The following is a 72,089-nucleotide window of genomic DNA, read 5'->3' as shown; positions in this document are numbered from 1 at the left end:
AACCAACAACACCCCTTTGGCATCCCAAAACACCGTTGCCATCAGTTTTCTGGCAGAAAAATCTTGCGAGGCTTTTCTTGGTTTGGTAGGCGAATTTGAATGTGCCCACATCTTTGATTGTTCTTTTGTCTCAGGGTTCACGTACTTAATCCAGGTTTCATCACCGGTCACGATTCTGTTTAACAATGGTTCTCCTTCGTCCTCATAACGTGACAGAAAGTCTAATGCAGAGGCCATTCTTTGAGTTTTGTGGTGGTCGGTAAGAATTTTGGGCACCCATCGTGCACAGAACTTACGGTAACCCAATCTTGCTGTCACTATCTCGTACAAGAGAGTCTTAGAAATCTGTGGAAAACCAGTAGACATCTCCCGACATTGAGAAACGTCGATTTTCACGAACTTTTGCATCAACTGTCTGAACGAGTTCGTCAGTCACCAATGATGGTCTACCACTCCTCTCTTCATCATGAACGTTTTCTCGTCCCCTTTTAAATAAACGTACCCATTCACGGACAACTCCTTCACTCGTAACTCTCGGTCCGTACACAGCACAAAGCTCACGATGAATAGCTGCTGCAGAATATCCTTTGGCTGTAAAAAACCTTATGACAGCACGCACTTCACATTTGGCGGGGTTTTCTATTGCAGCACACATTTCAAACTGCCACAAAAACTAAACTAGCGCAGGTACGACGTTCACTCGACCACGGCTTGATGCCGACTGACCTGCTGAGTGCGTAAACGCACAGATGGCGTCGCTACTCCCCCCACAACCCGCACTGTGACCGATCGGAGGTTACTTTCTGAACAGCCCTCGTATTTATTTCTTCATTTCATCCTTTAAGTTAACCATGTCAGTTCTAATGCTATCAGTTTTCTTTTCCACCCTGCTAATGTCATTTCTAATACTACTAATGTCTTCTTTCATACCACTAATTTCTTCTTTCATACTCATATTACTCAAACTACAAATAATTTGCCTTAACATCGCTTCCAAATTTCCGTCTGCCATAAACTTTTGCTCTTGCTGACTTTCGCTACTGGGTTCCTTCTCCTCAACCTTAATGATCTCATCCACTTCAGTACTGTGTTTGTCCTTTTCGCTCTTTACAATAGGACTTTTGTCCCCATCTTTCAAAGTTACATTAATGTCTGATTTATAACTACCATCGTCTATAGAACCAGTCACACTTATGTATTGCTGTTCATTGAACAACTTAACCTCTACAGCTTTGTCCTCAGTCACACTGTCTTGTTCGTTAAGGCCACTGGTTATGTATCACTTAATCCAAAACAGCTTTTGCTATGAAATTATCTTGTTTGTTAATCACTCATCTGCTGATTGCTGCTGCAGTTGTCATCTCGATTTGCAGTCTGCTGCGAATTGTAATTCTCTTGGTGAGGTGTCTTGTTTATCTCGATCAGCTGTGTCCACCTGCATGCTGCTTGGCTGCTCCTGTACTCAATTGCTGCTTCCATAGAACCTGCTTGCTGATTGGCTGCTGTCGTGGTTATGAAACTTGGGCTGATTGGCTGTTGCACCACTGCACTGTAAAGGGCTGTTGATTTCACTGTTCAAAGTTAGCGAGTCCTTGTTTATTGTGGCTACTTACAATATTCCTCACCGAGGGCACCAAATGTGACAGTTTGTCTTCTTTATTTCTTTGTTGATTGTCCTCGGTGTCAATGTACTGCATTGCTACATTGACTGAAAAATGATGTTTGTAATTCTGACACTGACTACTGTAAATAATGTAGCCGACAGGTGCACAGTTGTGTTTCACAGTACTTTAATTTCACTGTTACCCCCTCCCCCCCCATAATAACACAGTTACATGGCCAGTGCACTATTGTTTAACTTTCAATAAACCTCATTAATAGTTAGCTGGCAAATCTCCACATACTGCTACAATAGTTTACTATTGAACATCTACGAGCAGTAAGAACCTAACCACAAAGGTCACAGTTCCTGAAGAATAGAAAGATATCTATGGAGTAGATTCTGTCATTGTTTTAACACATGGCCTAATTGTATAACACTTATATCACAGTTAAGTTGAAGCATTGTTGTTGTATCCAACGCAGGTTTCTCATATGAAACTTGGCCGTGGACTGACCGTCTTGAGTCCAAAAATCGGGCCCTTATATATCCTCATAATAAGTGCTGAAACTACACATTGTTTGAAGTTCAGTTTACTGAAATTACAATTAAAACTGAACTCATTAAATTACTTAATACATTGAAAAATTGGTTCTTTTTAACAGTTTCTTCTACTACTAGAATTAAGCCGAATTATTTGTTTAAATCCTGAATTTAACCAATATAAGTACACAAAGAATACTTTGGACAAAACTGTTAATTACTCTGGAATTAATTAAGAGCTGGCTTTGCTAACATGTTTTCGAATAGAGCCAAATAGATCCTTTAAGAATACTATTAGTCATTCCTTCAAATGTTTACAATTAGTACAGAATTTATATTTGCTTATAGGTCAACAATAGAATTTAAGTTCTGTAGCTAAACAAATACCTCAAACAGAATCTGGACAAAACCAAACAGAGACAAATATCTAACTTCATAAGTGAAACATAAGTTTGCAGACTAACATCATATAACACAACTCAATACTAGAAACAATACTATAACTCTACATGTTTATGTATTCATATACGTCATCAAAGGAGCAGAAATTTTAGCGTGATAAATTCGAGAGATTTCAGAACTGAAGTCTCAAAATATCTACAGCCTTTCAGTGTCATCATGTGCAGTTAAAACAACAGGATGGTCATTAATTACCTGTATTTGTCTACCTTTGTATAAAATTTGAATTGATCCCGAGTTGTTTGAAACACACAAGAAAAATGGGGTTTTGTTTGTTAAATTCACAGTAAGTAAGATTTTTTTCAAGCAGTTAAAACTTACCTTAGTTCAAGGTCCAACACACCAATGGACCAAACCTGAATCATCAGTCCACTACCATCTGGAGTTATTTAAGGGTGAATGTTTTTGAGTGTAAAACCCAAACATTGCACATACAAATGATGCTGTTGGCTGAGAATTGATTTCTGCCCAATTAAAATCTTTTGCAATTTGCCTGGGAGACAGCTCTGATTCATTGTTTGAACCTTTCTTAATACACTGTAACACAGCTACTGTAAGACATGTGTTAGGATGAGTGTACATATGGCCCCTGGTATGAGTTAAACCAAAAACTTTTTTACTCAGCTCAAGTACGAACTTCACACCAGGGCCTCCTCAGACCTCAATTCTGGGCACGGCCATTTCCTACACAAATGTTACTGCGCTTCCGCACTTTAACACTACCGGTAATTTGTAAAAGATTGCAATAATATAAGTGTGTTACAATAGTATTCTTAAAGGTTTAATGATGAAACCATCGTAGTATCGATTAGTTGGATATATAGCATGGTATTACAACAAATGATTTCACTGTTTAGAAATATTACTGCATTAACCAAACTAATTCAATTAACAAACTCTTTTATGGAAACCTATATTGTTACTTGATTTTTTAAAAGAAAATAATGATTAATAATAATAAAGAAATGATGATAGAAAAGTAAATGTATATACTTACCTTATGTAACTGAAACTTGTAGCTTTTAGGGTTATACAATTAAAAAGAAAGTTTAAATAAATAGATCATTTAAGGAAATCTGTTTGTGGTACAATTTATGTGCATGTTCAGGTTACAATTGTTATGAAATAGTAACAAGCTTACACATTTATATGAGACAGCTTTATGAGGGTACAGAATTTTCTCTTTTGAATGTCAGAAGTGCGAAGTTTTCTAAACCTGTGTCATCTTATATAAATGAGTAATCAGATGGTCAGTCTGGCAGAAGTGACCAGAGATATGGCCATGCATGCGTGGAGAGTGCCTACTTTGTGTGTGTGTGTGTGTGTGTGTGTGTGTGTGTGTGTGTTTCCTTTCTTTTCTGACGAAGGCTTTGGCTGAAATCTTAGTGTGTAACAATCTTTTTTTTTTTTTTTTGTTGCGCGTTGGAGAGTGCCTACTTTGTGTGTGTGTGTGTGTGTGTGTGTTTCCTTTCTTTTCTGACGAAGGCTTTGGCTGAAATCTTAGTGTGTAACAATCTTTTTTTTTTTTTTTTTGTTGCGCGTTGGAGAGTGCCTACTTTGTGTGTGTGTGTGTGTGTGTGTGTGTGTGTGTGTGTGTGTGTGTGTGTGTGTTTCCTTTCTTTTCTGACGAAGGCTTTGGCTGAAATCTTAGTGTGTAACAATCTTTTTTTTTTTTTTTTTTTTTGTTGCGCGTGTCTGCAACTCAACATGTCATTTTAATGGTGAATAGCAGTCCACCCTTTTTATAATTGTTGGTATTGCAACCTGGACTTCCTGTTATCCACATATGGAGAATGTTCTGCAAGCCCTTGTAATAAATCTACACAATTATTTAATCCTGTGGATAATCATTTCAAGTGTACTGAAAATAATACCAATAATAAGGAACATAGGCAAGATACTACAAGATTTACTATCATTTAAACATCCCCTCATACCATAGCCACTAAGGCAGAAGTCTGTGTCTAGCTATCAACCAGATAACACCTCAATTTCAAAGTCTGCAAGTTGCATTCAATACAATATCATAGCGTACTTTGTGTTTAGTAATATTTTTGTGAGCTTGTTTTGAATCTGCCCTCAGCCATCATTCAGTTCGTACCTCAGTGGTAAAGTTTGCCAGTGTGTCAAGTTCTTAATGTAAAAGGCTGCAGGTAGCATTCAATAACATGAACATGTGTGTATTGCCATCAGTTATTTAAAAATCAATTGTGTCCAGAGACTATTAAATGAAAACCAGTTTTTATATATTCAGAACTCTTTTGTGAAAGTGCACTGAAAAGCAATGTAACAGTTTAGTGATAGTGTTTACCAATGTTAATGTCCTATATGAAATCTTGTACACAAGCTGGTCATTGTACTGTCATGAGTGAGAATAAATGTTAAAACCAATCAAAATAACTAAATGTTGCACCAATTATTTAAATTTTTTATGAAACAATATTAGAATGAGACAATGGATGTTAGACATCTAGCTATCAAGGGCCATCAGTTACTCTCAGGTAAGGGATGCTTCAAATGGTGGCTCAATCTTGCACCTAGCAACTCATTTTGTTATGTATTTTCAGACTTAACTGACCCTACATTTCCCATGTACCTTTTGGAGCCATCATTTTGAATATTTTTCTTGCATAGTGTTTTATCATTTGTAATACACACATTTTTAATCTTGTGTGTATGTTACTCACTGAGCAGCTGTAAGTACCCATTATAAACTTATTTCACACTATCTACTGTCTTTTCATATTCATTGTACATGTTATTCATTATGAAGATGATCTATATAACCATGAGGTAGAACTATTTCTATAAAATTCTGTGTCTGGTTTGTTGGTTCCAAACTTCATTGTTGAGGAATATAGTTGTGCAAAATTTGCAGGTCGCAGTTTATCTTTACCTGGGTGTGTTGCACATGGATCTTTTCATTTCTGATATGTTGTTTTTGTTATTTTTGTGGTCTTCAATCCTGAGACTGGTTTGATGCAGCTCTCCATGCTACTCTATCCTGTGCAAGCTTCTTCAATCCCAGTACCTACTGCAACCTACATCCTTCTGAATCTGCCTAGTGTTTTCATCTCTTGGTCTCCCTCTATGATTTTTACCCTCCCGCTGCCGTCCAATACTAAATTGGTGATCCCTTGACACCTCAGAACATGTCCTACCAACTGATCCCTTCTTCTTGTCAAGTTCTGCCACAAACTCCTCTTCTTCCCGGTCATATTCAATACCTCCCCATTAGGTATGTGATCTACCTATCTAATCTTCAGCATTCTTCTATAGCACCACATTTCAAAAGCTTCTATTCTCTTCTTGTCCAAACTGTTTATAGTCCATGTTTCACTTCCATACATGGCTACACTCCATACAAATACTTTCAGAAATGACTTCCTGATGCTTAAATCTATAATTGATGTTAACAAATTTCTCTTCTTCAGAAACACTTTCCTTGCCATTGCCAGTCTACATTTTATATCCTGTCTACTTCGACTATCATCAGTTATTTTGCTCCCCAAATAGCAAAACTCATTTACTACTTTAAGCTTCTCATTTCCTAATCTACTAATCTAATTCACACAACATCACCTGATTTAATTTGACTACATTCCATTACCCTCATTTTGGTTTTGTTGATGGTCTCTTGACAGAATTACAATGTCATCAGCGAACCTCAAAGTTTTTATTTCTTCTCCGTGGATTTTAATACCTACTCCAAATTTTTCTTTTGTTTCCTTTACTGCTTGCTCAATATACACAATGAATAACATAAAGGAGAGGCTACAACCCTGTCTCACCTCCTTCCCAACCACTGCTTCCCTTACATGCCATCTCGTTTCTGTACAAATTATAAATAGCCTTTCACTCCCTGTATTTTACCCCTCGAACCTTCAGAATTTGAGAGTATTCCAGTCAACTTTGTCAAAAACTTTCTCTAAGTCTACAAAAGCTTGAAACGTAGGTTTGCCTTTCCTTAATCTATTATCTAAGATAAGTTGTAGAGTCAGTATTGCCTCACGTGTTCCAATATTTCTGTGGAATCCAAACTGATCTTCCCCGAGGTCAGCTTCTACCAGTTTTCCCATTCATCTGTAAGGAATTTGCATTAATATTTTGCAGCTGTAACTTATTAACCCTAGGACTCACTCTGCTAAAATTTCCCTAGTACTCCATCTGGGGTCATACATGACCCCAATCAATATATAATTGACTGTGTGTATTAATCATTCAGAGAACCACATACTGTCATTTAATACTGTTTGTTTACATTTTATTTATTATTTAGACACATTTCACAGCTTTTTAACAGGTATGTACATAGTAGAATTAAATTACATATGGCAGAGTAATTACATATCAGAAGTTACAATATTACTCTAAGTCATAATTTGTTTCACTCATAAATGTTTCACAATGGCTTCAAATTTACAGAAAATGTGATGAACAACTCAACAGGAAACATAATTCTAACCGGAATCCGTACCATAGTCATCTGCACATATTTTGCAAGTATTTCAGAATGTTCCTTGCAAACAAATTTGTTACACTTTTTGCATGTTGAACTGTATTTTGTGTCCTTTGATGGGGGGCAAATGGAGGATCTGCCTCGCTTTCTCTTCTGATTGTCGGGTATTACGTCTGGATGTCCATTGTCTAACAGATCATCAAATCCACACTGTTTGATACTGCTAATAATATCCTTGTTCCTTGCTTGTGGTAAACTCAAACGATGTTCCAGTTGGGGCTTTGCCATTTCTTTGGCCAACTTCATTAGAAAAAGACGTCTCTGTTTTTTCAACAGCAACACAGAAGAGTCTGTAGGCATTGAGTGCAGCTAGATCAACAAGATCATAAAATACTGCTAAAGGCCAATGTTTTGTACCCTTTTTCACAGAATAGTTAGAGCTCATTTGATCTAGCGTATCAACACCTGATTTTGTTGAGTTGTAATACAACACTACTTCTGGTTTTCGTTTCAAGTTGTTTTCTTTGGGCACTTCAAATGATTGATGTTGTGTTGACAGGAGTAGCACAGCCTTATTTCTTTTTGGAACATATGAAACTAATAGGGTTTTACCACTGTATGCAAATCTGGTGGTGCATTCTTCCCTAGTTTTCGAAGGCAAAAACTCTTTTGGGACTTCTTTTCTTGTAGAACGTAGAGTACCTACAAGTGTCAACTTCATTTTCAACTATTCTTGGCCAAGGTCATAGCTCGTGAAAAAATTGTCAGTGGTAATATTCCTACCACTGCCAGCCAGATGACACACTAAATCTAAGACCACTCTCTTGCCTTGATTCACTTCTCTCACTCCACCACTCCTTCCAGTGTACATTTGAAGATTTGTCAGATAACCATGTTCACAGTCTACTGCGCACCATATCTTGATGCCATACTTTCCTGGCTTTGAAGAAATGTAGACCTTGAAACTGCACTGACCTCTGTATACGCAAAGATGTTCATCAACAGTAATGTTGCTGGAAGGTATAAATGATGTTTGACATTGCACGGCAAACAAATCAAATATTTCCTGTACTGCCTCAGCCTTATTTCCGGTCCTCTCTTTCCTTTCAAGTCTTGTGATGCGGTTGTCAAAACGAAGTGAACACAGAATGTCCTGATATCGCCTCCTCGACATAGTAGCACGGAATAGAGGAGTGCCATATTCAGAGTCCCAAAATTCGTCAATAGGTTTCCCCCGGCTCTTCTGTACGCCAGACTCAGCAAGCCTAAAAATGAAAGCAGCTCGCATCTGTCTGTATCACGCCAGTCAACTAATTTTCCAGACTCTATCAATTCATTTCCTCGTTGATTTGTGAACTGAACTATTATATCCAGCAATTCATTAGTGATAAACTGCCTGAAACAGTCAACAGCTGAGCCAACACTAACTGTACTAGGAATACCTGCTGAAAATCATTGTATGTTGCGGATTGGAAATCTACGAATTGATGGTTCTTTTGTACTCCATGCAATATCCCGACCCCTGCTTACCAGTACTGCACTTTCATCTTCTCCACTGTCATCATTTTCAGCAAGAATATCATTTTCTTCTAATTCATGTAAACAAATTTCATCACTTTGGTCTACCTGTGTCTCTGTTCCATCATCTTCGGCGTCACTACCTTCTGAATCACTACTGCTACAAAATAAATCTTCCATAGCTTGTTCTACACTATAGCCAGGAGCAAAACGTATTCCATCCATGCTGAAATTACACTGCAACAACAAATGTACAAACAAAATTCCAGTTTGAGGTTAGTTCTGAGTAACACCTGAATTCAGTGTTACCAACTCAAAATACCTAAGAAAGAGATTGATAGTTGATAATCTATACATTCTATGAATGTTACATACACTCCTGGAAATGGAAAAAAGAACACATTGACACCGGTGTGTCAGACCCACCATACTTGCTCCGGACACTGCGAGAGGGCTGTACAAGCAATGATCACACGCACGGCACAGCGGACACACCAGGAACCGCGGTGTTGGCCGTCGAATGGCGCTAGCTGCGCAGCATTTGTGAACCGCCGCCGTCACTGTCAGCCAGTTTGCTGTGGCATACGGAGCTCCATCGCAGTCTTTAACACTGGTAGCATGTCGCGACAGTGTGGACGTGAACCGTATGTGCAGTTGACGGACTTTGAGCGAGGGCGTATAGTGGGCATGCGGGACGCCGGGTGGACGTACCGCCGAATTGCTCAACACGTGGGGCGTGAGGTCTCCACAGTACATCGATGTTGTCGCCACTGGTCGGCGGAAGGTGCACATGCCCGTCGACTTGGGACCGGACCGCAGCGACGCACGGATGCACGCCAAGACCGTAGGATCCTACGCAGAGCCGTAGGGGACCGCACCACCACTTCCCAGCAAATTAGGGACACTGTTGCTCCTGGGGTATCGGCAAGGACCATTCGCAACCGTCTCCATGAAGCTGGGCTACGGTCCCGCACACCGTTAGGCCGTCTTCGCTCACGCCCCTACATCGTGCAGCCCGCCTCCAGTGGTGTTGCGACAGGCGTGAATGGAGGGACGAATGGAGACGTGTCATCTTCAGCGATGAGAGTCGCTTCTGCCTTGGTGCCAATGATCGTCGTATGCGTGTTTGGCGCCGTGCAGGTGAGCGCCACAATCAGGACTGCATACGACCGAGGCACACAGGGCCAACACCCGGCATCATGGTGTGGGGAGCGATCTCCTACACTGGCCGTACACCACTGGTGATCGTCGAGGGGACACTGAATAGTGCACGGTACATCCAAACCGTCATCGAACCCATCGTTCTACCATTCCTAGACCGGCAAGGGAACTTGCTGTTCCAACAGGACAATGCACGTCCGCATGTATCCTGTGCCACCCAACGTGCTCTAGAAGGTGTAAGTCAACTACCCTGGCCAGCAAGATCTCCGGATCTGTCCCCCAATGAGCATGTTTGGGACTGGATGAAGCGTCGTCTCACGCGGTCTGCACGTCCAGCACGAACGCTGGTCCAACTGAGGCGCCAGGTGGAAATGGCATGGCAAGCCGTTCCACAGGACTACATCCAGCATCTCTACGATCGTCTCCATGGGAGAATAGCAGCCTGCGTTGCTGTGAAAGGTGGATATACACTGTACTAGTGCCGACATTGTGCATGCTCTGTTGCCTGTGTCTATGTGCCTGTGGTTCTGTCAGTGTGATCATGTGATGTATCTGACCCCAGGAATGTGTCAATAAAGTTTCCCCTTCCTGGGACAATGAATTCACGGTGTTCTTATTTCAATTTCCAGGAGTGTATAATCTATCTGGGGTCATAATTGACCCCAACAGTAGTTTTTGTTAATTATTGATTTAAATGTTGCGTCAAGTGCTCTAAAAATTTTTGTGAGAGAATTACAATACTGTGTGGTAAAAGTCATAAAATTCTGGATTTTTACAAGAAATAGAAATATTATTTTATTCATAGTAAAGATGATTAAGGTCACCTATGACCCCAGAGTGAGTCCTAGGGTTAAACTGATAGTTCAGTAATTTTCACATCTGTCAACACCTGCTTTCTTTGGGATTGGAATAATTATATTCTTCTTGAAGTCTGCAGATATTTCACCTGTCTTATACATCTTGCTCACCAGATGGTAGAGTTTTGTCAGGACTGGCTCTCCCAACACTATTTCTGATATAACTCACAAAAACCAAGTATGGCTTCTCCATTCAATCAAAATTATTAATTGCTGTTTTCCATCCTTCTAAAGAATTGTTCTTGTAGGCAGTACTGCGATTCTCTGTTCTGAATTATTGCATGCAGAAGGGAAAGAATATACATCATTTCAGATCTTTTTTTCTGTTTTTCAGTTTTCCTTTCTATTTTAAGTTTTCCCAAGGTTTTTTTTTTCATTTGAGCATCATTGGCCCCTTGTTCTCAGTGATTGTAAGGACATTATCCCAGCTGCCTAATGATACTGCTAACTACCACCCTACTCTTCCTGTCCTTTGATGTACTGTGAGCAGCAGTACTAGTGCTGGATGATGGCTTCTGCTGTCTACAGGTGCTCTGTAACTGTCAGCAATCATTACTGAATTGACAACTGTTGGGCAGTATTGTCTACCTAGCTGTGTAAACCAAGGTCATAAGATCTTGTCCTAACTTTCACTGCGTGCACCAGCTACTGACACTCACTACTACATCTGTTGACGTAACTGACAACTACATTTACTAAAGCTGCAGGACCACCACCTTTGCAAGGTTACTGATGGACGTGAATATCTTAATCAGTATGAACACTGCCAATGAAAGGTAAGTATGGGTTCAGGTACCAGGCTGGCACTTTTTTTAACCTATCATGAAGTTTCACTACAGTATCCATGTGGCTGCACACTTAAACACTTACTCTGTAGGTTTTAATTTAAATGAACAACACAGTGATAGTTCAACAGCTTCTGTGATACGAAAGTTGTTTACAAAAGAACATCAAAAGTTTTACTGTAATACTTATTAATTTTCACTAACACTGACGAACGATAGATGAACTGACAAAGCAACTCAAAGCAGTTCGTCCCAAATGTGTGCAATGCGAGCTCTTCCTGTAAGGATGTTTCAAGTAAGTCATGTGACAGCTGAATCAGTTCCCTTTGCAGGAGTTCGGGTGTATTTGCGAGTGGTTGCGGATAAGACCATTGAAGCCTATCAAGCAACTGAAGAAAATTACTTTTGATGTATAAAGTTACCAAAATGTGAAGCAAAATGTCTTACTGCCTAACAGTTCTGATTCATGTTGCAATTCGAGAAAGAGTTGTAGCGTATCAGGATTAAAAATTCCAGTTTGACTTGAATCAGCAGAGAACATGAAATATTACTGTATCTCATTGCTACCTATCAGAACCCCTCGGAGAGCATTAAAGATAAACACCAGTCCTAATTGCCCAATTGTACAGTGACCTGTTTCCAAATTACATACAAAAATAACCACTATTTCAGTATACATATAATTCAAAAATGATGCTTTGCTGATTAACATTGTTCTTATGGGAAAAACACAATATAAATGTGAAATTAATACTGTAACTAATCGAAAGAAATTTAGCACATGGCCAGGATGTACCAGTAAACCTATCATCATAAAATTACTACAGCAAATTAAATAGAACATATAAATAGAGCATGTTAATTGAATCTCCGCTATGTAATTGTTACCTGTAACGTAATTAGTCAGAAAATGTTATATTAGCTCGTAGTTAAGTTGAAAATAGGTTCACCTTGTTGAGAGTCTTCCGCAATCCTTTTCGTAGGCTGCACAGTGACGAGACGAATCCAGGAATTTTACAACACCCCCAAGAACTAAACAACTTTCACTGTTAGTAGAATTGACATGAAAACAACAGCACATCGACTGGGCATTTCACTCAAAAGTCAAAACATTTGCAACGCGGAGGTGGAAAAATATAAACATCTCAAACAATGGCTCACAAACTTTCACTCCGAATATGTCACAAAACATATTCTGTTTTGGAGATGACAAGCTAGTTTAATATGCATCCTTTGCAAACTATAAAGTACACACAGATTTTTGTTGAAGTATCTATGGCTTACAAACATAAATACATTGCAATTAGTACCTTTTTTTAAAAAAAAATTCTAATGCTGCATCATTATTTTACAGCGCATGTAAGAGGATAGTAGACTATTACAATTCTTAACATTCTATTTGAAACAGCTAGCATACTAAGAAGTATCACACTTCTGCATTAAAATGATATCCCAAACAACCCACAACTACTATCATAGTCTCATCAAAGAATTTCACACCCCATGAAAATCGATTCCTACTGCCAAGCCCATCTGATGCAAGAAATACAAACCAGCCTTTCATTTTCAAGTGGCTGTTTATAATGTACACCAGGCTTCTCTACAATACGGTCCATAAAGGAATTTAGTCCACCGTGTGTTTGAGTGAATTTTTTTAAAATAGCGTGTGTATCCCTATTGTTATTTCAAGTTTTATTTATTTTGACTACTTGTGAAATGTCTGTTCAAACAAAAAAAAGAGAAAAGTGGATAGTGAGTCTCGTACTTTCAACACAAGATTGACCATTAAGTACTTTGTGAGAGAGAGACAAGGGACCGATGGCCTTTGTAGTCTGGTCCCTTCAACCCCACACAAATCAACCAACCAGAGAGAAAACAAACCAATATACGATGTGTGATCAAAAAGTAACAGGAAATTTTTAATTTTGTGGCTTTATACATCTATCTTTCGGCTGGTTTGAAAATTCAGTCTATTGTTGACAGTCGAAAAGATTATACCATATGTGTTTTCAAATGCTTGACGAATTTTTATTTATGAAAAAGATGGATCAAAGAATTTGCATTTAAATTTGCTTGAAAAATGGAATAAAGAGCAGCACCGCATTTAAAATGTTGACTGTGGCTTTCAGCGAATCTTCTACGAGTAAGACCACAGTTTGCGAGTGGTGTGAAAGTGTCAAAGTGGCTCGAGATGATGTTGAAGATGATGGCCACTCTGGCCAGCATAGAACATCAATTACCGACTACAACGTGGAGGTAGTACATGAAATGGTTCTGTGAAACCACCGAATCACCATCCGAGAGGTTGCTGATGATGTCGACATACCCTTTGGCTGAAGCCATGCCTTTTTTTCATTATGTATGAAACATGTAGCAGCAAAGTTTGTAGAATGAAGTTTACAATGATTCAGAACTTCTAAAGAAGGTTCTAACAGATGATGAAAAGTGGGTATACGAGTGTGACATCAAAACCCAGACCCAATCATCCCAATGGAAACACCTTTAAGAGCTAAGATCGAAAAAAAAAAAAAAAAAAAAAAAAAAAAAAAAAAAAAAAAAAAAAAAAAAAAAAAAAATTTCGACAAGTTCAAACACATGTTAAGGTTTCTCTCATTGTTTTCTTCATTTACAATGGGACAGTGCATCATTAGTTCCTTCCTTGTGGTCATACAGTCAGTAAGGAATATTACCTGGAAGTTGTGCCATTTGCATTAAGCAATCTGAAGAAAACTACCACAATTGTGGAAAAAGCCACTCGGGGAAATTGCATCATAATAATGCTCCCACTTGCACCTCAAGGCCTATTCATGATTTTTTGGCAAAAAAGAAAACTTATGGTGCCTCGGCCATCATATTTGCTGGACATGGCCTCCTGTGACTTCTTCCTATTCCCAAGGCTCAAGGTAACAATGAAAGGATGTCCTCTTAGTACCATTTATGAGGTAAAAACATAATCGCAGAGGGAGCTAAACACCATAACAAAATTAAGTTCCAAAAGTGCTTCCAAGACTGGAAAAAGCACTGGCACAAGTATAAGATACATGAGGGGGAGATTACTTTGAAGGGGACAAGGTAGTAGTTGAAGAATAAAGATACTTTAATAAAAACAAAAATGCCCATTTCTTTTTTACTACACCTCATATGATATCTGTAATAATGTTATTGCTATTTTTAAGAAGTAAAATACTCGTCACCACTATGAAAAAACACATAGTGGTCAGTTTGATAAAGATGTGCATTTTAATTATACTTTAACTGATTCCTGACAAAACTGAACAATGGAAAGCAGTTACTCTTTTAGAAAACACACAGAGATGCTGAGGTGAAGATATTGTTGGTAATTCATCCAAACTGTTTCAGGGAAAGGCATTTAGGTTTGACTGGTACTCCATAGCTATGGATGAATCTACAGAAATCTCCGATACTGCTCATGTCGCATTGTTTTTTTAGTAGTAACAATAACACAACCTTCTGAAAACTAGCAAATCTGATTTCCTTCCAGGGCACTGATGAGGGAAAATATACAGGAGTTGGACAAAAATATGGAAATAAAGAAAGAAATGCGAGCGTGAACACAAATGGAAATAGCCAGGCCTAGAGGTTGTGCTGTTGTATTTGAATATGAATAGCATCCGTGCAGTGAACTCAATATGTGGCACCTGCCAGTCATTGTCAGGACAGTATTGTGTGTTATGAGTGCATTATGTCAGAACTAAGTGAATTAGAACACTGGCAAATTTTTGCTCATATCGTGGGTGCTTGCATAAACAAGATAGCCAACGCTTTTGGTGTTTCAGGAGGCACTGTATCAATGATTTATACCGCATACAGGGAAATCTGAAAATCATCGTGCCAGCACCACAACACGATTTGAGCTCCATAAGCTGGGAATTGCAGTGTGCCCTGGAATTTCAAAACACCCATAACATGAAAACATGTTTCCGAAGCCATAAAACCTAGACTATAGAGCAATGGGAGAAAGTCATTGTCACGTAAGTCTTGTCACACTGATTCTAACTTTGTCCAAATTTATGTCGCAAGAATGAAATACGGTGGGGGCTTGATTTGGGCAGCTCTATCCCGCTACTCCTTCAGACCCATGATTCTTCAAGGACTCATCACTGCCAAGAATCAAGTGTCAGTTTTGGCTGATCAGTTCCATCCCATGTTCCAATTTTTGTTCTCCAATGGTGAAGCTGTTTCTCAATACATAAAGCTTGCACTGTCTAAGACTGGTTTAGTAAGCATAAGAATGAATTGTCACATTTCCCTCTCCACCAAAGCCATTGAATCTAAATATTATTTAGCCTTTGTGTTCTATTTTGGAGAGAAAGGTGCATGATCACTACCCAGCTCTATGATCATTGCTTACACTTGCTACAATTTTACAGGAAGAATGGAAGAATTTCCGTTGAAAATTACACAGGATCTGTATTGATCCATTCCAAGATGACTGGAAACTGTTCTAAGTGCCAATAGTTTTCCTACACTGTATCAGGTGTGGTGATGTGTCATGTTTTTTGAGTTTCCACATTGTTGTCCACCTCCTGTATGTGTAGGAAACATGCAGGTTTCATTCAAAGACCAAACTCAAAATGTGAAGTCAGTTATGTTACGAATCTCTTAAAAATATACTGTTGTTAATCATAATGCACTTTGTGTTAAGTTAGTGGATGTCATACATGATGAAAACTAATTTTGGCTGAAAACTTCATTGGATCAACTGAAGCCTTTCCGAGGAGAGATTCTTTGCCACGTGGTTTCTCCTACCATACAGCAGTAAGATGGTTAAATTGTAATATTCTGTCCAGCTTCTTTTCTTTAATAGCATATTGAAATATTTCTGAATGAGAAAGCAAGCCTTTGGAAGTCCTGTTGAATGAAGAAAGGCAATACAAACTAGCTTTATTGACTGCTGTTGCTCTCCATCGGACTGGAAAACGAAATGAATAAAGGAACTCCAAGTGGTGGATAGCATTATTTGTAATCTTTACACACATGTTAAAGCTTTCAGACTCACTTATACTTTAAGACAACACATTCTAAAGCAGGATGACTGCAGTGGGCACAGTCAATATTGGACTCTGTATGAATGGAAACACCACCTGGTAATATGAATCACGATTCTTGTTATTTTCATGTTCACATATGCCATCATCCAGGCAAATGGCTGCTAGAAACATGCTCTTCTTCATACATGGGAGCAATAATACACTACAGGGGACAGTCACCCAGGTTCCCAAGGGACCTATGATAACAATGGAATAATGGTAGCTGTGAACTACGAACAATGCTACTGCCCATCTTAATACCATCATTGTTGCTGTCTTCTGTCACAGAAGGGCAACTGTGTGTTACAAGGCCACCATCATACTATAATAGTTTTACGAACACAATTGTGAATTCACAATGTTTTGGCCCCCAAGTTTGTATAATCTGAAACCAGTGGAACGTATCTGGGAAACAAACTGACCAACCCCTCTCCAACGAACCAGTGGCCTGTATTTATGGTAACTGCATGACCTGTGCATAGACATCAGGTTCCACATACCTCCAGAAACCTACCAAGGACTTCTGAAATCTATGCCATAGAAAATCACTGCTGTATTGCATTCCAAAGGTGGACAACATGCTAGTAAGTAGTGGGTCATAATGTTTTCAACCATCAATGTTTATATTATGAGCAACTGTTACCCCTGTTCCTTATACTTTGGGTCTGTACACTGCCTGACAAATTGAAACACTTAGGTGAGATGAATCTTCACAGTTTGAGGTGATATGTTGTGATTTTGTAATCACTGAAGTAAGTCAAATTTTCAAAGAGCTTGGCAACACAAGCTCACTTATCAGTACGACACTGCCCCTCCCTCTCTCTCTCTCTCTCTCTCTCTCTCTCTCTCTCTCTCTCTCTGACCTGGATGCTTGCATTGATCTGAATGTCAAAGTCATTGAATCTTCTGAGAAACTGTCTCAACTGTTTTAATTGGCCCTAGATTTCTGGATACTGGCACTGGAATGTTTACATCCTAGCTGATTCCCTCATGTTCTTTAGGGGATAGATCTGGGGATCTTGCGTACCACTTAAGTACTTAATCACACAGAGAAATTCATGGAGACTCACCATGTTTGGATGAGCATCGTCCTGTTGAAAACCAGCGCCACAATATTGGTGCATGGGAGGTAACAAGAAGCAGGATGTCTGTAACATACCATTCTGCTGTCAGACTTGCCTCACTCTCCACCAGCCCTGAGCTGCAGCCAATCTGATGGCTACTCTCACTGTGAAACTATTAGTAACACCACTGTGTCCCTCCAAAACATTAAGAGAATGGGACCCCTCCCCATGTCAACTATACTCGCCAAATGTCATCCATGACAGAGCACTGCAATTTGTCGCTCAACATATTATGGTGCCTTTCATCAGCAGTCCATGCTTTCTAGTCATGGCTCCCCTCCAAGTGCACTCATTTGTGTTGTGTTACCAGCAGGTTAAGCATGGGATGGTAATTGCCTAGTATGGCTGCTGCTAGTCTGACCAATGACGCAGGATGACGAAGGATGACACTAAGTGTTACAGGAAGTCCATTACTTATTATCAGACTGCAGGTGCAGAAGTGGAGAGATTAGAATACGCTAGGTTTCCAAATATTTCATACAGTGATCCTTCTTGTGCTCTGATGTGGTCTGCCAGAACTTTGACAAGTATATTAGTCTTGCATTCCCATTCAGTCCAAAATTGCACCACTGTTGCAGCTGACTGTCCTATAATTCTGGATATCGCACAATTAGTCTGTCAGACACCCACAATGAGGATCCTTTCATACTAAGTCTGGTGCTGACAATGCTGTTTCACAGAGGTATGCAACATCTCCATGTCCTTTAATGTGATCATTCAATGTCTTTACATTTTCATTCCTCATAGACCTTACCAGGTGGCTGTTCTGTTACAAAGTATTTTAAATCTGGTCATTTACATACCTCCCAATGGTGTGCCCATGTACAAAATTACATTGACATCTGTCTTCTGGGCACTTCACTCTTGTCAGGCAATGCATGTACAGATGGAACAGATTACTAAGGAAGTTGTATAATACAAGTACAAAGAAGACCAGTCTAATGCATATACCACACTTATGGGGACAAAAATGCTTTACCCCCAACCCACATACAAAAACCTTCAACCTTAGAAAATAAGTGGTATTAGCTGTACCTGTACTAGTAACTTACAAAGGGAAAGAGGTACAATTTTATGTCCAACTGTCTAAATATTTCACAGTTCTTGGGCTTCTGAAACTAATGAACCTGAAACAAAGACAACATTACACTATTTACTGGGACATACCGTATTTACTCGAATCTAAGCCGCACTTTTTTTCCGGTTTTTGTACTCCGAAAAAACACCTGCGGCTTAGAATCGAGTGCAAAGCAAGCGGAAGTTCTGAAAATGTTGATAGGTGCCGCCACAACCAACTTCTGCCGTCTAATATACGTATATAGCGCTACACAGGTATCCTTTGTAGGCACAAAGATAAATACTGGCGCCAAAACCTCTGCGTCAGTAAATAAAATTAAAAAAAAAAAATTGGAAGACGAGCTTTTTTTCTCCGCCCGAGTTTCGACCACTGCATTTTCATACATTATCCAACGAAGTAAATACAAATTCCGTATTGTTCATCTTCGAATTTCAATGTACTACGAAAATCCGACTGGTAATACTGGGATTTTTGTCAATATGGCCAACTCTACGTTCTGAATTTTTTCCTACCTGTGACAAGAGATGGTTGCTAATAGGAACCTGATGAAATGTGAATCACATGCAGTATTCTCTTCACCATAAGAATAATACGAATATAAACATTTTTCCATGTATTCTTTCGTGTTTGTTTCTATCTCATTTAAATCCTGTCTGCCAAATAACCTACGAAACTAGAGAGACAATAGCAAACACGGAAGAATATACGTATCGTGTCATGTTTATATTCGTATTACTCTTATGCCTAATAGTGATACAGTCAGAAATGAAGCACGGCAACTGACTAGATTTTTAAATCTAAGATGACTAATTTCTGTGCAGAATTTGATGTACTAAAGAAGCGGCCGCAAAGATTTTCAAACGGAGAAAAATTTTCGCCAAACTCTCATTCAGAACATGTTCTATCATACGCAGCCTATTATTTGGTTCTTGTTGATCATTATCAAAGAAAGCAGCGGTGTAAGTAACAACAAATAGCAGTCTCTTGCCATTGTTTCGCTAATGAGACGATTCCTCTCTTTTTAATTGTAGGCGGCGGTAGCGCACACAAAAGCAAGCCATGCCGCGAGCAGCGACAGGCCATAAACACGCACCATCAGAATACGACAAACAATGCATGACACAGTATAGTAATGCATTTTCAGCTTAGAGTGACCGACGTAAACACCTATAACATAGAAAACGGCACTTATCAGATCAAAGCAAAATAAGCAATCGATTCAAACCAGACCAAGCACGTGAAAAAGGAAGGGTATCCGTATAAATACGGACGGAGCACCTGACGCATAGCAATGGCTACCTGGTAAAGCTTAACTGCTAAGCTTTCGACTCTAACCAAACTACTGTAGCTGTATCGTCATTCATTCGACCTAAATTGTGTCTCATATTTCAACGGACCAACTTTGTTTCGATTTGGAGGTGCGGCCTAAAACTTTTCTCTCCCCTTCAATTTCGAGTCTCAGATTTCAGGTGCGGCTTAGATTTGGGAATTTTTTTTTCCCTTTATTTCGAGTCTCATTTTTCAGGTGCGGCTTAGATTCGAGTGCGGCTTAGATTCGAGTGCGGCTTAGATTCGAGTGCGGCTTAGATTCGAGTGCGGCTTAGATTCGAGTGCGGCTTAGATTCGAGTGCGGCTTAGATTCGAGTGCGGCTTAGATTCGAGTGCGGCTTAGATTCGAGTGCGGCTTAGATTCGAGTGCGGCTTAGATTCGAGTGCGGCTTAGATTCGAGTGCGGCTTAGATTCGAGTGCGGCTTAGATTCGAGTGCGGCTTAGATTCGAGTGCGGCTTAGATTCGAGTGCGGCTTAGATTCGAGTGCGGCTTAGATTCGAGTGCGGCTTAGATTCGAGTGCGGCTTAGATTTGAGTAAATACGGTACACATTCTCATGCCCATTATTTCTTGTTTGTAGCCACATTATGCACTGTAACGTGTACATTACAGCTCTATCCTATACAAAAGAATGATGCACCTGAAATGAGAGAAAATAGATTTTCCTCTTGTCTAGCATTGCAAAACTACCAAATCACAAGATTGCTATTCACTCTGTTAGCACACATGACATTCTTAGCACTCTCCACTAGAGTCCAAGCCTCTTGCTCTCCGACTTTCTTAGAGTGTCACAAACTCTTGAGATCATAAGTGGGCTTACATTCCCAAAAGTAACATGGCATACTTGACAAGAAATGTATTCACAAGTTCAAGACATGAACTGAACTGAAATTTCTTATCCCTACTTGAAGACATTCAGGAAAAAGATGTAAATGTTTGAACAATGACATCAAAGATTCTCTACAATGACTAAAATCTGAAAATTCAAAATAAGTCCACAGATTATGGGATCTCTTATGTTCAGTTTATGTTCAAAAAGAATTACAAGACAATGCTGAGTTCTTAAGGGACCTTAATCAACCCACTGACATCTATGGAATATTCTGAAATACCAAGCCAAGATAAAGGAGAAAATTCATTAAACCAAGCTGAAGTGATTACACTTTGAACACATTCAAAGTGATGACATGATTTCCCTTTTATTACAGTGGATGAACAAGGCTCTAACAACAAATGGTGCCAAAAACTTTATAAAATCCCAGAATTTCAGTATTTTTCTTCAAATGGATACATATGTAACACCTTGGATCTTACAGCCTATGTTACATTTAGAAAAATTTCACAAATCACAGACTGAAATATCTAAAGGTATTTCACCACAGTTTTTTTAGTTCGCATCCATATGTTTGCATCACTACAGTTTCCTGTAGATTCCAATCACATTGCTTGGAACAAATATTAGGCATTGTACTACTTAACCACGATATTACTGCAATTGGCCTTTATTGGAAACATGGTGACATTACAGCAAAAAAGTACATTTGTGAATAAGGAAAATGCATCACACTGTCAATGCTTTCAATTGTGCACATACTATCAACAGGATTACACATCGACTCATTATAAGCAGACCAAATTGCCCTAAGTACCAGGTGCAATAATATGGTGGTAAACTAAAACAGTTTTAAGTATGTAGTATTTATTTACAAAAATATGTTGGCATGAAAGATATGTAACAAATTCATCACAAATATATTCCATAACAATGTCATCAGTTACTATCAGACTGAATTGAAATTGTAAAAGAACACACAGCTGTCAATCCTAAATGCTACAAAATACATAATTGCTGAACACTAGAAAGCTTTAAATGCAGAAGATAGGGCATAAAATGTCATACACTATTACACTCCTCTCTGCATTCCCCTGCTGTTGAAGGACATTCTTAACAACACAACACACTTCAGAATTTTTGCATACATCTAATGATATTCTTTTAAATCAGGGGCATTCAGTTTTACACTCTTATGTTATTAAATTCAACTTTCTCATAGGATCTGAAACAAATATTTAAGAATCTGTGAAAGCAGTTGATCTGATAACTAATCAATCACTACGTATTTCTTCAAAATATACCCCACAATTTTTCAATTTGTTTGCAACATGTCTTTGGCTGCTGTTTTACCAAATGTGCTCATTAAACAGCTTGTCAAAATAAAAACTCAAGACTATGTAGATTACTTTAAATTTCATTTAAGGCATTTCAGGAGCTTAACTTTTTGTTGTCCATTAGCTGAAATATTACATACACTTATTAACTGTGAATACTGAGGTACCTACTAAGAAAGGTGCAAATTATGAGTAAAACTGATCCAATAATGCACTTTTGTTCAGTCAGAAGCACCTAAAGTGTATACGGCACAACTACTGGGTTGTCATTTCTGGAGAAAAGTTGCCATAATCAGAATTACAAAAAGCATATTAAATCATCTTAGTACTTTTATTACCTTTTTTTAATGCTGTTTACTTGAACAACAAAACTTATTAATAAGTCAGATGATCATATGTGCTGTGATGGCTGTGGAATGGTTAACTCCTACAAAACCATGGACAATACCTAAAATCACAGTGACGATCAGTACAAATATATGCAACAATAATACTGACTGACCTGTACTTTTAAAAAAATACCACAGTTTCCAAATATTTCGTCTACTATGAATGGTGGTGCTACTGACTATGTCTTAGAGGCAAGTTGTGGGTAGGCGAGACTGACTTAGTGTAAAAAGAAACTGAAAGCACACATTACCAAATACAAACATAAAATAATCCTCACACTGTTTCTGGCAAACATTTCAGTCTACAACACACAAAGCTCTTTACATCACAATTATTTTAGTTGTACAAATGGAACACACACACACACACACACACACACACACACACACACACACACACACACACACACAAACACCAAGTAAGATTTTCGCAGAGCATGGAAACAATTGCTTAAAAAGAAATGTTACCTGCTGCTGTTTCTAATCATAAAGCTAACAAACATTAACTCACAAACATCTGGAAGATTCATAATATACACTAAAACATTACATACAAACTGATAAAAGCTGATGAGAATTTGACAAATGCTTTTTCAGACAGTACTCAACAGTCAATGATGGTAAGGCCTACAACATAGATGAAATTATATTTTGGACACTCATTTATTAACCTCAACTGATAAAATACTTTTAAGCAACATAACCACAAGATAATTACTCAAACTAAAAACCATTACCTTTCACATTAGAACAATGTGAAGGCCGGACTGGTTCACAAAGTGAACACTTTAATATGAATTACTTATAAACTTTCTTTTACTCTCAAAATAGTTCTGTGAAACTATAATTACAAATTACCACAGTCATTATCCCATTATATCTCAATTACAATTTGTAGATTTTTTGTGATTAGGGAATTTGCACTCTAGTTGCTCTTTAGTGAGTATTACAATGAACTATAGCCAGACTAATTTCTTAGATTTGCATACACGAGAACATTCAGCCAATTAATGTGAAGAAAATACAGCAACAAGGTAAGTAATCACATCTCATAATGATTCATTGCTGATATTTATCACAATACATGAATACTTTAACTTACAAAGGACCATAGCAATACTTAAGACTATCAAAAGTGTAAAAGTACACTTTTTCCCTTCACAAAGGCCTGTTATGATGTCTCTACTGCACCAAGTACACAGTATTTCTTAGTGACGCAACAAGCAAACACACAAAACATGTGCTGTAAGAAAATTTTACATTTTAACTGCAGTACATATTTACTTTTCTGTGCATGTCAGCTGTAATAGCAACTTAACACCAATAAATTCCTGCGATGAACAGAGCATACCTCTGCTGTATAATCTCTCTGCACAGAACAGTTGTTCACTATTTAAACTTAACAGCAGACAGCAAGGTGCAATACCACTGTTCACAAAAATTGAGTGAATCACAGCAAGACATCATAATAAGCTTAGTATGCAGTCAGATCACACAGTGATCAGTGCAACATATTACTCCACTCCATTACACAATCAATGAGTAACTGTATGTAATGGTTGTTAATAATCCATTGTAAATAAACTATGGCAAAATATAGGTCCACGAATTTTAAGAGTAATTCTTTTGATAATGTCATCTCTCTTTATCAGACTACAACTAACTTATAAAAAAAACTGGACCAGCCAGTTAAATCAGTCTGTCAGCATAAGTTAAAACACAAATTAATCAAGCAACAATAACATTCACACAAATCTCTCACTACAAGAAACCTCTATTTCCCACAATTCATTCAATAAGTTACACAAGAAAGACAATATCCTAAAAATACTTTGGAGGATCCGACAATTTTACACGGTTTAATAAAAATTATTACACTTTACAATATAGCTAACAGACTTGCATCATCTGATTTGGATTACAAAAGATTACTACACAAAGTTGTTAAATGAACTAAATTTTAATATCAATGCTACAACTTTGGTAGATTTTGATTTGTTCGATTAGGTGCACTTGTTAAGTTGTGTAGATCATCTAGTGATTTCTTAGCAACAGATGAAATATCATCCATAGATTTTCGTGCAGAGCTTGTAATTTCATCAAATGACTTTTTAGTCTGTGCCAGCAAGTCATCTGTGCTCTTCACAGCATTTGAAGCAATTTCCTTTACTTCTGCATCAATTTTACCAATAACCCATTCAATTGCTTGTCTCCCCTAAAAAAAGAAAATCCTCAGATAAGTGAAAATTAACACCAACATTAAAAACAACAATATTGTTAATTTTTTAATTGCTAGGAGTTCTCTCCAACAAACAAAAAACATAAATCTACATTTGTAATAAGCACTATGCTGGGTGCATTTATGTTTTTATTCATGGGCAACCATCTGCAAGTCTGTCCAAAATATGACTCGGCACATATCAGATTGTCAGTTTCTAACCTATGTAAGCTGTTACAAACCACAGCCTTGTGGGACATCAAATGAAAGTATTTACGTCTACGAAGTCCTGTACAGTTAGACACTAAATACAAAAGACAAAGCAGGTATTAGCTAAATTGGAAATGCTAGATCAAGGGATGCACTAGAAACAAGAAAAAGAGGGAGGGAAGGTGGTGGGGGGACTACTATTTTTGACTTAAGGGAAATGCCTATAAAAATTAATTAAATTAGAAAACAAGCAATGAGTCACTACACTGAAGAGCCAGAGAAACTGGTACACCCGCCTAATATCGTGTAGGGCTGTCATGAGTAGGCAGAACTTGTGCAACACAACGTGGCATGGATTCTACTACTGTCTGAAGCAGTGCTAGAGAGAATTGACAGCATGAATCCTGCAGGGCTGCCCATAAATCCATAGGAGTACAAAGGGTTGGAGGTCTCGTCTGAACAGCACATTACAAGGCATCCCAAATATGCTCAATGATGTTCCTGTCTGGAGAGTTTGGTGGCCAGCAAACGTGTCTAAACTCAAAAGAGTGTCTGGAACCACTATGTAGCAATTCTGGATGTGTGGGGTCTCACATTGTCCTGTTAGAATTTCCCAAGTCCATCACAATGCTCAATGGACATAAATAGCTGCACGTGGTCAGACAGGATGCTTACATACGTGTCTCCTGTCACAGTTTTATCTTGACGTATCAGGGGTCCCATCCCATATCAAACCAAATGCACACATTCCGTAAGCTTGAACAGTCCCCAGCTGACATGCAGGGTTCACGGATTCAGTAGGTTGTCACTATACCTGTACATGTCCGATGAGGCAACATGTTTCCAGTCATCAAAAGTCCAATGTCGGTTTTGATGGACCCAGGTGGGCGTAAAGCTTTGTGTTTGTGCAGTCATCAAGGGTACATGAGTGGGCCTTCGTATACGAAAGCCCATACTGATGTTTCATTGAATGGTTCACATGCTGACACTGACGGCCAAGCATGGAAATTGCAGCAATTTGTGGAAGGGTTGCACTTCTGTCACACTGAACAATTTTCTTCAGTTGCCATTGGTCCCTTTCTTGCAGGAACTTTTTCTGGCTGCAGTAATGTTTAAGATTTGATGTTTTATTGGATTCCTGATATTGACAGTCCACTCGTGAAATGGTCTTGTGGGAAAATCCCCACTTAATCGCTACCTCGGAGACGCCACGTCCCATCACTCATAACACCACGTTCAAACTCGCGTCAATCTGGACAACCTGCCATTGTAGCAGCAGGAACAAATCTAACAACTGCACCAGACCCTTTTTCTCTTATATAGGTGTTGCTGACCGCAGCATCGTATTCTGCCTATTTCAATATTTCTGTATTTGAATACACATGCCTACACCAGTTTCTTTGGTGCTTCAGTGTACTTCGTGGATAGGAAAGCCACTTGGGTTCTCTCTTCAAGAAGAGTCCTAATAGCATTGAAGAGACTATGGACATTAATAAGTGGATTCTTCTTCTAAAACCAGCTTTTAAGATTTTTCTCTCCTTTTGAACTAACAGACCCATACATTTACAATTCAAGACCAAGTTTTCCACTTAAGTTGTGACACTGAACAATATAAACACTTTACATTCTGTAAAATAAGGGAAATGTGACCACTCACTACAACTGCAGTATCATTGGTGTGCATGTGCACCACAAGTTGGTGGTTGTCTTTATGTGTTGTTCCATCCATGAACTTCCATTATTGCTGAACACTTTATATTCTTATGTATTAGGTATATATTGCTTTATGTACAACACTGACTCCTATATAATAATCTCTGCTTAATTTGTACGTCTGTTTATAACTATTAGGCACCAAGTTTCAAATTATTTGTGGTACTAGAGTTATTTCTGTTAGACAGTAGTAACTGCAGTACAAAGTTAATATTTCAATGACAACAGGTTCCCCACTCTGAACTCCATTAGTTGATTGCATAAGGAAAAACTTGCAGACCAAAATTTAAATGTTTTTCAATCTGTTGCATTTAACTTATGTTTCACTCCAAGTTTTAGAATATTTATTTCCCAAGACCTTTAATATCATCATCTTAGTTTCTAAAAGTTTTGACCAATGTTTTATTAATACAACTTACTTCTTCCAGAGTTATTCCCAACGACTGTTAATGAAATTGCCAGAGGAGTACTGTCTACTTTCTATATTCATTATACTATCTTCACTGTACTGGTGCCATCTTAACAGTGACCAAGTCATCTAGATCCCAACTATTTTGTTAATAACCCCATTTGTATGGCTGCTGACCTGACATCACCTGAAGATAATCTTCAAGATTTTTATTCTTATCTGCAATCCACATCCTTACTTTACTGGTATTGTCACACACTATTTTGAAAAATGGCTTCCTTAAGAGCCAACATCATCCTTAATGAGTTTTTAATTACACTCATGCTCCAGGATAACCACTTCATACCTGATCAGTCCATATAATTGTCAAAATTCTTCAATGACATTTCAAATGCTGCAATTTTCTTCTTTTCCAGTGCTTCCACAGCTCATGAATCTACCATACAATGCTGTGCTGCACACAAACTTTCTCATAAATTTGATCTTCACATTATGGCCTTTATTAGATACTAGTACACTTCTTTCGGCCAGGAGTGTTGAATGTATATTAGTCTGCTTTTCAGATCCTCTTAGATTTATCCATCATGTTATTTTACTTCGAAGTTACAGAATTCCTTCAGATCATCTATTTTGTGGCCACCAATGTAGATATTAACTTTATTATTAATCTCATTTTGCCACTCATTATTTTGGTCCTCCTTTGGTTTACTCTCAATCAATATTCTGTACTCAGACTTCATTCCATTGAACAGATCCAAATTCCTCACTTTCACTGAGGATAGCAATGTTATCAATTAATCATATCACTGATATCCTTCCACCCTGAATTTTGATCCTACTCCTGTAACTTTATTTCCGCCATTGCTTCTTCAGTGTTTAGAATGGACACTTTGGGCAAAGGACTGCATCCTTAATGAGATTTTCACTCTGCAGCGGAGTGTGCGCTGATTTGGAACTTCCTGGCAGATTAAAACTGTGAGGACCGGGCGTGAGTCATGCTTCGTTAACTCAGATGGTAGAGCACTCACCCGCGAAAGGCAAAGGTCCCGAGTTCGAGTCTCGGTCGGGCACACAGTTTTAATCTGCCAGGAAGTTTCGACTGCATCCTTGTCTGACACCCTTTTTAATCTGAATTTAATTCTTAGTTTTTCTTTCTTTCTTACTTTCCCATCTTGGGTTTTCTACATAATTTACTCTTATTTCTTTCAGAAGTCCTAAAAACTTGAACCACTTTAACACTTTATCTAGGTCGGCAAATCCAATGCAGGTCTGTTTTTCATGAATCTTGCTTTCATATCAACCATAACATAAGAACGGCCTCTAGTGCCTTTACCTTTTCGGAAACGAAACTGTATTATAGAGCATCTCAACTTTTCCATAATTCCGTATATTATTCCTGTCAGCAACTTTGATGAACGAGACCTTAAGCTGATTATAGAAAAGTTCTCACACTTATCTGCCTGTGCTATCTTCAAAATTGTGTGGATGACATTTTTCCGAAAGTCTGACACTACGTCTCCAGTCTGATTCTACACACCAACATGAACAGTTGTTTGGTAGTCACTTCCTCAATGATTTGATGGATTCCAACTGAATATTACCTATCCCCTCTGCCCTATCCGATTTTAAGGATTCAAAAAAGGTCCTTCACTGACTAATACTGGAACCCCCTACATTTTCCCAATCAACTCCCATTTCTACTTCTAGTATCACATCATCAGACAAGTCCACTCCCACAGAGACCTCCAGTGTACTCTTGCCATAAACCTGCTATTGACATTGCACTCTTAAATGTTAAGTCCTTGTTTTAAATTTCACCAAAGGTTGTTCTGACTTTTCCACATATAGGGTTAGTCTTTCTGACAACTATTTTTCAATTTCTCACATTTATCCTGCATCTATTTCACCTTTGCTGTCCTCTAATTCCTACTTATTTCATTCTAGGTGACATACTGCTATATTCTTGTCTTTTGCTGAAGATTTTTGTACTAATTTTTATCTGTCCTACTTCTGATTACCACTGTCCATTTCTCTTCAACTGATATGACTACTGTACTATTCATTATTGCATATTTAGTCATTGAGGACATCAAACACTTCTTTCCACAGTGAGTCTTCTTAAACTCCAGTCTACTGTTCATTGTTATTTAACTGTGATCCACATGCCTGTATCTGCCCAGAGTACACCTTACAGTTGCACAGCTGATTTGAGAATCAGTCAGAACACAATGTAATCCAGCTTTCACATCCTGTTTCTCTAGGAGTTTACCAATTATACCACCACCGCTGATGATTTTTGAATACTGTATTCACACTTTGTCCTTATATCATTCCTACTACTGGGCCCATATTCTCCTATAAGTCTATTCTATTCTGTCCCCTATAATTGCATTCCAATTACCTGTGCTTATTAGATTATCATTATCCTTTAGATCTGCATTATCCCTTCAACATCCTTGTATACTTTCTCTAACCCTTCATCTTCTGCTTATGACATTGGCATGTATATTTCAACTATTGTTGTGAGTGTTAAGTTTCCTGTCAATTCTGATGAAGACACCCCATCAGTGAACTGTTCACAGAAACACTACCCATCCTGCCTTGCTGTCCATAAATTCTACTCCTGTTATATGATTTTCTGGTGCTATTGATATTACCCTATATTTGTGTGGGTAGAAACTTTTCTTCTCATTTTGCTTCACTGATCTCCACAAGACCAAAACTGAGTCTTTGCATTTCCCTTTTCCGATTTCCTAGCTTCCTTGCCACATTCAATCTTCTGACATTCCATATTTCAACTCTTGGAATGTTACATTTTGTTGGTTACTCTACCTTTTTCTCATGGTTAGTTCCTCCTTGGTTGCACCATCACAGAGCTCTGAATGGGGGACTAATCCAGAATCTTTTGGCAATGGAGATATCATCAAGATCTCTTCCAGTTACAGGTCAATTATTCTATGGGTAAATATCACACATCTTAAAAAACAGTGGTTTCCTTTGCATTTTGCATCCTCATGCTATTGATCTCTGCTGATTCTTCAACCCTTAGAGGTGATTTTCCACCCAAAGGGTAATATGGATGGTTGGTTACTTGGGCGATAAGGGATTGAACAACAAGGTTATCAGTTTCTTTGTTAAGACAGAGTTGTTCATCAGCAGTTAATGGCACCGGCCAGAAACTTGATCATGTTACGGAAGGTGTGACGATTCAAGGCATTGAAATCAATACTGTTGTCAGAGCTGTGAGATACCTTAAATAGACATAAAAGTACATGTGTCAGGCCGTATTATACTTGTGTCATGCCTTATACTCAGAGCACAAAAGGGGCCTCCCAGGGCTCACCTGTGGTGAGAGAACCCCACTGACATGAGACCCATGTTTGCCATTTACAGACAATGACAGTTACAGAGTAAAGAATGCCTTCTAGCCAGGAAATCAATAATAGCAAAAGTGAGAAGGCTGGAAACCTAATGGAAATCAGTTGGACTGACTATAATAAAACAGTTGCTTTGTAACTGTCTGCTCTTCTGCCATCTCTGACAAAGCCACTGGTTGACTGAGGCGACTTTACCTGAAGTCTTCAGCTGCCATCACTGATGATTTTTGTTTTCAATTATCCTTGTCCCAAAATCTTTACCCACATATGTGTAGGCCACATATATTGTACAAACACATGCCTGAATATCTCTCTCTCTCTTACACACACACACACACACACACACACACACACACACACACACACACACACACACCTGTGGCAAAATTCTAACACAGGAGTCAGGACATTTTGCTTACTAGTCGAAGGTACTACCCCTTGACACTTTTGTTATAACATTATTGTAAAAGACACTTACCTTCCCAGCATTAAGGGAGATTCTGCTCGTTAAAACATCTTCCACATAGGAATTAAGTGGAACTCCTTGCACAGTGACAACAGCTTCATGTTTCAGTAATGTTTTATTTGGATCTTGTGGATGTGGTACATACATTACAGTCTCATCCACAGCTATATGACGGCAGAATGTGAGCTGCAAAAATATCCAAATTGGAATTCATTTTAACTTTTCTGAAAAATGATTTTGTGAAGGAGAATTTCAACATAAACACTGTAAATATTTAACTTTACAAACTCACAGTAAAGAATAGACAAGCAATAAAGCTGACAAACATTCACCTGTCTACAAATTCAATCATTCAATATTCTTAAGCATATTAACTGCAATTCATTTGGTATCATCCAACTATATTTTGAATACATAATGAAGTTCAGTCTCTCAATCAGATCTATGCTCCAAGGTAAATCCCAGATAAAATGACAATTTGAGATTCACATGCACACCTTTTTGTCGACTAAAGCAGCATATGATAGCTGAGGTAGAATAATTGTCATGAGCTGACTGTACCAGGAATCCATAAAAAAACTGGTAAGGTGAGACACGAAGTAGTATAAGAATGGGGAGAATGAGTCAGACACATTAAACACTGAAAACAGGGTATGGCAAAGAGATGCACTCATCTGCCCCATTTATAATGCTGCCCTGGAGAAGGTAATGGGAGATGCAAACCTTTTTAGCAGGGGGATGATCTTCCATAATCAGTGCCAGAACTTAAGTAGATGACAGTGCCAGGAACTTTAAAGGCAAGGGGGACATTTAACACCCTTGAAAAGACTAGCATGAATGGAGGATTAAATGCCAACTGGTAGAAAAAATACATGGCTGCAGGAAAGGCACCCAAGGAGAACATGCCAGCCTCAGTAACAGTGGGAAAATATACCTTTGAGGGAGTTTAGGAGTTTAAGTATGTGGATTCAACAGTCACCTACTAGACAATTCCTATGAAATCCAACAGATTAATGGTAGCCAAAGTCTATTTTGCTTTAATGAGACTTAAGGCTCCTCACTGGCACCACCAAGTTACACAAAACACTTATGACAGCAGTGGTGACACATGGTTCCAAAACTTTGATTCTAACAGCAACAGACCCTGAAATGGACACAACTGAAAGAAAGCAGCTTTGAGGAATCATTGGCCTAATTTGTCAAAATGGAATATGGAGGAAAAAGACAATTGTGTTGTAAGACTGACCTATCAGAACACTAATGAAATCATCCAGACTGAGGAGGGTTGTACATGTAGTACAGATAAGTGATGCCAAAGTACCCAAAAAGGCATTACAAGAAAATCCAGGACAGCAGGGAGGGAGTGATCAGCCAAGAACCAGGTGGGAGGATCGAGCATCTCCACAAAATAGATTAAAGAAATCAGTTTTATCAGGCAGACAGATTAATGGCAGAAAATTGTTTAATTCTCCATTATGGCGTGGTATGTTAAAAATGTGTGTATTCATGCTGCTATGCAGTGTTCTACAGAGGGGTCCAAAAAATGTATCCACTGTTTAAAAGTCCATAACTGGCAAACTAATTGACAGAGTTGTCTCACCTTTGGTAGTGTAATAGTTTGTAGTTCCAGCAATCACCACACAAGCGTTGTATTGCATTGTTTTGTTTTGTCAGATGACAGTCGCCACAGTGTTCTGTTCTTAGTTGCACCTAGTTACTCGAGTAAACATGGCTGGCGCAAGGCTTACATTCGATGAAAGGAAGTCAGTTTTGAAGTGGTATTTTAGGTATGAAAACACTAATGAGGTTCAACGGCAATGGCAAAATGAGTATCAAACAGAGCCACCAACACATTTAACAATTCGTCGCATTCGAGACAAATTTGAAACCGAAGGCTGTGTTAAAGATGTACACAAACAATGATCTGCACGACCTGTAACAGCAACAAGTCCAGTTAATTCCCATCGTGTGTTACATTTCACTCGCTCACCACAGAAGTCTGTGAGACATTGTGCCCGTGAAACTGGAGCGAGTCGCTCAAGTGTTCGGCGAATTTTGAAGACAGCAAAGTGGAAGCGCTACATACAATGAATGAGGATGACCCAGATCGTAGAATGGAGTACTGCTAGTGGTTTACTAATATGGTGTGCAACGATGAAGAGTTTACAGAGATGATTGTATGCTCTGATGAGACACAGTTCAAAGTCAATGGTACAGTAAATCGCCACAATTGCATCTACTGGGCCGCTGAAAATTCGAACGTCCATGTAGACAAAGCCGTGAATTTGCCAGGAGTAAATGTGTGGTGTAGGTTGTCTTACCGGGGCTTGATTGGACCATTCTTCATTGAAGGCACAGTTACCGGTGAGGTGTACCTTCGAAAGCTTCAGACATCCATTTTACCTGCCATCCAAGACTTGTATGGAGACGGAAGAGTGTACTTTCAACAAGATGGTGCCCCAGCCCACTACCAAAATCGTGTTAGGGTGTATCTCGATGAAAATCGACCAGGAAGATGGATAGGCCGTAGAGGTGCTGTGGAGAATCCACCACGTTCTACAGACCTAACTCCTCTGGACTTTTACCTGTGGGGAACACTAAAGGACATTGTTTATCAAAAAAAGCCACGCACAATGGATGAACTTCGAGAATACATTGCACATTCATGTACAAATATTCAACTGAACATGTTGCAGTCAGTAGTTCGTGCTGCAGTTCGGCGGTATCGTTTGTGTGTGGATGTTAATAGTGACCATTTTGAACACCTACAGTGATATCTAAGTTGCACTTTAAGCTACACTTTCACCAAAGATTAGACAGCTCCGTCAGTTTGGCTGTTATGGACTTTTAAACAGTTGATAGATTTTTTTGGACCCCTCTGTATTTAAATTGCCATATATCATGCTGTATTCACTTTAAAAATGTGAAAAAATACCACTTAGCCACTGAATCACTGCGCAATCGATATGTCGCACCGTGGTCTCTAACAGAACATCTCTACCTTAGGAAGACATGGTTCGCACAGGTCAGAGCCACAAGAGCAGTGACAGTGAGACCGGTAAGGTGAAAGTTCACTCAGGGCGAGGCAGCCAAGCTGAAACCTTGCAGCGAGGCTACGATTTTTCTTTTAGTGGGACTTGGGTGAAATCTGCCGAGTTGCTAGAGCAAGCACAGTGTCCAAAAGCAGAGCCAAATCCACACCCAACAAAACAGCCTACACCACTTAACCTTTCAAAGCCCACTACCCCTTGCCAACACGTGGTCATACAATGTTTATGTATTTATTTGTGCCTTAATCATTACGTGCCTACTACAGTGTTTTATTTTAATCATCAAAATTGTTGAAGTGTTAACTGGCCAATTTCCCAACTGAGTAAGTACTAGATTTATTTACTTAAATGAGTTTATGCAAGTGTGGCTCACCCAACTGCGTGGTTATAGATCTTACTCCTTGTATTCACTGTTGGTTTTGAAGTGGCCAACCACTAAGGGATTTAAGATCTTTTCATTCATGAAGTTTGAGTATTTGTGCCATTCAGGACAGAATATTTGACACCAATTTTGTCTAGTTATTTCTTCTGCATGTCTTGCACACCTCTGGTATCCAGCAGTATAGTTTTTTTTTTTCCATATTATGCTGTTTTCATGGAGCATACTTGCTTTTATTGTATTGCTACAGCTTTACTTCATTTGCTATTGGTCAATGTGATACAGTTTTACGATTAAAGTTATTCTGCTTCTTAGCAGTCAGTGCAACTGGAGGTGTTTTTCAATAGATGTTTAATAAATTTAACTTAACTGTGTTCTGTTAAAATAGGGAGAACATTCACAAAACAAATAATGTTTAAATCTCCTATTGCCCTGTCCTTCCTACCAAAACACAGCCTGTCACAGGTACTGTGTACCACCCACGAAAGTATGTACTGTATTATGGCTTACATAAATCACACTTTTTCACACTAATTTGATTATGAGACCAAATGAAAAGTGCTACGCACACACGCACGCACGCACACACTCTTTTTGAGTAAAAAGACATAAGGAAAATGAAATTTATTTTCTTTAGAAAGATGATGAGTATTTATTTGAAGAGAAAATTACAGTATTCCAATGTATACAGTGTCACTTAAAATTAGTGTTTAAGAAAACATTTAAGATACAACCCTATGTTACATCTGGTCCATACAGTTCGTTAGCTTTTTCTTCTTTCACTAGCACACACACAGCATCTTTACTTTCTTCTCTGAAGTCCTCACCCCTGGAGAAGTATTCAGACCATAATTTTCAATTTCTTCTGTAACCATTCAGCTGACAGGGCTTCAATTTCCATTACAGCACACAGATATCTGGCAACAATTTTCCTTCCTTTATGTAATGTGTAAGAGGTCAGCACCATTCTTGGCATTATGATGAATGGCTAATTTCTTCACTAACACAGATTCTCCTCTCATCCTAATAGGCATACAGACTTGCATCACAGAGGTTTTTTCCCTTGGCTCTTGCCTTGGCACTTTTTTTCCTCTGCCCTTCAAACCAATACCCTTCATTTGACTTTCGACCCAATCTCTCCCCAGATGAGCGCGTATAAATGTTTAACCTTAACCAGATGTACGCAAACATCACAGTACCCACATCCTGCGACACCTCACTTTAGTGATAACTAACCCTTATGCAGAGATGGCAGTAGACCTTTTGATTTGGCCATTATGCCGGTGTGGGCATGGAGGGGCTCCACCTCTTAAAAAAACCACAATGTCAGATGTGTGTATTCTATACATGTACTGGCTGTACTGGTGTTTCTTTCTTTTTACCAAATTTTTGAATTTAATGTCACCAGCACTAACTTTACTTAACAGAAAGTACAGGGTCCACTGGGATTTTTTCCTCTCTCTGTATGCACATGCTAGTATCAGAACTGACATGTGTTCCCAGATTTTCCATATTTCTTTTTAAATTGGTCTGATAAATATTTTGTTTTTCTTACAGTGCTAGTAATATATGTATCTATTGTAAAGGATTTCTACAAGTAGTGCTGAAAAAGAAGTTGTCCACACAGCTACAATAGCACTTTTTCAAATAATTGCCTCAACACAACAACTTCTGAACAACAAAGTAACCTAAGCCACATCTTGCAATCTCATTCTTATCTCCTTCACTTTTGGCCCTCTAAGTACCAAACTTAAGACAATAGTGAGTTAGGGAGTCACAAATCATCCGTCATTTAATTTTTCATCAGTGGCACTGTTTGGCAAATACTCTTAATACAGCAGTATGATATTTAGTACCCCATAGAATTTCATCAACCATAAGCTGTTCTTGAGGTGTGCAATGATGAATAAATATATTATTGGCATGATCAATGAATGACTGGTATCTGATACATAGGTCAATTAGGATGGCGAGTTGCAAGACTTCTCACTACCAACAAGATGAAAGAACTTCATTATATGCTTAAAATGGCGAGCAGAAAGCATTTTTATCAAACCACGGAAATGCCGAAGATTATTTTGCGCTCCATTATGGGAGCACTGTAAGCCTTCTGTTTGAGTCCCATATTTAATACATAAGCTATAAAAACTTCTTAGCTCTTATTGACTAGTTTTTCAATTTTTATAAGGGCTGGAAAAAGTAGCAATATATTTAGTTATGTCCATAAACTGCCTAGCTGAGCCATTAGTTTCAGTTAGAGTAAGTCGCAGAATGTTGCATTGAAAAATAAATTGAAATAATCACTGAAGATCCTACTGGCACTATATACTTTGGTTCAAGCAGCTCATGAAATGAATGTGGTAATGGCTGTATAGTTTTAGATGCAATTACTTTAACATATTACTTTAGTATACTGCGCATCTTCCACTTTGTCTTCACTTTCATTAACAATATCACCAAGAACATCACTACCACTTTCTGAAACACTGCTTCTTTTGTTAAAACACTGGATCACTAGCACATTCCAAAAGTTCACAAATTTTATTGCCATTAAGTGACCTACTTTGGACCAGTATAGGATGGCATCTTGACAAAAAATCAGAGATGGGAAAAAAATAAACTAAACATTAATTTCAAATAATACAAAGAACATTAAGTAACAGTACTGTACAAAAACTAGAACACAGAATTCAAATACAGAAGGTAAACAAGTATTGCGAAGCATGCCAACAAACAAACAAAGCAGTATCAGAATAATCTATAACCAATATTTCACGATACGATGCTCATATCTGAACAGCCATCAACCTATACAAACACTGAAGCAGTGAGCATTAATCTGCACACCAACACCATCTAGTGGCAAATTCTGTAAGCTACACGAGAAAACAGTTGCAACTAATCAGCACCCTGACAGTAAAGGGTGACAGGTGTTATCATGACATTCAAAAGGCAAAGCCACACACACACACACACACACACACACACACACACACACACACACACACACACAAATTCCAACAGACATTTTCCAACACCATAAACTGGGACAACACACAGAGTGTTACAAATGTTTCCAAAACATTGTGTTGAATGGCATCACTTAATTTCATGATAAATGTATATGTTAGACAACATCTTTCTGAAGGGAATAGAGAGATCCAAAAGCAGTAAATCAAAATGCAGTGAAGGCTGATAGCCAGAAATAATACCCTGTTCACATTTTGTATTCAACCTGTGCCATATATAATCAGCTATATACAGAAAACTGCCCACCAACAAGACTTCAGAGCTTCACTTTATGCACGTATTTTCTGTAATCTTTTATTATTTGTAATACACAAATTTTTGTCACAGTAAGGCCATAATGTTTTGTTTTTTATATATAAATGTGAAGTGTAATGTACAAAACATATTCACCGAAGATACAAAGCAAGTATACTCCAATTAGTATTTCACATATATACAAAAATCCAATATCCATGTTGACACACAATATCCATGTTGACCCAAATGATCCTTTACAGAAGATCAATGGTTAGAAAGAGCACATACAGCTTGTCTCTTGTAATCATATAACTAACACACTTTTACCTAATGAGCATATGGATAGTCTTGGGCCACATTTATTGACACTAGAGAGGAATTTAATGCATTAGTATTTTTAAACTAAGTTTAATTCAAACTTCACACACTAATTTTGAAACCTCTACAACATCACAATGAGTGATTGTTCAGACTAGAGACCAACACTTTCTGTAATTATCTGGCTTCTCTGTGCTTTTCAGTGTATCAAATCCATCAGTGAAGAGGAAAAAGTTGTTGCTTTAAAGTTACTGTGTAGAGTTTTTTAAGTGCGTTGGCAATTTGTATAATTTTTCATCCACCCAACATATGAAATATACTCTCAATAGTTGTCCATAGGTCTTACAACAGATGTTTTGCTTGACAAATTAGCAGTTCCTATTTTCTAACTACATCACTCTTTCTTGTTGTTGTGAAGTAGCAGTGGATAAGCACTTATGTGTACATCCTACTGCTCTTAAACACATAACCCCTCAAACAACACTGTTGCTTAAACATATTGAAAAATATTTGACTGTTTCCTCTTAAAAACTGAATGCAAATATACTTACATTTCTTGATTTCAGTGTCATATGTCTTGCACTTGGATTAACTTGAGAATATTCACTGGCATAACACACATTTGGATTCCCAAATATCTGTAATAAAAACAAACTTTGGTAACATACAGAAAGTTCTTTATTGAGTTCATCCAGAGAATGGTGATACGGCAGTGCATAATAAATTGAAACAATGAAGTGACAGCAATTTGTGGTGCAGATATGTGAATGAGAGAAGTTCTTAAATCTTCCATCTTGAGAAATATGGACGTGTTTTGCTTTCCTGCGCAATTTTGTTGTGTTAACACCAATCACAACATATGCACTTAAACACCCAAAAATCGAGAATAGAAACATTAGTTACTGGCTGGGTGAGACACTTAAATCACTGGAGCTGTGCTCAGACTTTTTTAAAACAATGACTTGCACTCTGATTTCCTTAACAGCATCTTTACGTTTTAAAGTGAACACACTTCATGCGATGATGTAAGGGCACCAATAATGGTATGCTTTCAGTTCTGCCAAGCTGTTTGTTTTGCGCATCAAATGGAAAAAACAGCTTAGTAGAACATCCAGAAGCATACCATTATTCAATCATACCAAGAAAGTCTGGTAGATCACCAAGGGCAGAAGTAGTTTTATTTATAATTTTAAACAACTCGTGAGCATAGAGATAAGGCACTTATTACAAACACTGTTACTGATGCAAACATGGTGTCAGACAATCTGACAGATTTTAGACAAAAAGAAGCTAATTATGTTGTATACTTAAATTGGCTGATGTCAAAAACAGGACACACCCACTTTCAAATTGCTTTGACACTTCAACCTCAACATGGTAAATGTAACTAGGAAACTGAAGCTGGTAGTTTAACAAAAATATCATTTGGGTCTGTTTAAGTGACCTGGGTTGGAACAATTCCATGGGCACTAATAAATTTGTCCAATGTGGACTATTTAAAAATATGCGTAAAAAAAAGATTTACACCTTTTTCAAGTGCTAAGATTACATATCAGTATCACATTTAACTGCTCCACAATTCCCCATTTAAACTATGTTCAAACATAACTCCAGACAATCTAAAGACAATGTAAGTAACAATCATGTCAACACATTCCAAGTATGGCTTTAACACATTATGAAGTGCCAACAACCAGTGCCATCTCTTACAATAATAATAATAATAATAAAAGTTTCTTAATGCAACTGCAACAGCTATAGGAAGCTCAGTAGTAAGTACAGCCTTACTAACACTTATATGCATACAACAGATAAGAATTTATCAGTGTATGTTACCTACTACAGGATTAAAAGCAGTTTTGAGCTTGCGATCAAGGATATACACATACCAAATACACAGACACAAGGGTCCCTGTATGTCAGAAACCTCTACAGTAAGGTCACGACAAATGACACTATTGAAATTGTTAGATGTAATTTGCCAGTTCAAGACAAGATTAGTATAGCAGCAGGTACAAAACTAATTCAAGTTTTAGATTTTGTTTTAGCTAACAAAAAAATATGGCCTTGGGATGGCACTGTGTGTAAGAGTCACTTGTGAAAAAATGACACACTGCTTAGAAATAGACAAAGAATATAGGTCATTTTGTTACAAAAATTAACAGTAGATGAGTCGGCCATGTTGGATTGGATAACTGACGTCCAATGAAACTAAATAGGGATATTTCAGGGTTTTGTTATTAAATTGTAATGTTTTGAGGGATGTTTTGAACAAAAACCATAGTTTAATATGATGTAAAAAATTTGATGAATGCTGTAGTAACAATAACTCAATTTCCACAAAAACTGGATGAAGGAAGTTTTGGAAATGAGCGACTCAATTTTCAGCCCATTATATCCTGCTTCCACAGTAACTGAATATGAAGTTACACCAACAATTAGTTCATCAACAGCAAAGCTAGCTTCCTTGCATTTTTCATAAGCAGAAGGGATTGTTTAGATCTTACTATTAAGAAAGTTGACAGCAAATTTCCGATTTTAAAAAAAATCTACATGAACTGGCCTCACTGATGCAACCTCATACCATCTACCATGATATAGGAGAGCATTTTCATTCACCTCAATCATTCATTCAAGCTCTTGTTTACCTTTGACCAACAGCGAAATACATAAAGAACTCTTTATTTCAACGTAAATTGAACAGCCACTGGTTTTTCTGAAAATTATTTTACATACCTGTACTATAGACTACAGAAAATAAATAGCAGGTGAATGCGCACTCCTACAGAAAAACAGCACTTAACGAAGAATGAAAACATTCCAAAGAAATTTCACAGGAAAATGCCCAGCAAATAGAAAAATGTTCCAGAACATCTAAGGTCAGACATTTTCAAGTTAACAATCCAACAGCTTCAATTATAATGAAGTTGAGAAATGCACATAAATTTTATTGCTCTGGGGTATTAGTAATTGGGGTCTAGTGCAGCAGGGGATACAACCCGTCGGCTTCGAACAATGACGTCACAAGTCGCCAGAGACCATGTATTACAAAGATGAAAGAGCTGAGGAGAATGTTGAGAAACAAAGGAATGTGAGAGAGATAAACATTGATCTTGTCAAAAGCCGAGAAGCGATTCTTCTTAGTGTTGTAGCTGCCTTCAGTAGCTGATAAGTGTTTTTTGGCTTTTAAAAAAAAATGTCATGAGATAGAATAAACTGATCCTACTTTATTAAGCAATCAGTAAAAAAAACGAAATTGAAACATAACAGCAAAAGGTTTTATGTTTTAGTTTAGTTTTTTTATTGATTGCTTAATAAAGTAGGATCAGTTTATTCTATCTCTTGAGATTTTTTTTAAAAAAAGCCAAAAAACACAATCCACATTACCTCAATATCATTATGAAAAATATTAAGTACCGGCTGAATAAAAAACAAACAATTAAGTTAATTAAATCACATGTTTAATGATGTACCGAATATCAAGCGATCGCTTTTAGATTAACATTTAATTATTTTAATGATAGTGCTTATTAGAACACAGAACTGTTTTATTATCTATGCCTCAAAGTGAAGACATTACGATCTATGACTAAGGAATGACGTCATTGTTCAAAGCCGACTGGTTGTATCGCCTGCTGCACGAGACCCAGTAATTGATATTAACAAGTATTCTATCAGCCAAATCTGCCGCTCTTGACGTATGGCTCAAGGAGCATTTACAGCCAAGTAATAAAATTGCCTTGAAATTGCATTAGCAGAAACCTGCTATACTATGGGGAGCACTGAACAGAATGTGTATGCTCCATAGGATGGAAAAGGGCCATGTTCTCTATTTGTTAGAAGAACTTTGAATCTGTATAGCAAAAAAACAGAAGCAAGCAAGAGTGCTCAATGGACAAAGCAATTTTGTACCCACACCTACTTTGCTTTGTTTGGCAATAATATGTTAATCACTGGCCACCTCACATGTATTTCTTGCCTTGTCATTAACTAATATATAGTACACTGCATATCAGCTTCATTTTCTTACGTTGGTTGTATTACTCATTTTTTATTGTTCCTTCTCTCTTTATACAATGTATTTCATTGACTATATAATCTTATATACTATTACAATGTTGTATTACCCTTTTCTTGGTATGATGTGTCATGGGATACAAAAGCCTTCTAGCAGTTAAGCTCCTCCGTCCACTTCTCACCTATGCTGCAGTCTGGTGGCTACTCCAACAGAGGATGCTGATTACTTATTTAAGTCTTGTTTCACATATTTGGTTTCCCTGGTAAATTTGTCATTCTTATATTATTTTTAGTGCTGTAAGCTCATTTTAGTGTATGTTACCTTATATGCCCCACTGTGGATTTTACCCACTGTATTTTTCATTTTATTGCATTTTGTACAATCATGTAATTGATGAACACGTGTAGGCTTACAGTAGTGACATCTTATAAGCTTATAAGACAAAAACATTTTGTACTACTGTACCTTAGTTTTTCATGAAGATTAGTGCTGTTCACAGAATGGCTCTAACTGCACTATGGCTTAGTTTACACTGTTTTAAATGTGTGACAATCCTAAGCTAATTTCCTGTGTATTTTTTAATGATGCAACTATGGGTTCATTATATTAAGTCATGTTTTAAAATGGGCATGCCTTGTGATATTTTAATCTCATGTTTTCCATGTGTATGAAAGTCATTTTTCATTAGGGATATTTTGTTATTTTATGATCTAGACTGTCCTATTTGGTTTTTCCATGTTCTGCAACAGATGTGAAGATCACAGAGAACTGGCAGTGTAAGGACCAGGAGGTTCTGTGGTCACTGCCAGAAATAATAGAAATTCATTCTTCAGTAATTACACTTTTGCTTCAATATCTGCTGTAGTAGTTAAGTGTTACAGGACAAGTTCCAACTTACAACAGTAGTGTCCACAAAATTTTATATACTCAATGATTACATAAATATGGATGATCATATTATGTTCCTTCCACTCACACAAATTGTCATTGCAACATGGCACTGTTAGTGAAATAGGGCTGTAATGACTTAAAATATGATTTAGGCCCACTGACACGGCAAGTAATAATTTTACTTCGACACAGATCCATGTGCACCGAAGTACATAGGTACTTCAAATAACACAATTTAAGTAGAAACTAAAGCAGCTCTCCAGTATAATGAGAGGACTAAACTTTCAGTATTAATTCCGAAAAATACGTTTTCTCCAAATGTCTGCTATGTGTGCCTATTTCATTAATCCTGGATTCCACAGAGCACAGTTTGAGGCAACACCAACTTTAAATCATTTCTGGGTTATTTTTTGATAACATACAATCAACGTGCTGTACATGCTTTCGCCATATCACAGGTCTTGTGGTGAAGGAGGTGGCGGAACACAGTTCAACGCCGAGTTGTGCAATAAACTGATCTTCGATTCCCACGGCGAAACTGCCCCCCCCCCCCCCCCCCAGTAACGTTTTCGCGCAAGACATTCTGACCGAAGGTCAGCGTCGACTAGCGAACCGATGACGAGAGCAGCTGGCCTACCGCGCGGAAAGCTACCAGCCGCCGTCCATGGCCCAAGTATGGCGTCACCTTCGGTGTGACAATGAAATGAACGGCCGAGCGCCCCCGGTTACGTCCCACTCCGCCGGGGCCGAAGTGCAATGCAGCCACTGCCACTTGCATCTTGCCAATGTACGGGTAACGTGGCAACACACGCGTCAAGAACTCTAGCGCTACGGGATAGCGTATGCACGCAGATCGTCGTGTACAGGCAAATGGTGTTGACGGCAAATTTATACGTCAGAATGCAGTAAGAATTAAGTCATTAGCCTAACAACCACAGACCAAGTACATGCCACCTATCGTTTCTCTGGTCCTTCGCAATCTGATTGTCGGAGACAAAAGTGAATTTTGGTTCGTATTCTTCAATAGCTTGTTACAGATTACGCCTGTAGCCATCGCGAACACGCGAACACGCTCATTCGAAAGAGGCAGTGCCTTTTGAGCTTTCTGGTAATTGTTACTTCGTGATTCAGTGACAAATTCAGTCCGAGGGTTCGATCTTTCACTTACCGCTACCTTTACCTTTTGCGATTCTCTGTGTATGTGAAAATTACAAGGTCACCTATCTGGGCCACGTAAGCTTACAGGCTAAATAGTTATTCAGTTTTCAAAAATCTTTCACCCACTATTTTACCCCTTAGAGGTTGAATTTTAAAAAATGCTTAACTTTTTACTTTCTGACTGAGAAAACAAATACCAGTTTTCCTAGTTCTAGCTACAAAGTTCCCTTAGTAGCGACATACTTTCAGAAAGCCTTTCATCCCATATTTACCCTCCACTCCCAGGAGTGTAATTTCGGGCAATGCTTTCATAAACAATGTCTACAGTATAAGATCCACACTCTCTCCAAACTTCAAGTTCCTATCCTTAGTGGTTTTGTATGGGCAATGATGAGTCAGTGAAATCAGTCTGACCGTACTTCACCCCTTATGGGTTGATTTTCCAACAACAAAGACATGCGCACGTTTTATTTCTAACAGAGAAGCCAAATATGAAATTTTCATAGATTCTGCTACAAAAATGTTTGCAGAATGAACTATTTCCATTAGAAACTTTCATCCCCCCGTTTCTCCCCATAGTGGTCGAATTTCCAAAAAGTCTGAAAGAAGTATTTTTTATTTGTAAACGAGAAGTTAAATACCATTGTTCATAGATGTAGCTTTAAAAATACTTTAGTAGTTCCTTAATTTTTTTAAGAGCTTTCACCCACCCACTATTTCAGCACCCCCTCCCCCCCCCCCCCCCAATAGGGTTAATTTCCCAAGAACTCGCTTATTTCTGACCGAGAAACCAAATACCAATTTTCGTAGGTGTGGCTTCAAAATTCCATTAACAGAGACATTTTTCAAAAAACTTCATCCCTATTTCACACCCTCAGGTTTGGAATTTCGATAAATCCCTCCCTAAACGAGGTCTACCACATAAGATCCACACCTTCAAATTTCAAGGCTCCCTCCTTAGATGGGTGGTGATTGAGTCAGTACAGCCTCCGCTACCAGCAGACCTCCCTGAATTAAGAAACTGGATTGAAGCAGCTGTTGCTACAATCACTGAAGACACACTTAACATTTGGGAAGAACTCTGCTATAGACTTTTGTGCCGTATGACAAGTGGTGCTCACACCGAACATTTATAAGGTTCTTGGTAAAACTGTTTGAGTTGCTCTTTCATTTGACATATTTATAACTAAGTTTAATGTAGTAATTATTATAAAGCGTTAAAACCCCGATATTCATTTATAAAAACCCTGTATTATTGACGGCGCTCTTATGTGTATCTGTTGTGTTTATTGATCTTATGGAAAACGCTACGACCTTACGCACTAATCCAATATTTAAGGATTTTAAGGTAACGCTATCAAGCTATATTATACAAAGCCCTGCCTTCTACGACTTATATCTATGGACCTTCATTACCGGCAAATCCATATAATTGAAATCAGCTTCGCAATGACACACCCATTCATCATTCCATCAGGTAGTTGATCTACTCCATTCTCCTTAGCTGAATGCATTCTCGTGTCACCGATCGCAAGAGTTACGTGATGACTGAGCTCAAGTCAGGCAGGGCATTACGATTCAACCGAGACCACTGTAGAGAGCATGTAGCAGTCACAAGGGCACTGTCTGTCATCAATTTACTAACGGATGATCATTTGTTTATTCGGTTATTACTCCCTTGAAATAAACGAAATCAAACTGCAATTTGTCAAACTACATTTAAAATTTTTCTTCTGTAATTTACGTATGTGTAAATTAACTGTTCTTCAAAGTGCCGCTATCTGTGCTGGTAGTTACCTATTGAGAAAATGCACGGTTTCGACCCTGAAGCTGAGAACCCGCATACCAAGGCTACAAGACTAGTAGTTCCGTGCCAGAAATGAAGGTCATGACAGTCGAGTTACGCGGTCTAGAAAGAACAGTACGCGCTGTTCTAAAAACATTTTCACGAATACAATTACCTGACAATATTGTAACTGCCCCTTTAGGTTTGCCGACGTACGTTATGATAAATCATCTCACGTCTTCGAGTGCAGTGACACTTGCGAAATAAAGTCGACTCAATTCCCTATGTACGTGGTACCGGTAACTGCTATACTAGTATAGTACTGGTACTCTGCAACTACTGAAATGTTTTTTGAGGTTACGGCATGTTTTATTCAGTTAAAACATAGCCACCAATACCAGGGCTTTCTCGATAGTTTCTTGCTTTAACGTGAATGTTATGTCTGCATCCACGTTTCACTAGAACTTTCCCTTTCGGCACTGGAGCTGTAAATAAAAATACAGACACAGGCCATAAGTGAATTATGTCTAACGGTAAAGTAATATTTTTCAGACTGTTAGTAACATTCACTGGGCAGCTTCGGACGGAGGAGAGCGGGAAGGGGGGACGACTACTTCCCGCTCCCCGCCTCGTCGTTCGCAAGCATTCGGACCCACTCACTGCACATAAAATACACTGAAAGTCATCTGAAGCTCATAAACAAAAAGATTCAGATCTTTTTCAAAAACGTGAAATCTTTGACACGGCATATTCTAATATCTAACTAGTACCAATGAAGAAGATTGCCATTTAGGCTCTACCTATTACGAAAAAGTCGTGAGGCAGGGCTATATATAGTATAGCTTAGTAGCTTTAATTAAAAGTCTTTAAACAGAAAGGTCTTAAGTCGTGATTTTGATTAACTGACTATTGAAAGGATGACTAATTATTCCCAGATACTTCGTGCACAAGCAGCTGGAGTGAGTGCAGAGAATATAAAATTCAACAACTCGGGAAGTAATTTATGAATTTCTAAATGAATGTTATACATGAATAGGTCCAGAAATTGAAACAACCGCTACTCATTCAGAGCTGATTTTACTTATATTTCGGTCGATTAACGTGCTAGCTTCTCCGAGTCACCCTCTTTGGGGTACGTTGGAAATAATTTCTTCATTCTTCTTAATCTCTTCCTATCTTCTTCCGAGATCATGTATTTGGGGTTTTTTTGCAGATTTGTCTTGGAACCTTATATTTTGATCTTTGGTAATTAGTTTTGCTGTTCGATGAATTAGTAATTTTTCTGATATCTAGTTTTTTCAACCAGTTGGGTTTTGTTTTGCGGTTACGGAAAAAGTCAAAGGATTGTTTGGTTAATCTGTTAAGAGTTCATTCTGAGAAATTGCATCTAAAAGTTTTTTGATTTTCTTGTAGAGTTTCATTTTTTATGTATACTGTCTAATTATCTTTGAGTTTTGGTCCTATGATTTTCCTTAAAATTGTTCTTTCCTTTATCTCAAGTTTCTCCATTTAGACATTGAAGTTCATGTTTAGTGTTGCTGCTCGCTTGCTATCGTTGAAATCATTCTGATTTTTTCCTCTGCCTGGCTTACGGAACTCGTGATGTCAAGTTTTAGTAGTGTTTAATCAGTCACTCGATTTTGGGAAGCTCCATCAACAGCTATCAGTAACACCGTCTCAAAAATTCTAACGCCAGAAGTACAGACCAGGTTGGCTAGGCTGATGGCAACGACCATTTGTCGATCCAAATGCGTGTTGCATATTTAATGATCACCACAAGAAAAGAATGTGATATTTTTATTTCCCTTTATGGAATGACTGCTTACGTGTCTGTGATGGTGATAAATAGAAAGCACATCCACATTACTTAACACTGGTTCTTGAAATGTTGTATGTATGTCTTCGTGCTACATCCCTAATAAACTGTAAACGGACCGAAATCTGCCACCTGCTTCACCTACGCCAACCCACTTAAGTGATCAGAGGCATTCGCAACAGCGTGGGTGGGGGATGGGTCGATAGATCTGCACCATCTCCCTGCAACATTACAGGCTTTTTCATTCATATATTGAATGGATAACCAGTCCACTGGGATGTTATGAGTTTTTTTATCACCTCAAATTTAGTTCTTTTGGCATCAAACCTCTCGAATCTGGCCAATTCCTATCAACAATAGCAATTTTAGACACTTTCCTCTCCTTGAAATATTCTGCGGGTGCTCATGTATGCGATTATTCAATAACGCATCCACCCAACTTGTTACAGCCAGGTAAAGCACACACCTGCCGGGTATTCTTTCATTCTTTTCCCTAGTGATCATCAATCTGAATTAACTTTTTTCCAGCAAAACGGCTAACAAAAGAACTCACGATTTCGAGGCTGGTTTAAGCACAAGGTTTCAACGAACACAAGCCTTAGAGTCAGCCCACCATCTTCGTTTGAGCACCTCATGTGGTTGAGGCAGAGGCATGTTCAATTTCGCCAGCTGATACACGTATGTCTCTTCACACTCAAAGTTCATTCTGGATACGAAGGTCACATTACGATTGTGTAAAAAATGTCGACGCGTTAAAGGGGAGGCCTTAGAACAATCTACTTCAGTACATACGGCATTTGAACTGTGTTAACCTCTATCGGCGAAGCAGTTTTTGTTTTCTGTCCTCTGAGGGCAATGACCTTATACTCCTTGTGTCTTTGCACTTCCACAGGACAAATATTCCTGCTTGCCTAAAGAGGATCGAAGTTTAAAATAAACAGTACATACGCAAAGAATACCGTAAGGTGAAAGGGTAAAGTCTTCAGCAGTTTGACAACGTCCAACACGTGCTGTAAGCATTCCTTCATTAAGCCTTGGAAGAAAGCCAAACAGCTGATGCATTTCGGAGCCAATGTTGCGTAAGACCCACGGGAGTCTCACGCTGTAGGTCTGTTACGGAATAGCTGCACGTGACCAGTGCATGGACTTTGGACCACTGTAAGCTGTGAAGAACTATTAGCGCACCCGCTTGAGCATTTACCGAGTTCCTGTCGACCACACAATGCAATACAGCTGTGCGAACGTGTCTTCGGCGACTGTATTTGTCATTTATCCGTTAATATTTTTTAAATTTCGAAAAATCAGGTATCACAAATTCTAAAGCCAGCACCATTCCTGGTGAAAACTGCGTACTGATTCGTCAGCATTCTCAACGAATGCTAACGTTCAATAATACCACAGGTATAACGTTGATTTACAGGGCGCAGTTTATGGCACTGGTCAGCAAAGGCCTAAAATTATTATGGCAAGTACAACAATACTTTATACCATCAGCAAAGAAGTGCTGTTATCCAACCTTACCCATGAACGAATTAATTCCTGCCTCCTCTTTATTTCTAACTGCAAAACAAGCATGGATGCCTAGCTGGTAGAAAGATTGGGGACACGAAGAATTACGGAAGTTTTAAATAATATTCAATTGTGAAAACTGAAACGTTACACAATCTGGTCAGTACTTGCCTCCAAGGTAGAAAAAAATTAGTTTTCATCATTATATCTTCCTACACATTTCTGAGCCAATGCTGCATAAGACACACATGACTCAATTGGTTCAATTTGAGTCCCTGCACTCCTGGCAGATCTACATTGTAAGTCATATCCCTGAACATAACAGATCACAATTTAGTAATCATGAGGTGTGGACAAGAGAACAAAGAGTGTGTGTGTGTGTGTGTGTGTGTGTGTGTGTGTGTGTGTGTGTGTGTGTGTGTGTGTGTGTGTAGGGGGGGGGGGGGGGTGTTGAAAGTCGGTAGAGCTTACAATATTGCAATAATGAGTACCACAATAGGTAATTCAGTTGAGGATTGACCATCTACAAAAAACCAAATCACAGAAGCTGGAAAAAGAAGGATAACTGCAAAGAAATCTTGGGTAGCAAAAGAAATAAATTACCTGTTAATGAATTACAAAAAATGTTCAGGAAAAGAAAGTAATACAGCAATTTGCCGCTTAGGAATGAAATAAAGGAAAACACAGTGAAAAGGCTGCAGAAAAATGCACAGGAATCAAAACTAAAATGTTTCTCTGAAGCACTGATTTAACATATAGAAAAGTCAGAACAACCTTCAATGAAATTAAAAATAAGTGTCAACATTCTGCTATAAAACATAGCAAAGAGTGCTGAAAATTTCTGCGAGTGCCAAAACTTGTCTGGTGATTTAATACAAGAAATAGGTTTTGACATGGAAGACATATGCACTCCAGCATTAGAGTTTCACAGACCATTAGAAGACTATCAAGTATGGCAGAAGGGATGGTTAAAATTATACTGGCCAGGAAGAGTTTGTTATGGTAATACCAAGTAATTACATACAAACTGCATGCAGCACAATGCAGATTTCATAAAATGCCAGAGCTTATATTTGTTACTTTAAGATTTGTTGGCTGGTGATATACAGAAACTAATGACAACTTGATAAACACCTTGAAGATTGATTACATGGAGTTTTCACTTAATGGTAGTGTAAAGGCACATAATTACAATGTAATGCTGTAAGAACTAATAATTGTACAACACCTGGCCAATTTTAAATTATCAAAAGCTTACTGCATGGTAGGACTGGGACAGTGCTCCCCTCCCTTGAAATCTTGATTGTGGTAACAGACTGATCAGTAACATAGACCAAGGTCTAGGTTAAGCAAAGGATGACATTTGGCAGTGAGTTGGCAAATAAAACAAATGTGAATATGACAAAGATTGCAAGAGATTAATCTCTAGTTTTGCCCAGTGGTGTCTGCATTTGAATCTTCTTCATTAAAATAAATGACATGATAAATTCAGAGAAGCTATGATGCTTAACAGACCAATCTGTCAGTACTTATATTGATGCAAAATATGTACATACATCACATATCAACTATGATAAATGCCACAGGGACTACTAGGTAATTTCATGCCTATATAAATGAGATACCAATCTTCAGAATCTTTATTACTGAACCACTAGTGGAAAAGCAGGAAGAACTACATACTGTGCTATTATGATGCATACAACTTTTTTTCCAAAATTCCAGAGGTACGAAGCATGCCAACACACACACACACACACACACACACACACACACACACACACACACACACAGGATGTTACTCAGTATTTTAGTATTATTTGGCTGTATAGCTTATATTCAAGTTTGGTTAACCATTGCAAGTCTATGAGGCAACTAGTTAATTGATTTTTTAAGTATGTAGCCACACTACTAGGCCTACTTGTTCAGATAAAATAATCATATATGGCAAAGCTAGTACAAAGCTAAAAATCACTTATTCACAACACACATTATATCCAGCTTTCAGTGTCACCATGTTGCAACTTTGCTGGCAGAGTAAAAGCATACTAATAAATCCTGTCAAATGGGAAGAGATTTTTCTACGTATACATCAAGCAATTAGCAGTAGCTCTCTACAATGGGTTTACCTACAACCAAATCTTTCAATAACAAATTCATGCCTGCAATGCCACATAGTTTTCAATTTCTCAATTAGTATGGGATATTTACAATAATGACCAATTGTTATCCACATTTAATTACTGGAGGTCACCTGATGGTGTTTCACAGACTTCTGTTAATTTTGTTGCAATATAGAAATACATTTCCACTTTAAGTTTTTAACATCTTTAATGCACTGATGAAGCATTATGACTTTCCCCAAGAGTAGTGATAATACTTGCGACAAAACCACATGGTTTCATGGTATAATAATGAAGACATTGTAATGAATATTTAACAACTAAGCCATTAGAAATAAATTACTTGTTACATTGGAGAACTACTGGGCCACGAAGCTACCTAAATTTTCTTTTACAAGCAACCACAGTATGCCTGTATTTTATGTACTCGCCAGAGAAGCATTATGACAATTATGCTAGAGCATGAATGAATCATTTGTTTGAAGTTGGTGGAATGACATATCCACCAAAAACTGGGCTAACATTCAATCAGACTTTCATAAACCTTGAATCACATATACATACTGATAACTTGTACTAAGCACTGAAAAATGTAAAGTCCCATACAATTTCTTCGAAATATGAAATGGAGCCACTATGGATAAGCAGCAGTATGCTTACAGTCTGATTAAAATTACTTTGTGACTGACAGAATGCGGTTGCAAAGGGCAGTCTTGCCAGCATGTAGCCAGCCACACAACACAAGGCACTGCATGTACAATAACAACATAAAACAATCAACACAATCAGCATGCAGCACTCGCCAAAGAACTGAGATTGGATAGCGGCTGCCTTTCCCACTCGTCGTCCATCAAGAAGGAATTTTAAACCAAGTATTCAAAAGAATACACTTTGGTTTATAGACTATACTATTCCTTAAGTTGGGATATCTACAATATACAAAAGGCAACACGATTAAATGCCAATTGTATCTGACAGGTGGAAGTGTTGCACAAATGACGAAAAAGCTGAGCTAGTAACTTAAAGACTTAATATCCTGCAGTATCACCATTTCCAGATAACCTTTCTGAATAGTTTGAGCTCATTACATGCTGCTTCCACAGTACCTGAATATTAAGTTACACTGACAATTAGTTCATTAGAAACAAAGCGCTCTTTCTTGAATTTTTCCATTAGTGGAAGAATCGGGAAGAAGCCTTCGTTCATAGTACAAAACAAGAGGTTAGCTCCTCGTTGCAGTATTAGAAGAATATTTACAATACAGAAGAAAACCATGTTAATTTCCATGCCGAATCTATATAGCAGCAAAAAAGCAACCACCTCAAAAACCACAATACATGTACCACAGCACAAATTTTTACCAAAGGGAACAGTCATACTTTAAACTAGAAAAAATAAAGTAAGCTCTTTGCTCATTTATGATAATGACTGACCTTGGAAAATAAAGCTTCAGTAATAATAATTCTCAACTGAAACAGAGTCCTAACTACTACTTATAAAATGTCTTGGGTTACAACTTGGGACAATCACTTGAGTTTTTGATAATTCTGATGGCTCACTCTCAGTCTTGAGGCTCAACTCACAGTGCAACCACATTCATAAGCAATAAATTTACTTCATGCTGCTCAATGCTGTACATAATGCTACATCCACAGCTATAATGTGCAGCCCACAATGAAATGGATGGGAGAGTTTACTTCCCATTGTACAACTTATCCCATTTAATTTTTTCATGGAAAACACATCTAATCTAATCAACTACAATCCAATTATGATTGTAGATGCATCACACCAAAAGTATAATTTACATGCTGTTTCCCTTTGCGAATTTTTTAACACATGCGGCACCGTGTTTAACAAATATCTTACGACTTTATTTTAAAAATCAGTATTTCAAGAAACTGATCATGTGAATCAATTACACCGAGCCACAAAGCACTGCAAGGTTATGGGGATATTAGTTTCTACATATCACCATATGGTAGCTATTACTGTTTACAAACAGCATGTTTTGGGCTGCATATACAGTATTTCTCCCGGAATTTCACTTTATTGCAACTCCGTATAACCATTGAGTAAGCATTTATTATCAAACAACCTATGTTTGTTTAACTTGGAATGACACATTTGTAATAAGTTACGAACGCGATTCAGTAACCGAGCTATTATTCAAAGGCAACAGATAGGCACGGAAAATCTGCATAAGAACCTTGCTTACCGATTGAGCCCACTTAGGAAACCCCCACTTGGAGCTAACCAGCCGATGTGTGTGCAGTATCCCATCAACCACTTTCCTTTCAATCACATCTGTACCAATAACGGCTGGGTTCATTGGATTTGGGTATTTCCTCCATGCTGCCTGGGCTACAGTTTCCCACGGATGACTGGAATTAAAAATACAAGACTCAATACAGAGTAACTCTTACCACCTGTTTCCACTCCACACCAACACTTTAACTTACTTGAATGTGTGTTCCGATGTCCAGATCTTCATAGCTGACGACTGTTGATTTCTGATGTTACACTCGCAATTATTAACTTAACCTTCTCACCGTCACTGCACACACACACAAACACCCGGTCAGACTGATCGACGTCTACTGCCAAACGTAACCTTCGCCCTGTACTCCCACTCTCCACTTTCGTCAATGATTGTATCAAAGATCTCGTAACATAGGACTTTCTCATTTTCAAAGATAATTTTTGAACAATATCGATTACTACTACCGCTACAAGAACCTACCACAACAAACATTAAGGAAGCGCTTTGCAAAATAGTGTAGTGAACATTATGTGTAAGAGCTCTAGCCATAAAGTCAATCAAATTAGGAAGCACGTTATCAGATGCAGATATCTATCAAATTTATTATAAAAAATTTAAATAACATAGACAGGATGAGTCAGGAGGAAAGCGACATGCTTTGAGGGGTGATAGTGATTCTGTACAAAAAGACATATGACTTATACCGAATGGTTTCCGCGATAGAATACATTTAATGTACATTATTATTTATTTCCTGTGTAATTCAAACATTGTCATTGCTTACATCGTACCACAATAGAATAGATAAGTCGAGACTTGAGGTCTATTACAAGTAGTGAAACTATCTAAAATTGGCCTACAAAAACTACCTAAGCTGCAGCCCCTGCGTGTCATGAGATTTTCAAAATTATCACGCAAATTATTAGTCCTAGAGAAAACTTTTTTTAGGTAATTTGATGTAGTTTAATTTTGTACTGCGATACGTTTTCGCTGGAAGATGCGGTTTTCCAATTATTCAATAAAAACTTACAAAAGTGACAGTAAATTGTTCTGCCTCAGAAACCATGAGGAATAGGGCTTATCTGTATGAAGTTTTTTGTTCATAATCACTAATATCATCACTCCTCAAAAGGATGTAGCTTTCCTTCTGACTCACCCTCTATTTGGAAGTTGTAAAACGAACAGGTAAACACATTTTATGTCCAGTATTTTGTTTACGATGTATATACGTATTTATTTTCTTTATTTGTGTGGCCAAATTGTCCGTAAGTGCTTTACAGTTCGTGAAGATATTTTAATTCTACCGTTACAGCTACAGGATAATGCGTGTTTTTTTTTTCAACAGAGACGTTTCGCTTCATTGTGGCAAAGCATTATCAGTGGTATGTAGTCAAGGATATGTACAGTTTGATTTGTTTTTAAGATCGAAAAACCAACAAATTGTTAAAGAACTGTTTTTCGATCTTAAAATAAAATAAAGTTGTACCTAAATATTTTTCATTACAGACCAGTGTTGATCCTTTACCTCAATAACAATACAATAGTATATTGTATTAGATTATAGTATAGCTTATTGCATTAACTTTTAAAAACTACCCTGGTGTAATTTGGTACTCTGCCATGCATTCTATAATGTACTGACACTTGTTTATTTTATTATTCTGTATGTACTAGTACATCCTGTATGACGAAGCCAATATCATTGAATGATCTATGGTGAATAAAATTCTTGATTCTTGAATAAAGGGAAACACGTCTGGTGAGAAAAACACGCCGGTAGTTGTAATGACGGAACGAAAAGATCTTCAGAATCTTATTTATGTGTTTATTGGTTTTATTTATTTATTTATTTATTTTTATTTCGTACAACAGCATAGACTGTGGTAACATCAGATCCTTTCTCAGCAGAGGTGTATTTCATTGCATTTGAAACAGACAACCAAAAACAGAAACATTCTTTGCAAAGACAAACACAGCATAGATAGCACATCAGTTAACAGATTCAATAGATTTCTGTAAGGAGTATCCACACTCACTGCCATGTGATATTAATTTTTCTTTCTTCCCCTTCACTACCGATCTGTTTCGGCTAAATTGTCAATATTGAATATTGTCTATGTACACATAACATCATTGGCAACTGTATTTTAACTGTCATTGTATGTTATTTGAATTAAGGGTGTAATTAATTTGTTATGACAGTAATTTGACAGTTCTGCAGCTACGAGTCATATATTTATGAAGTATAAGCACTGTTATCTGTAGATCAGATATATCATCTGTATAACACTACTGGTACTTCATAAACATATGACACTGTAGCTGCAGAACTGTCAAATTGCTGCCATAACAAATTACTTACTGCCTTAATTCAGCAAATAGAGAACAGCAGTTAAAATACAGTTGACAACTGTGTTACACATATATCAATCCATCTGGACAATATATATGTAACTCGATAATGGCTATTTAGCCAAAACAGATCTGTAGTGAAATGGAAGAAATAAAAAGTAATATAACACATCAGAGAGACTGGACACTCAATATAAACATGCCATTTGCTGACTTATACTATGCTGTAGTCCCTGTGGAACATAAACTGTTCACAGTTCAGAATCAAAAGAACTCACCAAAAAAAAGAGGGCCTAATAATCCCATAAGTTAATATCTTCATTCAAACTGTAGAAACATCTATCAGCAAGACATGATTTTAAGTCTGTCCCACTGAGCGAGGTGATGCAGTGGTTAGCACACTGGACTCGCATTCGGGAGGACGATGGTTCAATCCCGCGTCCGGCCATCCTGAGTAAGGTTTTCCATGATTTCCCTAGATCACTCCAGGCAAAATGGTTCCTTTGAAAGAGCACGACCGACTTCCTTCCCCATCCTTCCCTAATCCTAGCTAGTGCTCCGTCTCTAATGACCTTGTTGTCGACAGGACGTTAAACACCAATATCTTCCTCCTCCTCCCTCCTAAGTCTGTTAAAAAAAGTGTTACCATCTCCAATCTGTTTATAAAGAATGACATCAAAGTGGCTCACATGTCTTTGAATATGGGTTGTTCTAACTTGTTCTGTATGAATGGACTCACAGTTGTGAATGTTATAACTGAGATAATCTAAGTAGGTTTGCAGGTCACCAAGTCTAGCTCTTGTCATCAACACAAGCTTGTACATGTACAAGGAGGCTAGAGTAAGCAAACACAACTATTTAAATAGGGACTTGCAGTAGGCCCTAGCTACGTTGCATGACAAGATTCAAATAGATCTTTCCTGTACCGTAAAAATTTCATTTCACTGACTTAATTTCACCCCAGAAAACTATTCCATAAGCTACGGGGGACTGGAAGTCAAAATTAGTCATTCTAGCACCATCTGAGGAGCAACCTTTAGAAATAATTATCAGAGCAAAACATGCAGAACTGAATCTCTTGAAGAGATAAGTTATGTGGTTTTCCAGTTGAAGCCTTGGTCAATGTGCATTCCTACACGTTTTGTACATCGTACCCTTTCTAACTCATTTCTGCCTAGTACCAGATGGAGATCTTCATTTGTTTCTTTCACATTACAAGTCAGCTTGCTGGTATTGAACCAAGAATGCAAGGAGTTGAGTACTGATCAGTTTTAGTGGACAGAGATTCCTTAAAACCACTGAAAAAGAAACTTACATGGACAAAATTTTTTTAAAAATAAATAGAGTACCAAAATTAGCAAAATCCAGCTTAAAAATTCATAAGATGAGATCATTATTTAAAAGCAGTGATAGGGATGTAGTTGAAAAATCCCGACCCTCATCACTCCCCTCAGCCTTCTTGCAAAGTACTTGAGAAATTAATGAAACAGCAAGTTGTCAAATAAAATGACCACAAACCCCCTGCCCGCCTCAGCCCCCAGATTTTGTGGTAAGATGACTCAGTGAATAACCCATCAAAAACTGAACACAGATCAAACATGAAGATGGGAAGAAGGTGTACTGAACTAAGAAAATAAAATCAAAATAGAAACAGTGAATAGTCCGAGAACAAGAACAACAACAAAGAGCAGTATCAAATAGCAATGATGTCACAGGCAAGTGGTCATGGTGTTGGAAACACCTGTCAAATGGGCGAGCCATGTTCTAAATTCCCTCATGGCCATTTACTTTTTTTTCCCACAACATTATTAACCGTTCATCTGGTTATTTGAAATGTTGGTTCACTTTCTGTGGTCTTGGTAGTTGTCATCCTATACACTGGTTATAGATAAGTCATGTGGTTAGAATATGTTGCTGTTGCAAGTAAATTACAAACATATGGCATGTAACACATTTCTCTTCACTATAAATGTTTTGTTTTTTACATTTTGCACACTTTTTACCACTGTTTTTGTTCACATTTGCGGAGCTAACACACACTACATCTTCACTTTTCGCCATTTTAACTGTTGCCTAGACGGTCAACACCACAGTTTGATCACGCCCGCATTGTTACTTTGTACCAGGAAGGGATCTCCACAAGGGAAGTGTCCAGGCATCTTGGAGTGAACCAAAGCAATGTTCTTCGGACATGGAGGAGATACAGAGAGACAGGAACTGTCGATGACATGCCTCACTCAGGCTGCCCAAGGGCTACTACTGCAGTGGATGACCGCTACCTATGGATTATGCCTCAGAGGAACACTGATAGCAACACCACCATGTTGAACAATGTTTTTTGTGCAGCCACAGGACGTCATGTTATGACTCAAACTGTGTGCAGTAGGCTGCATGCTGCACAACTTCATTCCTGACATCCATGGCGAGGTCCATCTTTGCAACCACAACACCATACAGCGCGGTACAGATGGCCCCAACAACATACCGAATGGACCACTCGGGATTGCCATCATGTTCTCTTCACCAATGAGTGTCGCAAATGCCTTCAACCAGACAATCGTCAGAGACGTGTTTGGAGGCAACCCTGTCAGGCTGAACACCTTAGACACACTATTCAGCAAGTGCAGCAAGGTGGAGGTACCCTGCTGTTTTCGGTTGGCATTATGTGGGGCCAACATATGCCGCTAATGGTCATGGAAGGTGCTGTAATGGCTGTACAATACGTGAATGCCACCCTCTGACCCATAGAGCATCCATATCGGTAGCATATTGGTGAGGCATTTGTCTTCATGAATGACAATTTGTGCCCCCATCATGCACGTCTTGTGAATGACTTCCTTCAGGATAATGACATCACTCAACTAGAGTGGCCAGCATGTTTTCCAGACATGAACCCTATCGAACATGCCTGGGATAGATTGAAAAGGCTGTTTATGGATAATGTGACCCACCAACCACTCTGAGGGTTCTACGCTGAAGTGCTATTGAGGAGTGGGACAATCTGGACCAACAGTGCCTTGATGAACTTGTGGATTGTATGCCATGACGAATACAGGTGTGCATCAATGCAAGAGGATGTGCTACTGGGTATTAGAGGTACCTGTGTGTGCAGCAATCTGGACCACCATCTCTGAAGGTCTCGCTGTATGGTGGTATGGTGGTACAACATGCAATGTGTGGTTTACATGAGCAATAAAAAGGGCGGAAATGATGTTTATGTTGATCGCTATTCCAATTTTATTTACAGGTTCCAGAACTCTTGGAACTGAGGTGATGCAAAACTTTTTGGTGTGTCTATTATGTTTTCAACATTTCATTGGGATGGAACACATTCACATTCATACGAACATCTAAATCAGACAAAGTGGCATATCTCACTCACTTACTAGACGTACAAAAACAGGTGTGTCAGTAAGAGATACCTACCATATGACACACATACTGTCACTAATGCTGTGTATGACATACCAGACGTTTTTTCCAATGGAGGATTTGGTTGACTTGTCACCTTGTCATCAAACATTTGCGGTTCCCATTCAAAAACCACTTCCTTTCAGCTGCTGATATAGTAGTTGAGCAGAATCAACTGTCATTATAGGTCCTTTCCTCACACCTCACTGTTGCAAATGGACATTACACTACTACACAGACACAAATTTGAATACAACGAACAGCGAAAAAATAACAATAATAATAAATAGCATGAGGTTGGATTGAATCAGAGTCACCTACATAGAAGTCTAACATCGTGACCATTTGGCCATGATGACACTGCTCTTTCAGGCTGCTCCATATTGCGCTTCTTGTTCTTCGACAGTTCATTGTTTCTATCTTACTTTTTTTTCCTTTTGCACCAATTCAGTACATCTTCTTCTTGTTTCCATATTTGATTTGTGTTCAGTTTTTGATGGGCTGTCAAATGAGCCATCTTATCACTAAATTTGAGGGAGGTGTAATGGGAAGTTTCCCTTGTTAGTAATCAACATATATTTCAAACTGGGTACAAGAAAAAAGCTTTTGAGTTTGCTGTAGCAACAAAATACAGTTAACAGCTGTCAATTTTAACAATATTGGAAGGTTACTGGTACTGACTGTAATTAATATGCAAAGTATAATAAAAACAAAGCTGTGTCTCTTATCAGAGCTCTCCTAGAGCAGTAGTTGTATCATGGCATGCTTCCAAGAAACATACAAGGACCAGGAGTTAGACCAAAAATATATGGTATGAAACTGATGACTGATTTACTATGTTGTATTTAAAACTGGCACAAGGAAGATAATACTGAAATAGTCACAGCTGAACTGCTGTCTATGTTGTTCTTGTACAGAAACAATTTGCATCCCATATACCAATATACCATACATCTACTCTTGTAAGAATCTATTCAGCAATTCCCATCTAACATAAAGCAAGAAATGGGGGAAAAAAGAAAGAGAGAGAGAGAGAGAGAGAGAGAGAGAGAGAGAGAGAGACTCATTAGCCACTCCTTTACAAATTATTGGCAACATGGCAAGTAGCAATGTGCAATGTTCCTTGTAAAGCCGTGTGGTAATTAGTAATATACTGTAGATATAACTCTGAATCTACAGATGTAGATAACCATTTTATTTGAAAGACATCAATGTAATTAAGAAAATTTAAAGCTACCATGACAGATAAACAGCATCTATAGAAAATATTGTAAGGAAAAAAAGTTATGTCTGCTGGACAAAACATAACTCTGTTTTTTTTATAGAAAAGTATTCACATTGTTTGTATCAGTAAGTCTCCCTCAGATATAAAAATGCATCATCTGAAGAGGAGACATATGCTAACTTTTTAAAGATAGAAAACATTGTACCATTGTTTAAAAAAAAGTTAGAAAGTAGATTCAGAAAATTATAGGACAATAACAAGTTTATGTGCATTCTTCAAGGTATTTGAATATGCTGCTGTAGATAGACTGTAGAACTTCCTGAATGTGAACAATATTATTCCATTCACTCAATTTGGATTTTGTAAAAACAAATCCACTGTCAAAAAACTATGGGTTTCTTGACAAATAATCAAGTCTAGTAGATTACAAGCAGCCAGTAGGAGGCATATTTGTGGATCAATCAGAAGTATTCAGTATGGCAAACCAAACATTGTTTTTTTAAAGACTTGAACAATATGGAGTTCAAGGTTCTGCCCACCACTGGTACAAGAATAAACTGAATCAGGGGTGGCTCATTCTTAGGGACCCAGCCTTCTCATAAATTTTGTGATATAATTTTATTCCATGTATTTTTCAGTATTGTATCAAACAACTTCTGTATGGCATGATTTTGGTGTAGTATGAGTGACAGAGACCATAGGTAATAATCAGACCCATTTACCACTACTCCGTTGCAGAGACACAATGTTACTCTGAGCTGCCAGAAGGTGGACAGGCCCTGCTACAACCAATGTTTCATCCCTCCCCTCAGCATTTGCTTCCACATCATTTCATCACCCAATGCTGAGGGCTCAGCGTCAGATGGCCCGTACTCTCTCCGCACCGCTGGCTCCTAAAACTGCAGACAAAGTGATGTGACTGAGCTGTTTCGCTGTCTCCACCTTGTCCCTCAACACAGGATAGCTTAGGGCCAGCTCTGGCAGGCCCACTGGATGGACCAGATCATGCATATCCCCCTTTCTCTGCACCCCATCAAACCCTGCTGTCTATCTCCCTTCCTTGGCCTCCTGTCCACTTGTCTACACAATGTTTGGGGCCCACTGGCTTGGACCCATAGCCAGAGCCATATTGAGGTGATTCTGTGCCCCTGGCAGAATTGCCGAAGCTGCTCTCTCCCCAGAAAAACTGCCTTTATACAAAGGAAATTTACCAATTTGAAAGGTAGGTTAAATAAAAATCAAGTTCTATTGAAAAGAAATTATTTAAATGGGTTATACATGTGAAAAATATTTGCACACAAAAAATTAAATTTATCATTATCACAAAAAATTAACTGTATCATTATTGTAAATAAATCACTAACTGTACAAACTTACTAAAAGAACTAAATGTCTTATTATTTGTTCCAATTACTGTACATTAATTTAATCATGATATATGATAAAGGACAGATTTCATTTGCTTGTGTTTAATTACTGACAGTGTATAAGTCATTACTGAGAAAATAAAACAAATAGGGCTGCAATTGAATGTTAAGAACACATTCCTTCCCAAAAATTGTGTTCTTATTATAATTTTACTTTCAATTTCCTTGCGTTGATTGCAGCTCACTCATTGATGATGTCACTGTAGCCAAATTTAGCTGCTGTGTTGTTTTCTGTCAACAAGGTAGCTGAATTTGATAGTCTGCTTCACCTGTACATGACCATAAGTAGTTCTTTATCCTCTTTACTTTGCTGAAACTGTGTTGAAATTCTTGTAAATATCCTCAAAGCTATTCCAATATCTGGATAATCATCTCATAACCCATATTTTGAAGAAACAAAAATTCATAATATCCAAATGGGAATCAGTGTCAGTGCTCTTCATCAGCTTTTTCTACTGGAATTGGAGAACAATCAAACAATGGAAATTCCAAGATGGAATGTAACAATATTATGAGAAGGAAAGTTGCTACTCACCATGTAGCAGAGATACTGAGTCACAAATAGGCACAACAAAAAGATTCTCACAGTTATAGCTTTTGGCCATTAAGGCCTTCGTCAGCAATAGACACACATACGTACAAAGTCACACACTCATGCAAAGCCAACTCACACACATGACTGCAGTCTCAGGCAACTGAAACCACACTGCAAGCAGCAGCACCAGTGCCTGATGGGAGTGGTGACTGGGTGGGGGTAAGGAGGAGGCTGGGGCAGCAAGGTGGAGGTATAGTGTGGTGGGGGTGGTGGACAGTGAAGTGTTGCAGGTTAGACAGGGGCAGGGGAGAGGTAGGGACGAGAGGGGGAGGGGGCAAGAATAAGCGGAAAATGAGAGAAATAAAAAGACTGGGTGTGGTGGTGGAATGACAGCTGTGTAGTGAGTGCTGGGAGGGAACAGGCTGGATGGGTGAGGACAGTGACTAATGAAAGTTGAGACCAGGAGGGTTATGGGAATGTAGGATGTATTGAAGGGAAGTTCCCACCTGCGCAGTTCCGAAAAACTGGTGTCAATGGGAAGCATCCATATGGCATAGGCTGTAAAGTAATTGTTGAAATGAAGGATATTATGTTTGGCAGCATGTTCAGCAACAAAGTGGTCCACTTGTTTCTTGGCCACAGCTTTTGGTGGCCATTCATACAGATAGACAGCTTGTTAGTTGTCATGCCCACATAGAGTGCAGCACAGTGGTTGCAGCTTAGCTTGTAGACCACGTGACTTGTTTCACAGATAGCCCTGCCTTTGATGGGATAGGTGATGTTAGTGACCGGACTGGAGTAGGTGGTGGTGGGAGGATGCATGGGACAGGTCTTGCATCTAGGTCTATTACGAGGGCATGAGCCATGAGATAAGGGATTGGGAGCAGGGGTCATGTAAGGATGGATGAGTATATTGTGTAGGTTCAGTGGATGGTGGAGTACCACTGTGGGAGGGGTGGAAAAGATAGTGGGCTCGACATTTCTCATTTCAGCGTATGACAAGAGGTAATTGAAACCCTGGCGGAGAATGTAATTCAGCTGCTCCAGTCCTGGTGTGATTCTGAGTTACAAGGGAAATGCTTCTCTCTGGCCGGACAGTGGGACTATGGGAGGTGGTGGGAGACTGGAAAGATAAGGCACAGGAGATTTGTTTTTGTATAAAGTTGGGAGGATAATTACGGTCAGTGAAGGCTTCATTGAGACCCTCGGTAGATTTTGAGAGGGACTGCTCGTCATTGCAGATGCAACGGCTACTGGTGGCTAGGCTGTATGGAATGGACTTCTTGGTATGGAATGGGTGGCAGCTTTCGAAGTGGAGGTATTGCTGGTGGTTAGTAGGTTTGATATGGACTGAGGTACTAAAGTAGCCATCTTTGAGGTGGAGGTCAACATTGACGAAGGTGGCTTCTTGGATTGAGTAGGACCAGGTGAAGCAAATGGGGAAAAAGTTGTTGAGGTTCTGGAGGGATGTGGATAGGGTGTCCTCAACTTCTATCCGGATAGCAAAGATGTCATCGATGAATCTGAAGCAGGTGAGGGGTTTAGGATTCTGGGATTTTAGGAAGGATTCCTCTAGATGGCCCATGAATTGGTTGGCGTAGGATGGTGCCATGCAGGTGCCCATATCCGTACCCTGGATTTGTTTATAGATAGTGCCTTCAAATGAGAAGTAATTGTGGGTGAGGATATAGTTGGTCATGGCAACTAGGAAGATGTTTGCTGGTTTGGAATCTGTTATATGTTGGTAAAGTCAGTGTTAAATAGTGGTAAGGCTATGGGTATAAGGAATGTTAGTGTAAAGGGAGGTGGCATCAATAGCGACAAGCAGGGCACTGTGTGGTAAAGAGAGAGAGGAAATGGGGGGAGAGCCGGTGGAGGAAATGGTTGGTGTCTTTTATATAGGGGATAAGGTTCTGGGTAATATGTTGAAGGTGTTGGTCTATGAGAGCAGAGATTCTCTCAGTGGGGGCAAAGTAACCGACCATAATGGGGCATCCTGGGTTTTTGGACTTTAGGATGCATGTAGAAGGTAGGAGTGTGAGGAGTGGTAGGGGTGAGTAAAGAGATGGACTCCAGGGAGAGGTTCTGGTATGGGCCTAAGGTTTAGAGCAGTGACTGGAGATCCTGCTGGATTACTGGAATGGAGTCACTGTGGGAAGGTTTGTGAGTTGAAGTATCTGACAGCTGGTGGAGTCCTGCCAGGTAATCCTTGCAGTTCAAAAGAACAGTGGTGGAGACTTTGTCCGTAGGTAGGTTTATAAGGCTGGGATCAGTTTTTAGATGGTGGACTGCGGTTCTTTCTGTGGATATAAGGTTACTTTGCATGTTGGGGGATTTTGGGGAATGGTGGTGAGGCAAGGTTTCAGGTTAAGAAGTTCTGGAAAGTTAACAGGGGCTGATTAGGGGGCAGGGGGGGGGGGGGGGGGTAGATCACAGTTGGATGGATGAGTGAAATGAGTTAGGCATGTTTCAATATTGGTCTTTGGTTGAGTCTGATTGGTAGGATTGGTGGCAGAAAAGTGTTCCCACTGTAGGGCCCAGGGGAAGGAGAGAAGGTCTTTAAAAATTCTGGCACAATTGAATTTGGTAGTGTGGAAAAAGGTGAAGCCTTTTGAAAGAACTGATATTTCTGTGGGGCTAAGGCTTCTGGAGGAAATGTTCATGACTGTGTTGTGGGTCTGTGTGGTGATGGGAGCGAGTTTTGGGGAGTGGGGTTAGTGTAGTAGGTCTGCGAGACAGGGTTTGTCTGCTATGAGGGACATGAGTGAGGTTTGGAGGTTGTTGTAGTTGTGGTGGATAGTGGCACCCCAAGGTGGGAGCAGGAAGTGAGCAGAATGGAGAGCTTTTTGAGGTGGTGTTGTGCATGTTGCTTAAGTTCCTGCAGAGCAAGAGTTTTACTGTTTGTTATGGGTTCCAGTAATTTGGGATTGCATAGCAGGAGAATCTTTTGGATGGAGAGAAGGTACTGCAAGGAGGTTTGGGCTTGGTTGATATGGTTTTGAAGAACTATGTTGATGAGGGCTAAGGATTGGCGGAATTTGAACAGGTGGAGGTCATTGTAGAAGGAGGGGTGGCAGCCAGAGATGGATAATTTGATGGTAAGGCTACTAGGGGGGACTCTATGAACCGAGCATCAATGCAGGAAGAGTATGTGGAACAGGGATCTGGTTAGGGATAAGGAGACTTTTCTGTATTGATGCAGATGGAAGGAGCAAAGATCCACGGTGGTGGAAAAATGTGAAAAATTACATAAATAATGTAGACTAATCTCCGAAAAATTTTGCAAAAATACACCCAGATACAAGTGAAAATTCATGAAAAGGATGAAATGGATGCAAAAGGGGGAAACATGATGAAACCTGACAGATTCGACAATAGCAATAGGCAAAAACTCACTAAAATTGGTGAGAAGGCACGAGGATCAAAGTAAAGAATAACTAATAAAAAATATGTAGGTAGCAGGTCTGATGGTGGATAAACGTGATGCAGGGGGATGGTAGATGTGACTACATGGTGGAATTAATGGGTGTAAACTGGGATAGAACGGATAAAGTGTGGGAGCTGGGGAGGAGCTCATAGGATGAGATACAGGATCATGTGGCACTGGAAAGGTGCAGGTGTTAACAGGCAAATACATAGGAAATGATGCAGGGAGAGTGATCAGTTTGATAGGATAGGATTAATTGTATGGGTGGGTGTAATGCGGCACAGAAGATGCCATACCAACAGTCAGTGTGGTCTTGTAGCTGTCTATTGTGCTGGGCCGAGATGGCTAATACAATGTGACTCATAAGTAGAGCAGGCAGTACGGTTTGTAAGGTGACAAGAGAAACACAGGAAAGTAGAGAAAGAAGGAAGGACATTGAGTACAGTGATGCAAAAGGATTCCAGAACCTCTCCCCAGAGTCCACACCGAGCGAGGTGGCGCAGTGGTTAGCACACTGGACTCGCATTCGGGAGGACGACGGTTCAATCCCGTCTCCGGCCATCCTGATTTAGGTTTTCCGTGATTTCCCTAAAATCGCTTCAGGGAAATGCCGGGATGGTTCCTTTGAAAGGGCATGGCCGATTTCCTTCCACATCCTTCCCTCACCCGAGCTTGCGCTCCGTCTCTAATGACCTAATGACCTCGTCGTCGACGGGACGTTAAACACTAATCTCCCCCCCCCCCCCCCCCCAGAGTCCATCTCTCTACTCATCCCTACCACTCCCTGCACTCCTACCTTCTACATGCTTCCTAAAGTTCATAAACCTAACCACCAAGGATACCACATTGTGGCCGGTTACTGTGCCCCCACTGAGAGAGTGATATCCTACATTTCAGTGACTGCTTCACAGCGTGTGCCATATGAATGCTTCTCATTGACACCAGGTTTTCAGAACTGCGCAGGTGGAAACTTTCCCTGCAATACATCCTACATTCCCATAACCCGCCTGGCCTCAAACTTTGTTACTGACTGTCCTCACCCATCCAGCTGCTTCCCTGTTCCCATTCTAGCACTACACAGCCATCATTCCACCACCATAACCAGTCTTTTCATTTCTCTTGTTTTCCGCTTCTTCACCCCCCCCCCCCCTTCGCCCCCTACCAGTCCCACCTCTCTCCTGCCCCTCTCTAAGGCCAGTATTACACTGCCAAATTTCTTTGTCAAAGATTTGATCAAAGATGTGATCAAATATTCTGTCAAATATATTTGACAAAGATCTCTGATGTAGTGCTAGAAAGGGTATTTACACTGTCATCATATTTTTCGTCAAAGTTCAAGATGGCTGACAACAACAACTTGTTATTAACTGCAGCAGTTGCATGTTCCACAATTGCACTATGTGCACATGTGGAAGAGAAGCGGGGGAAAAAAGGAAACATACCTGGGTGAAGCCATGGGTTTTATGGCGATGCGATAAAAGCATTCAACAAAACTTGTTATGTGGAGGACGTCAAGTCGTACATCAATGACTTAAGAATGGATGAGCATACATTTCTCTATGTACTCAGTGAAGTGTATCCTCATATCACAAAGCACAATATTCACTTAATAACTGCTACATCTACAGAAGACAGGCTCACTGTAACACTCCGATTCCTTGCTACAGGAGAGGGTTAGGTTAGGTTAGGTTTGGTCAGGTCTCCAATCCTCTTAATCTATTTTTGTATTCAGGGTGCCTCACATTGTAAAGCATCTCATCAGCTTCACACATCTCTATTAATTTTGTAGTTGTCGACACACACTAATTGTATTTACCGGCAATGTTTATAAAAACACTACAGACAACAGAACGCTGCAGCGATGCTAGTGCTCCATGTAGTAACGTGCCACATTGCAGTGAACAGAAGACAAGCGACTTCTTTGATCAAATCTACAGCGAGGACCTATATTTGATCAAATATTGGACGACATTTGACAAAGTTCCCTATAACACCATCAAATATCTTTGACAAAGAAATTAGATAGTATAATATCGGCCTAACCCACAGCACTTCATTGACTGCCACCCCCACCATACTGTCCCTCCCCTCACCGCCCCAACCTCCTCCTTACCCCTACCCAGTTTCCACTCCCATCATGCACTGGTGCTGCTGCTCGCAGTGTGGTTTCAGTTGTCTGAGACTGCCGTTGTGTGTGTGAGTTGCATTTGTGTGAGTGTGTGTACGTGTGCGTATGTGTGTCTATTGTTGAGGAAGTTATTAATGGCCAAAAGCTATAACTGTGAGAATCTTTTTGTTGTGCCTATCTGTGACTCAGCATCTCCGCTATATAGAATTTTACAACAGCTATTTTGTTAACTAGCTCTATTGTACCAATGTTTCTGTTATATTTGGTACCAAAATCTGCTGTGTATATTTCAAAGTAAGACACAGAACTCTCATTTAACGCTTTCCTGGCAGGAAATATGGTGAGATTAAATGTGTGTTATATGTGCTATCTGCTTCCCATGTCCCTTATTATTCTACCAAGTATTTCAAAGAAATCTAGCTTAAACAGTTTCACTGCACTCCTCAGTTGGCTGAACTCAGTAAACATAGGAAGCCTTTGGTTAAACTGCACATTATTAGCCTCAAGATCCGGTGGTCAACTTTTGAGGGCCTAACAATACTGTAAAACTACAGTATTCTTATAGCAATTTTGAAATCAATAAAGTACATTTTTTGCTAAAAATAAATTTATTAAGTATGGAAGAGAAACTAGAAGTCAAGTAGTTAGGTGCACATCAACCAATATACACACAGAACACACACTATTTAACACGGCGCCGAATGAAAATGACGAGTGCAATAGCGTTATCAGTAAAATTAAAAATTACGATGGAAAGTGCATAGTGTGTGAAAAAATCTGTACTTATTGTGATAATACTTGTCTGACGTACTATATTATTAAAAAAGTTGATAAAAGTGAAGCGCGAACACAGGAAAATACGAAGATGAACATGTGTGCGCAGGACCAACAGCTAACACTGAACATTTGCAAGAAAATGGGACATCTTCCCACTGCTATTGTGAAAAACGCGCCAACAAAGGAATAATGTGTGTAAAATGTGAAACAGTTTACCACTATAAGTGTGCAAACGTAAGTTCAAAACGAAAGACTTGGTACTGTTTGAATTGCTGTAAAGACGAAACTCATGAAAATGTAAACAGCAAATACACTAAAGACGATATTATAGCATTTCTATTAGATGAAATTTGTGGGTTAATACTAAAATATGATGAACTTAAAGAACAAAAACAACAGTGCGATTCTCCATTGTACAGTGATGTGCTAATACACAATTTGACTAGTAAAAATACAGGCGACAGGACCAGTGAACATTGTCGAAAACGCCAGAAAACTCTGAGAAGTGGTGTTGAGTGCATGAAATGTGGAAACGTATTTCATTTTTGATGTGGAAAAGTAGATCCCTCACTAAAGGGACAGGAGACAACCATAAAGAACTGGAACTGTGATGAATGTAGGTCTAAAACTATTAGGCCTAAAATATGTAACATACCCGATTACAATGGACCTGAAGATAATGAAACTCACACAATCACATCTGAAGCCAAACACATGAAGCAGAACAACATAGATTGTGGCACAAATAGTACACATATACTTAAATCATCGAATAAAAACCATAGCAAAAAATCTTGCAGCAACCCAGATTTGATGATGCTGCTATGAAATTGAATAAAAGAAACAATGTATCAAATGCCACAGATAAAGAAAAAGATGGAACACAGAATAAGAAATACCAAGAGAAAAGACAACGTACATCAGAATCTACTCTGATGGTATTGGAACAGGGATGGCTACAAAAATGAAGACCCTGACTCACCCCCTCCCTCCCCCCCCCCCCCCCCCCCCGCAAAAAATGAAAAAAAAAACATTAAAATAGAAGGCATAGTGAAACCTGGAGCAAGATTCAACCAAATGATGTATACCATAATGAAACAGTTGCAGCAACAACAGCTCTGAAGACAACACTGGGCTAGTTAACAAACATAAATGTTATATTATTTAAAATACCTCATTGTCATGATTTAATTGAAACATCACGTGTAAACAAAGAAATAACCAAAGCTAACAAGTATTTTGAAACAATTTGCAAACAGTTTAAACATGTAATGCTTTTAGATATTAAGGAATGTATAAGTTGTAACCATCAACCCTCTGACAATTGTTACTGCTCAAGAACTTGTCATACAAGACATGGTCAAGGCCTAAGCGGTTTAGGAAAGACACTGCTGGCCCAAAACATACTTGGTATGGTAAATAACAAATTATCTTGCATCAGCAATTTGGAACATATGTCTCAAAACTCAGGACCAGATTAGGGAAATGTATAAGGCTGACCAAGCCTGAAATGTGTCAGACTTGGTCAAAACAAAGAGCTTTAGATCATAATACAAAGAACACACTTAAAGTAAATAATCAAACTGAGCCCAATGTAAGCAATGTACCATCTCACAACAAAAAATGAATTACTTTTGTTACATATAAATGTACAGTCCCTAAGAAACAACGTCAGTGAACTACAGTACTGGCTGGAGGAAATGCAGTGTGGCATTCTCTGTGTGAATGAACTGTGGATTAAAAGTGAGTACATAAGCCTATTTGTATCATTTGGCTACTCACTGGGAACAAGCTACTGTAGACCAAACAATGTCCATGGTGGAGTGTCCATTTATATCAACAAAAACTTGAATCTAAAATATTCAATCATAGACCTCACAAACCTGTCTGTTGAAGGACTGTTCGAAGCATCTGCCTGGGTTGTACACACTCAGAAACATAACTGCAACAGTTTACGGAACACCAGCTTCTGATGAGGAGATATTTACAGAAAAACTCTCTGAATTAATCTTACTGACTACCAAATACAAGCAGAATAAAACATTTATCACAGGAGACATTAATATAGATGTAAGAGTAAAGAGAAAAACTGTGGTATACATCCTAAATATCTTAAGATCAATAAATTACTCCTGCCTAATGACCAGAATGGAGGCATGCCTTGACAATATAATTATCAAGGTGTGTAGGGATCAACTAGAATGGGATACCATCAATTTAGGACTATCTGACCATATGGCATATGGCTCAAAATAGGAAATCTGACATTTGATGATACCAGGATGTTAACTATGTATAGAGCTTTCAAGGAAGGGAACACTGAAGTAATGAGAAATGAACTGAGTAGAATAGAGTGGGCTAGAATACTAACGCTTGACAGAGATATAAATGAAAGCTTTTCTGCATTCATATCCAATATAAAAATACATTAGACAGTAACTGCCCTCTTATTACTAAGAGATGTAACTGTAGCAATATGCATAAACCACAACACACAAAAAAGGGGTACACCCTGCACCTCAATAAAATCAGAATCCTTCTACTCATGCTGAAGGACAAAACTGAACTCAATCAAGAAAACAAGAATAGATATATAATCTTAAGGAAAACATACAAATCTGAAATTAAAGCAGCATAAATGAAAGCAAGTGAGGAGTATTTTTTAAATTCTAAAAACAAATGTAACACTGCCTGGAACAGAGTTAAAAGTGAGATAAACATGGGGAAAGAAAAAAATCATAAACCCAGTTAATTGCAACACTCTTAACAAACACTTCATAAATTCAGTAAATGCTTATGTGATGTGGAAGGCTTTCTTTTGAAATCACAGAATAAAACAGATAAAAGATTTAACTGGAGTAGAATAACTGCTACAGATACAGATAACCCTGTAAACAAGTTGAATAACTCTAGAACAGAGGCTAACAGACTTCTTAGAGGATAATTGCATTCTGTCAGAATCTCAACATGGATTTAGAGCAAACCGTTCAACCGAATCAGCAGTTCACTCCTTTCTATTAGAGGCACTGATAGCATTAGACAACAAAAACTTACCATGGGCATATTTTTAGATTTGTCAAAGGCATTTGACACCGTAAACCATGAGAAATTACTACACAAGCTAGAAAAATCTTGGCATTAGGGGAACATCTAACAACTGGCACAGCTCTTATCTTAAGAACAGGGAACAATATGTGAAAATAGATGAAGATAGGGACAATGTCATTAGGAAATATAATTCCAAGCTACTGACTGTTAAATATGGAGTGCCACAAGGATCAGTAATGGGTCCTGTTCTGTTCTTACTCTATGT

At 38.6% G+C, this 72,089-nt stretch overlaps 1 protein-coding gene across 1 annotated transcript; it reads right to left on the bottom strand.

Moving 5' to 3' along the window:
• Window positions 1-21,114: 21,114 nt before the first annotated feature.
• Window positions 21,115-53,866, bottom strand: LOC126190725 (protein slowmo). Its single transcript, XM_049931214.1, has 5 exons — window positions 53,694-53,866; window positions 53,450-53,615; window positions 38,482-38,568; window positions 30,929-31,102; window positions 21,115-24,738 (listed from the first exon to the last, which is right to left on the bottom strand). Exons 1-5 carry the CDS (start codon window positions 53,723-53,725, stop codon window positions 24,496-24,498), a joined length of 702 nt encoding a protein of 233 aa, XP_049787171.1. The 5' UTR covers window positions 53,726-53,866; the 3' UTR covers window positions 21,115-24,495.
• Between the last annotated feature and the right edge of the window lie 18,223 nt (window positions 53,867-72,089).

The sequence above is a fragment of the Schistocerca cancellata genome, chromosome 6, assembly GCF_023864275.1.
Source record: "Schistocerca cancellata isolate TAMUIC-IGC-003103 chromosome 6, iqSchCanc2.1, whole genome shotgun sequence".
In the NCBI taxonomy this organism is placed as follows: domain Eukaryota; kingdom Metazoa; phylum Arthropoda; class Insecta; order Orthoptera; family Acrididae; genus Schistocerca; species Schistocerca cancellata.
Note: the sequence above shows the minus strand (reverse complement) of the source record. Positions and strands in the feature narration are given on the sequence as shown.

What these genes read in the sequence shown, in the direction of transcription:
- LOC126190725 (XM_049931214.1), bottom strand. Translation starts at nt 53,725, where the DNA reads ATGAAGATCTGGACATCGGAACACACATTCAA. An exon ending in ACATCGGAACACACATTCAA is followed by an intron (nt 53,616 to 53,693) that starts GTAAGTTAAAGT and finishes TTTTAATTCCAG; the next exon opens with TCATCCGTGGGAAACTGTAG. An exon ending in TCTCCCTTAATGCTGGGAAG is followed by an intron (nt 24,739 to 30,928) that starts GTAAGTGTCTTT and finishes TTCTTTTTTTAG; the next exon opens with GGGAGACAAGCAATTGAATG.